The sequence below is a fragment of the Poecile atricapillus genome, chromosome 23 (genome assembly GCF_030490865.1).
Source record: "Poecile atricapillus isolate bPoeAtr1 chromosome 23, bPoeAtr1.hap1, whole genome shotgun sequence".
Taxonomy (NCBI): domain Eukaryota; kingdom Metazoa; phylum Chordata; class Aves; order Passeriformes; family Paridae; genus Poecile; species Poecile atricapillus.
The window spans coordinates 159137-211185 of record NC_081271.1 but is presented as its reverse complement, the minus strand read 5'-3'; the positions used below and the strand labels follow the sequence as shown (position 1 = coordinate 211185).

Below are 52049 nucleotides of genomic sequence, written 5' to 3'. Positions count from 1 at the left end.
ACTTCAGAATTAATTGTGTTACTTATGAAGTTGCTGACATGAGTAATCAATTGCCACATGGCAAATAAATCAGCGAGACACCTGAGAAATTAATCATCTTTTTTTTCAGTTAGAAACTTCACATGCCTTATAAATCAGACATTGGAATAGTTTGTTTTACATCAAACTCACGCTTGAAAAATGGCCTTTTGGAGAGAATATATATTTATGGAATATCTGTCCTGAACTGGTTAAAAGAGGTAAAGAAAAGGCAGGGGCAGTGGGTTGAACATTTTATTTTACAGACATTATTTGTGTGCAAGAAATGAACTAAGAGCTTGCCACAGTCGTGGCTCAGTGGTTCGAGTCAGTGCAGGGCACGGTGCTGTGTCCAGAGCAGGAGTGTGTTCCATCCCCTCCATCCCCACAATCTCTACCATCCCCATCCTGGGGGTGAGCTCCTGCTTTACCCCTGGGCTCTCAACCAGAGCTGGCAAGATGTGCATGGAGTTGACCTTCAGATCAGAGCAGGTTGTGCAAGGCTTGGAGCAACATGATCTAGTGGGAAGTGTCCCTGCCCAGGGCAGGCAATTCAACCAGATGAGTTTTAAGGCCCCTTCCAACCCAAACTATTCTGGGACTCTGTGATATTTCCCAGGCTGCACACAAAGCATCCTTTCTCTGGATCTCAGCAGTGCTGCTGTCATCCTGTCAGCCCCCTGCTCGCCAAGAGTAGCAGATCTGTTCTTAATGATAATAATCAATACATTCAATGAAGAATTAGATTTTATTTAATGTGCAAGTCACTTGGAATCTGACACCTCTAGATTCATTAAAGCAGTTTTTGTACATTGACTTGGTACTGATTGATTCCTTGAAATGCACTTTAGTTGGGATTTAAAATTCCAAACAAGGTAGACATTCTCTATATCCTGCACTTAAACTGCTACAAATTCAATGTGTTCTTATCAGTAGGTGTCCCTTTAGAATACAGAATCACCCTGCTTTTGTTCTATCTATAAAATGCATGAAAGATATTATTCAGGACATATTTAAAAGATGGGTTTTTTAATGAATCTGTAGGCAATTTACCATAAATTACAGATGGAAATACAAAATCTAATCAAACTAGTTGTATAAGCAAAGCCATATGTGCAGGAGTTCCACTCCTGGGGAAAAAAAAACAAAAAACAAAAAAACAAATTAAATAAAAGCATTGGAGATTATTTGAATACATAAAGTAGATTTTAAAGTATTTCATTAAGAAACTCAGCCTGCACAAAGAGCTGTCATTAATAGAATGGGAAAAATTGCCAGTAAATACTTATATTAGCAGCTTTAGATGGAAAACCAGAACTCCAGGCAGAAGGTTTCCTATCAGATGCAGCTCTGACATTTACTGGTTTCTTGCTGCTCTCCCCAGTGGAGTAGGATTTTTTGGATGACTCTGACTGGCTTTATGTGGAGGGATGCCCTGGAACCCAGGGACAGTGCTTCTTCAGAAGCACCTTTCAAAGACCTTCACTCACAAGAACTTGTTACCCTACCTGGAGGCCTTAAACTCAATTCCCCTGTGTGAAGGGCTTGGTGAGTGGTCATCGCTTCCTTTCTCCAAAACCCTTTGGAATCTCCAGCTGAGAAACACTAGGAAGCTGCTGCTGCTGCTGCTGCTGCTGCTGCTGCTGCTGCTGCTGCTGCTGCTGCTGCTGCTGCTGCTGCTGCTGCTGCTGCTGCTGCTGCTGCTGCTGCCGCCACCCAAGCCTGGTTCAAGCCCTCGTGGGATGCTCTGGAAGTGGTGTCCCAATCTTCCCTCTGCTCCAAGAGCTGGCACGCAGCCCACACCTGCACAGCGATTGGACACAGTCATGGAACTGGCAGAGATGGAAGAGGATGTGCAGTTTTGCTAGTTTTGGAATCATAGGATCATATAATGGTTTGGCTTGGAAAGGACCTTAAAGATCTTCAGAGCAGATGATGAAAACAGTTTTTAACATACTGGTAAAGGAACCAATACTGGTGCCAGAAGGGCAAGAAACATCTCTGGCTTTACCCCCTCTTGTCTGCTCTCTTTCTTGCCTCACCTGCAGCTGGAATAGATTAATGAGATGCAAATACTGTCAGCAAACTGCAGCTTCTAAGCTTTCTGGGTGCTGCCATGGGATCATTGGCTGCTGAGTCCCATTTTCTCCTGGGCCAAGGCAGAGTGGCTGTCCCCAGTCACAGCGAACAGCTTGGTTTTCTGAGGGGTGGAATAAAGCTCTGATGAGAACTTAAAAAGCCCTAGCAGCCTGACTCTGTAGTGATGTGCTGCTCAGTTTCTATGGGAACAGGCTGAGCTTGTTGATTGGAAGCCCACATGCAGAAGAGGCAAAAGAAGGAGTGAGTGGGGCTGCAGATGCAGAGATTAATTGGTGTGACTCAGACTGGGCTTTTATATAATTTGCAGCCATCCCAAACAGTGCCTGGGCACTGGAGTTGGAATGCAATGAGGAGGTGTTCACAGGAGAACAATCTCATCACTTGTTGAAATGATTGTAGCACCTACTCAAAAAAAAAAAAAAAAGGAAACAGGCAATTCATTTTTGTCCACTGATTTCTGTATCACCTTTAACTTAGAATCGTGGGATCATTAAGGTTGGAAAAGTCCTCTAGGATCATCAAGTCCAGCATTAACCCAGCACTTCCAGGTCCACCACTAAACCGTGTCCCTCAGCATGCCACCTACATGGTTTTTGAACAATTTCAGGAATGGTGATTCCACCACTTCCCTGGTCAGCCTGTTCCAATGCTTGACCACCCTTCCAGCAAAGAAATCTTCCCTCATATCCAATCTAAACTTCCCTCGTAAAGGTCACTACTCAGGCATGAGAAGCATCTGCCGCTGGTGGGAAGGCAAGAGGCTTCCCTCCCTTGCCCTTGCCCGTCTTGATCTCACCAGTTTGGTCACAGGTTAAAAATGGATTTTTTTTCCATTTGGGAGATTATTGCCAGCTATGGGAAGGAACAAAAGAAGCCATAGGACTGCCGAGCCTCAATCCTGACAGCGTATCACACACCACAAACCACCAATCTCTCCTAAAAATGATCCCTGAGCTAAAAACCTCCCTTCTGTCAGCCTGGAGCTTGGACATACCCTCTAGGAAGGCAAAGCTGCTTCCAAACTCCATGTCCATGTCTCTCCCAGCCCCTTTGGTATGTTTGGATGCATTTTTCAGGATGGCGCATGAGCTGGGGGAGCAGTGTAATAATTGTAAAGCATGTATAATAAGTTCTACTTTTATTAATTATACTCTTTATTTTCTAATTTTATTAATTATACTATATATTATAATACTCATTATTTACAAATAACGACTAGAGATACATGCTTGCTTGGAAAAAAAAACACATTTGGAAACCAAAATTAGATGCAAAGCTGAAAGACAAAGTCTGTTGTAAGCACTTGTAAGAAAGAGTTTAAGAAAAGGATTAAAAGGGATTAGTTGAGCCCCTGAGACAGAGAAGCTCCATCAGCAAATCTGATTATCAGCTCTTCATAGCACTCAGTGATTTAAAATGCCAAAAGGCTGATGCTGGAAATAAGGCAGGTTTGGAGAGGTGGACTCCCTGGCATGGTGGTGGAGGTTGGAGGCCACGTGTGGCCACAGCTGAATGGGCTGATGGTCCCAAAACTCTCTCCATGGGGTGGGGACTCCCTGGGATCAGAGCATGGTGCTCCCCTCCTACCCACAGAAGGAACTGTGCATCCAGGTCCTGGACAAGAAACTGAACCAGCATCATCATCAAATCACAGAATGGCTTGCAATAGAAGGGCCCTTAAAGCTCACCCAGTTTTATGCCACTGCCAGGGACAGAGAGACTTCCCACTAGACCAGGTTTCTCCAAGCCCTGTCCAACCTGGCCTTGGACACTTCAAGAAATGGGTGTTAGCTGGCAGATAGGTGAGGTTTTCATCCTCTCCCTAATGAATGATGCTCAATGCAGATCAGGAGATGTTACTCGTGTCAGTGGCTGTTGAATTATTCATTGTGAGAAAACCACCAGGGACCAGGCAAAGCCTCCTGCACTCACAGCTTGGCCTCAGTGCAATGAAACAGGACTTAGAAGATGCATTTCATTCAGAAGAACTGTAGCCTGAACAAAATTACTCTTACAAAATGCAAATGAGCTGCAGTTCCTTTTCATTTTCTGTCTTTAACAGCATTTACTCTGTCACTGGTGGATTTATGGTATTTGGCTGCAGGTTTTAATTGCTGTTTGCATGCACAGCAGTGCCACAGCCAAGCCCTAAACGTGTATTTCCATTTTACATCCAAATCCGAGCCACTGCAGAAAAATTATCAGTGTGTGTCTTTTCATATCAGCTCCATTGTAATTTGCCCTTAGAGCTGCTGAGGAGAAAGGATGAAGTATATGTGTTTTATTTTGAGTTCTCTGTAAAACACTCAATGAAGGAAAATGGAAGGAAACCAGTCCCACAGCAGAGGCCACGCAGGACACAGAGTCTCTGTGTGACTTTGGGATTGGAAGGAAATGTAATAAAACTTGCGTTACTCTGTAATGTGCGGGTCATGGGTGGGGAGACAAGGATCCACAACTCACGCTCCAGGTGCTCATGAGAGAAGCAACCTCATTTATTACTCAGAACTCACTGAAATGGCCAGTTCAAATCTCCCGGGATAACAACCATTGGCTGAGATCTCTCTCCCTGCCCAGCGTCCTGGCCATTTTTGTGCTTTCTTCTCAGCTTGGATGGGGCTGGCTGAGGGTCCCCTGTAACTTATCCAAGGACACGTTCAGATATGAGCTAAGCTAGCTGAATTGTCTTTGTGTTATGGTCAGATTCACTTTGTTCAGCCCAGGCCAGCTGTACTGTGTCAATACTCTGACATTACTCTAGTGGGATGAGGTGAAGAGCTGGAGGGGTACAGGGATGTGTCCCTGGTTTGGCTGGTGCCACCAAGCCTTGGGCACAGTGTAGTGGCCCTGTGACCCCTGTCATCCACCCCCCCAGGTAGAGGTGTCTTTCATTTCCAAGTCACATATCATCCTGGTACCTTTCCTCCTTTCTTTTTTCTTTCCTTTTCCCCCCCTCTTTCTTATTCCCCGGTTGATCAATTATTTAATACATTTCATCCCAGTGCAGAGCTCCCTGAAGTGAGTTGTTTTAAATTAAATACATTTCTCTTTGAATCAACTAGAGTCCCTGAGAAATTTTTAGCTCTGCAAATGAGCTCATTAGAATTTTGGAAGTGTACCTGAATCTCTCCTCTGTGTTTTTTCTTTATTTTTACTATTTCAAATCTCATTCCACTTTTTTCCAGGTTCAATCTTTTCCCTACAGCAGTGCACCATGCACTGGCTGATCAGAATAATTTCAAAAGGAGTGAATTAAAGGGCCCAACATTAAATTTCCTTAGAGAATTGATGTGGGTTAACTGTCTGTATCTTATTGTGCTGCCTTGTTTGGAAAGCTTCTAGCAACCATCCATTATAGTTATAAGGCTGAGTGATGACTACAGCTACATGGAAAAAAAATGGGAAAGAAAAAAATAAAAGAAAAGTGGTTTCTATGAATAATAGCACCAGGGTATTTAGAACACTTGGCTGCACACTTTACAGGCAGCAGGTGCTGAAAAATGCGTTTCTCCCTTAATAACCTTTAAATCCCTTGTATGATGTGGGTTTTCTCTAATCCTCTAAATATGTTCAGAGGAAACAACAAAAATATATACATGACAGATTGCGGCTCCCAGGGTGGAAACCACTTCTTCATCTCCCCATTACACATAAAAAGGTCTTATTCCAGCTGTGATACAAGACCAGCTCTGGAGCTCCACAGGGACAGCTACACCTCTGTACGGGCAGAGGCTGCGGGAGTTCCTGGGCTTGGCTCCCAGGAGCTGCCCCAGACATGCTGGCAGAGCTGCCCAGAGGCTCTGGGGCGAGAGCAGGGCTGAACACGAGGAGCAAACAGAGCCAAGTGAGAGGTGCTGGAGTACACGAGCAGAGCCAAGCTGGGGTTATGGCTCTGTGCACCCTCATGTCAAGAGAACTCTTTGGCAGCAAAGGCATTTATTTGCAGCCCCAGCTCCACAACATCCATATTAATTTTTTCTCTCTTTTCCACCTGGGGAGAAGTCTGCTCCACTGCATGCTGCCCGGGCAAAGAGATGAGGGGTGACTGCAGAGCTGGGGTCTCCCTGCCCTCTGCCTCCTCCTGACCACACATGTGAGCAACCCTAACAGGTAATGGGCATGGACAGGCTCAGTAAAATTACATAGCTGGGAAATTACTGTGCAAGTCCCTGGGAGGATGACAGTGACTTTTCTCTGTCCCTCAGGCAGATGAGGGCAGCACCAGACTTCAACAGCTTCTAAAGCCAAGGCTGCCAAAAGCTGGGGGCTTCCACACAGCCTGTGCCCAGAAGTGCCAGGTGAGCTCCATGCATCCCAAGCTGGGACAAGGTGCTCGTTCCTACCTCACTGTGGCTCTGGGCAAGAGATTTCGGTTTTGTTTGTGCCCCACCAGCTCCTGGGGGCACATCATGCACCCCTCTGCCATCCCTGCTCTGCCAAGGGAGTGAGCTCCTCACAAGTGTGGTACAGGTCTGTTATGACAGGAATCAGCTCTTCAAAGGACAATTTTCACTTGCTTAAAACTTCTGTTGAAACAAGATATATAATTTACATCTGAATCTGATCTTTTATAATGCAAATGTACAGAACTCCAAACACCAGCTGGCTGCCACTCCAAAGGGTTGAACACCCTAACCTTCTTCTGGAAGTGACATGTTTACCCATAAGGGTAGAAATTTTTGATCCATCACGATACTTTTAACCACCAGTGCATTATGACCATTCCTATTTCCATCCTGTGCTGGTTGGAGCAAGTATGCTGTCCCCTTTCCCTGGAGCAAATGCTTATTCTAGAGCTATTTTCTAAGCCTTTAACTGCCTCAGCCTCCCAGGTTCTTCTCCTTTGCTGTTGTGTGTTTGTCAGGGGAGGCAGCTGCATTGCCAAGCCATAAAGGATGTGAAACAGCTGAGGTGAGTATACACATTCCTAAGCATAAATCAGCAATTAAATAAATTTATACAAAAGTCCATTGCTTGGATTTTCTGAGGAGACTCCAAGCAAGCCTCAGGCAGCCTGGTCAGACAGTGGAACAGCCAGGGAAGAGCAGTCACAGAATCACAAAGCGGGTTGGGTTGGAAGGGACCTTAAAGCTCCTCTTGTTCCACCCCCCGCCATGGGCAGGGACACCTTCCACTAGACCAGGTTTCTCCAAACTCCATCTAGCCTTGCCTTGAACACTTCCAGGGATTTGGTATAAATGCTGCAAATGCAAATGTGCTCCAAACACATTGGAGAATTCAGAAGAAAATCAATAAAGGGGAAAAAAAATTCAGGAAAATAATCCTCAGTGTGTAGTGAGAACAAGAGCTCGTAGGGCAGGAGACTCTAAGGGAACCTCTCACTGAACGGAGCACACACTAACCTGCAGGATCAGGACCCAAAGCCCTGCCAGGATGGGAAATGGTCCAGGTCAGGGGAGATGTGATCCTGTGCCACAGATGGTGCTGAATTAGAGCAGTAGCTCTTGAGCCAGGGAGGAGCCTGTTCATTCCACCATCTGCATTTGTGTCACATTTCATGGGAAATTTTTTCCAGGAATTTATGCCTGGTTTTTACAGGACATCAGGAGCCACACAGTCTGCCTGACAGTCTGCTTTTCCCTTTCCCTCGTTCAGAGAAAACCAAGGGTTAGGAAAAGCCAAGCCAGGCACATTTACAGTGAATTCCCACCTGCAGATCCGTAACAAAAGCTGCAAAAATGCCATGAATAAATTTCTTCCTGTTTGGCTTCAGTTCCAGTGTTAAATGGACCATTCTGTGCTCTGGTGGCCCAGCAGGGTGAGGGTTCTAGGTCTGCTGAGCAAATGGAGCTCAGTCTGTCTCCACAGTGCTGTTATTTCATTTTCACCATGACCAGTCTAAAGACCCAATAATCACAGATAAGCCTGAGTGAACTCTTGTTAAAGCCACTGAGCAAATAACCAGCCCGGCCCACGGACCCCACAGAGCCTGGGAATTGCTTCTGCCACTCCACTGCCTCCAGCCACAAAGGACAAGCAGCTTTTGATTCGCCAACACTCAAACCCGAACTGTCCAATTTCCTGTTGGAAATTTCCAACATGCTCATTTCTTTTAAACAGAATAATTTGCAGTTTGCTCGGAGTTTTTGAGCCAAGTTCTTTCCCTGCTTATTTTCTGAATTTTCTGTTTAGATGAAAGTCCTGCCTCCTCTGCTCAACAGCAACTCTGGGTTTACTGCTGCAGCTTTCTTGACAGGAAAAAATGTCCAAAAAATCAGAAAAATAACCCGAATGCCTCCAAAGGGAGTCACACCTTCACCCCTAGTTCTGGTGGATGTGTGACTGCCCCATAAGAACAGAGAAGAATGAAGCTATTAGAATTGAAAGGAAACTCTTTGGGCTGTCTCATCTCTGCCTCATAATGCTATCAAAACAAGAAGGGGATGAACAAGAGCCGTTTCTTAGTGATGCTGATAATTTGGTCCACTTTGAGGCCCCACCCAAAAGGTTCTGTGTGTTGGGAAGGTTCATCCATTGGCAAGGTAGGCATGAGCCCTGGTGCTCTAACACTGATGGATGATCCCACCCCACAGGACATTCTGCACCCTTGGGTCTTTTCTTGCTGGAAGAAGGGATTGTTATTTTGGAAGTAGCCACAGGCCCATGGTACAGAATCAGTCATTTGGGAAAGGGATCAAAAGGGCTATGTCACTGTCACATAGGGGTTTTCTCCCAGATGGCAAAACCCCCATTTCCCAAGGAATGAAATCTATGATGCTTTCTCAAAATACCTAGAAAATGGAGCGTAACTAATGAATTACAAGAAATTGCCTGATGTGTCATTTTCTAAACATACCCTGGGAGAAGGAAAAAGGTTGCTTGCAAATAATGAGTTTCATATGTTGGTAACAAGGGCTGTTAATTAGCTCTGAGTGCCACTGATGGCAGACACTGGAGGTAACAGGAGTGTGAAAACTTACACTTCTGGAAGTCTTTTAATGCTTCTTCAATATAACACTTGAGAGGACAGTTTGTGCTAGGAGTCATGGTAGGTAGTCTCAAAGCGAATCAACTTAAAACCACAGTCAGCAGAGAAAGACGAGGGCAGGACATGCCAGGGTTGGGTAACTGGGAATGTTCTGCATGGGGTCCTGGACCATCACCTTCTCTCTGGGCCTGGGAGCCTGGACCATGTAAGGGAAATGAATATATAGTGAAGGCAAAACCTCAGGTGTTTCCCATCAAGCATTTACCCATTTCTAGGCTATTTGGAAGAAATTCTTCCCTTTGAGAGTGGTGGGGCCCTGGCACAAGTTTCCCAGAGAAGCTGAGGCTGTCCCATCCCTGGAAGCATCCAAGGCCAGGATGGATGGGGTGTGAGGCAACCTGGGACAGTGGAAGATGTCCCTGCCCATGGCAGGAGTGGGATGGGATGAGATGAGATGAGATGAGATGAGATGAGATGAGATGAGATGAGATGAGATGAGATGAGATGAGATGAGATGAGATGAGATGAGATGAGATGAAATGAGCTTCAGGTCCATTCCAACACAAACCATTCTGTGATTCCATGATTCTGTGATTTTTGCTTTTGTGTGGAGCAGAGACGGGAAGGTAGAGAGCAACACGCTCATCAAGCAGGGTTAGAGCTCAGTTATGAGTGCAGAAGATTTCTTTGAAGCTCTTTTAGTTATCTCTCTGGCTGACAGAGGAATACTGCACACCTTGGTGTTTTATTCCCTTTCATCTGGCTGTCGTGGTGTTTGTTGCCCCTGCCAAGCCTCTTGCTTGGGTGCCCATCTTTGATGTGGGTTAACAATACCTCCTCATCCCTTTGATGCTCCCCATAACACTGCTTTCACATTTTTCAGTAGCAGTGTGCAGGGCAGGAGTGGGGCTAAGCTGCTCTCACGGGCACCAATGGCTGAATCCTGGAGCCCAGTTTGGACCAGTTGATGCTGTGCACACACAGCTGGGACACTGGTGAGGGCAGTGAGGGGAAAAGAACCTCATTATTACCTGCAAGTATGAAGTTGTACCAAGTGCAGCCTTGAAATCCCCATATCCCACCCTGCTTTGCTGGAGGAAACCCTCTCTCCCAAACACCTCCCTTGGTGAAGCCCTTGGCTCTCCTCTCCTCCCTCCATTCCAGGCTTTGGCTGCTATTCCCCAAAAAGCACATGAGAAAGTCTCCCCTTAGTTGTGCCAGGTCCCAGGGGAAGCTGCTACAGGGTGACAACCAATAACAACCACCCTGCATGATCTACACCCAGAACCCTGCACCCCAGAACCCTCAGAACAGACCTTCATCATCCTTGAAAAATAAAACTCAGCTTTGTGCTGGGATGCTCAAGGGTAGCAGGACCAGGAGACTTTATTTGACATTTAAATCGTTCACATTGTGGTGTGCTCGATGCTAATTGTTGCCACCACTGAGCCGGGGTCACCTCTGTACAAACAGCCATTAAATGTCACCTGAGGAGCCTGTCACAGCCCAGCACCTTCTACTTAATGCAGAGCTTGTCCTGGTCTGCAAGGTGCTGATCGATTCCACTTCCTCCTGTCAATATTTTAATCAGGACTGTGTTTCCAGGGTTAGGTAAATTTGAGAGGCAAGCAGCTGTAGTGGGGAGCTCACAGCTTTACTTGGACCCGCAGAGTGGGGCACACAGCTTTGTTGAGGAGGGTTCAGCCTGTTGCACACTTGCTGTCAGACCTGATGTGCTCCCTGTCAGGGTGCCTGAGGCCACAGTTAGGATTTCATGTGCCTCGCAAAGCTCCAGAAGCAGGAGGGTCTTGGCAGCAGAGAGCACGTGCCCATGGGGAGAGGGGACACAGGTACAGGAGTCTTGGGATGAGTCTGTACGATTGAGGTTCTGCCCCAGCATCTCAAGAGGCTTCATGGGACAGCCACAGGCTGGTGGTTTCCCTGCCAAGAGATCTGATAGTCATGGCAGCTCTTGCAGGTTGTCTGAGCAGGATGGGTCCCACAGAGCTGCTGTGGGTTGTGTGGCAATGGCAGTGGCACCAGGGTCCCAACAGCACCCTGCTGCTGGGTCACACAGATAATCTCTCTGGCACCTGCCCTCCTGAGTGCATGGCAGAGCTGGCTGACCTAGTTACAGGGATAAATACGACACACAGAGCAGGGAGAGGGAGGGAGAAGCAGAGGTGAACAAATAATGTGAGGGGCTGGCTGTAAGAGCACAGGTTTCATATTATCACAGAATGGTTTGGGTGGGACAGGACCTTCAAGACCACCTTGTTCCAAACCTCTGCCATAAAACTCATTTTGTTTCAACCTTCCACCATCCCAGCTTGCTCCAAGCCCTGCCCAACCTGGCCTTGAACACTTCCTGACATGGAGTAGCCACAGCTGCTCTGGGCAACCTTTCCCATGGCCTCACCACCCTTTGAGTAAAGAATTACTTCCTAATATCCAATGTAAACCTGCCTCTTTTAATTTCCAGGTTTCTTTGTCCTCTGTACTGATGCCTGATCTTTTCCAGGGTCTTACCAAACTTTTTGCAGTCTCAGGTGATGAGTTCCTTAATCTAAGATAATGGAGAGGGAAAAAACTCCATGGGAATGGGAAGATGGGCTGGGCCATCACGAGAAGTGGGGCAGGAGCTGCACTATCCCAGTGGCATGTGCTCCAGTGCTTTGGTCCCCAGGTGCTCTTGAGGCTCTGGTGCAATTGCTCTGAGAAAGATTGAATCAGAGGAGTCTGGTACATGATACTCTACATGATAACTTCACAAAACTCACTTCCTGCCAGTGGGGAAATAACACCAAAGGAGGAGAAAGGCAGAGGGGGAAGATTTTAAGTGATCAGAGAAAACTGCTTTGAAGAAAAGTGTAAGTTTCCCCTCCAGAGGACTAAAAGCATATTATGTTCTAACCCGATTAAGACAGGGTTCCTTACAAATGAAGCAGGAAATAGCTTTGAACTTTTGCACAGAGCATTATCAGCATATGCTGTGCCATGGAGCAGGACAGAAGATCACAGGGCTGGTTGGCTGGGGAGTACTTAGGCAGGAATTTAATTCCTCTGAAGGGAAGTTTAAGATGTTTCTCCCTGATGAAGATCTGGCTCCTTTCCTGCCCTCGCCAGAGCTGATTAATATTGCCAGGGCCTGGGCATCATCAAATCGTGGAATGGTTTGGATGGAAGGGTCCTTAAAGATCATCTCATTCCACCCCTGCCATGGGCAGGGACACCTTCCACTGTCCCAGGCTGCTCCAAGTCCCATCCAGCCTGGCCTTGGGCACTGCCAGGGATCCAGGGGAAGCCACAGTTTCTCTGGGTACCCTATGCCAGGGCCTCACCCCTCTCACAGGAAGAACTTCTTCCTAATGTGCAGTCTAAATCTGTCAGTTTAGTCATTCCTCCCTGTCTCATCAAAGGGCTCCATAGCTAGGCTCCTCCTGCGATTTATGGTTTTAAAAGGAAGAAGGAAGCATGCTGGAATCACTACAAGAAGCCAGAAGTGTCTGGAAAATCCCACCTGGCTGAAGACCTGTCTCTGTGCTGCCTGTGAGCTGCCTATATAGACCTGGCAGACACCACAGGGTGTCTCAGCCTAGGACAGGGTAAAACCATCCCACTGGAGCCAGGTGTGCTCATGCTTCTTTCCAGGCATGAGGCTGGGTGCTGGTCCCAGCAGGTTGGAATCAGAACCTCCTGGTCCCTGCAGTGTGTGAAGGCACGTTTCATTTAGCATTTTAACCATTAAAAGTAGTGTTTTCATCAAATACAGTCTTATAAACTATTCATTTTAATTTGCTCCATCCTTGAAGGTGAGTTTAATAATATTCATATATTTTCATTTATAAATTTGTCAGTAATAAGAGAGTTGTCACATGGGAGAAAGTAACTGCATAATTGTAGCTTACACGCTTGTCTTACTGAAAAACTGCTGGCTTAGGCATTGGCCGTGCAGGGCATCATGCATGAAATTGCAAATATAATTTAATTTGCCCTTGTATCCTGTAGGATCAGCTTAAAATTATTAATGCAGGAGAAAACATTGTTAAGATTTTATTCATTACAGTCTCCAAGGATTGCAGTGCAAAGCCATCACGTATAACATGACAATGTGTAATACTCAGCTTTCTGAACTGCTTTCCTGTGGCAAACAATCATATTTCTGCTCCTTAATTCCAGCGCTGAGGTAAGCGGGATTCATCCCATGCATCTTGTTGTGATGTCCTGGACAGGTGGAAATGTAATTTGTTTAAATTTAGGACATATAGAGCTGATGTCTGGAGAGGCTCTGGGGGCAGTCGGACCTGCAGGAGGGTGATGTGACCTTCTGCATCACCAGCTGGGAACAGATCAAGCTCTGAGACAGGGAGAGTCCAAAAATTTTGAGTTTAGGTGTCTCAGTCCTCTGTGAGCTGAGCTGTCTCTCACCCTGCCCCTTCCTTTCACTGGGTGCAGAAACAGGATTTGGCCAAGCCTGGTGTCATCAGCAGCATGAAAACACTGCAGAAGTGCAGGAAGATGGAACAGGAAAAACAGTGGAAAACCCCATAGCTAAATTGAAAAGGATAGCCAAGGCAGAACTGAGAGACTGGAGAAACAGCTCAACCTTAAAAAAAAAAGGCATCTGAAGAGACAGATGTTCTTCCCCTGAAACTTCTCTTTCCACTGCTGATGTGTAATCAATATGAAAAAATCCCTTCTGCTCCATAGCCACTGGCTAATTGGCTTAACATGGTGAGAGAAATTATTGGATTGTTCTCTTTTTAGTGGTGGGTTTGTGAGAAGGTTATGGCTTAGAAATTGTTCTCATCAGAATTCTAATTGAGGAATGAAATATGGGTTGTGATGATGTTATTGAAATGGATTGTCTGGTAATTATATTAATACAACAGAATTACTGTAGGTCCCATGCAAACTGTAGTTGGGAGCATTCCTGTCTCAGAGTAGTAGCCATCCTGCCTCTGAGTTAATCACTGCTTTGTTAGAATGAGAAATGGCTCTCCCAGTCCCCTGAGTCAAACATCATTTTTCCTTGGCCTGAAATCCATTTTAGCTTTTGATTTCTTGTTGGCTGATCCACACTGGCAGTTGAAACAAGAGCAGCAAGAATCCTGCCCTTTCCCCCTGCCTGTGTCATTCCATGGGTGATCTCAGGTCCCTCCTGATGCACAGGGATGCACAATTGACCTCCTGAAGTTGCCAGTTAGGGAATATTAGGGAATATTCTTGCAGCAGGTTGTGCTGCTGTAATTACAGAAGCTGTTGGCTAATTAAGCATTCAGAGCATGGCACAGACACCTCAGGCTCAGATCTCCAGCCCACATTTCTCTGCCTGTGCTGTGGTAGGGACAGCAGGCCTGAGGCTGGCAGAGCAGCACCACTGCTCACACAGGCTTCCCCAGTCCCCAGAGGAGACAGCTGACCCTAAAACCAGTGGAAGAACAGGGTGTGCATCGGGGGAGCTGAAATGATGGCAATTACATGGCTGTGGTGAAAGTCAGTGTAACATCATCAGGACGCTGGGTACCCACTGATGGCTCTAAGGCACAGGCTCCACACAACTCTCCTGACCTGAGTGTGAGACCCTGGCACAGGTGCCCAGAGCAGCTGTGGCTGCCCCATCCTTGGAACTGTCCAAAGCCAGGCTGGACAGGGCTTGGAGGAACCTGGGATAGTGGAAGGTGTCCCTGACCATAACAGGGGAACTGGAAGGAGATGAGCCTTAAGGTTGCTCCCAACCCAAACTATTCTGGGATTCTGTGATGATTTGGCAAGCTGGATGTCCTTGTCCAGCCTGCACCTGCTAGTGTGAACACATTAAAAAGGCATCTCAGTTTGATAGGTTCCACTTTTGCATTAATTTAGAAAAGTGCTGCAAGTAGTAATTGTGCCTAATCCCCTTTGCAAACCTTATGCCAGATTTTTGTAATTAATTATTAGCAAAGTGAAACACATCAGGCTTGAAGAAGCTGACTGGGCCTCCTGGCAGGAGCACACGGATTAATACTTTATTGGTTTAGCTGCCAGTTAAAATGAGACAAATCAATGTAAATTTCATTGTATTACAACAATATTGATTCCCCACTAAACAGCAGACAAAGCAGGTTATGGCTTTAGGAAAGCTATTAGGAGCTGAAGAATGTTTTTTCCTGAGAATAAATGGGAAACTATTTAATAGTGGAGAGTCAAAGAAGGAGAAGGGTGCATGGAAGGCTAAGGGGAGTGAAGTGGCACAGTCAGGACAAGAAATTGCATGCACAGATGTCTTAGGAGAAACCAGTGCAGTATTGGACACCCCCTGGATGGGGGACAAGGAAATACCGGGTTCAGCACAGGATGCTCCAGTCCCTTCCAGCCTCATTGAGGGGAATCAGTAATCCCATGCCAGTGAGGTACCAGCTGCTCTGCCACTTAGCTCAGCTTCCAGTCAGTCAGCAGGGCAGAGCACCTGGGTCAGCACAGCAGAAAATCCCCCAAAAATTTCATCATGGAGAAGCCAGGCAGATGCCTCCATAGCATGCCTCCTCCAAAGGGTTAAACCAACAGCAGCCACAGGGCAGGGATTAAGATAACTAATTTTTAACTTAATTGATACCGATAACACAACCAAAGCTGTGAGCTTATTGACTCCTGGAGTCACTTTTAATGGTTCTTTACACAGTGAACTACACACCATCTCTCACCCATGTGAGTGCATGGCACAGACAGAAAATTCCCTGATACCACAGAAACTTGTCTGCACCAGAGGACAGTAAAATGAGGTATTAGAAGCAGTAATTTCCACTCTTAATTACCAATGACAAACTGAAAAACAACTCAAACTCCTGTAAAGGACCATGCAAAGGAAAAACATTTTGATTCCCTCAATCAAATACGTATGTCTATTACTGTGTACATATGCCAACAAAATAATCTTTTGAATACTATTTACTGAGCTACACGGTGGCAGAATGAGGGCTGGGATGTTAACATAGACCAGCCAGGATCAGCCCCAGGATGGGGTTATTGTCAGTATGGTAAACGGGAGGTGAGCTGACACAGCAGAACCAAGAGCAGCTCCACTCAGAAAGGGAAAATTTGTTTTAATCTGGTGGCATTTTCTTCACAAGTAAGTTCAGATGTCACATTCACAGCTTCATTTCAGTGTGGCACAATTCATTGGTGCCATCTGTCTTAGTCCTTTTTAAATGGCAGCTTTTCTTGAGTTGATTGACAAGTGAATAGATTTTCTGCCACAAAGTTTTGAGGTCAATCAATCACTTATGTGTATTAATTACAAAGATCTTGAAGTGCAGTGGGTAGTTTTTTTACTTCAATGAGCTACATATAGAGAGTAGCTTAAACTTATTTTTAAACAGCTTATTTTTCACGGTCGGTCAAAACTCTGGGCTGACAGATTCAAAAAAAAAAAAAAAAAAAAAAAGGATTGGCAGCTCCTGAAAGCAAACTTTATGATTTCAGCAGACGGCACTGTTGGACTACATCAGTGATGGCACAGCAGGAGTCTGAGGGCACAGAAAGCCACATGGCTTCCTCCAGATAAGGAAAAAAACCAGCTGTTTTGGCAATTAAAGGTTTTATAACCCTTTCTGCAAGAGAAGGAATATATAGAATCCTGGAATAGTTTGGGTGGGAAGGGTCCTTAAAGCTCATCTCATTCCAACCCCTGCCACTAGATCAGGTTGCTCCAAGCCCCCTCCAACCTGACCTTGAACACTTCCAGGAATACTGTGGAAGAAATGAAGCCTTATCCAATCCCTGCCCAAATTCTGCCATTTCATACAGAAAATAAGTAGCGTCCTGGATGACAGAATGCTGCCCAAACTCCATGGGAAATAGCAATGTAATAATGTTGCCTCATGTTATATGGATTTGTAGTGCTGCTCTGCACAGTTAAACAGACGTTTCTCACCCAGAGACACCTGCAGTTTTACAGTCAGAGCAAAGTTTCTTTATACACACAATATTTTTCTATACAGAGTTGCTGACATGAAATAGAAAATGAAGGAGATAAGGTAGACTGTATATATATATCTACACATACATAAATTCTAGTTTGTGTATCGGTTTAACTTTATAAAGGGTTTGAGCTTCTGAGCATATAAAGGGACAATTTAAGCAGAGGTACGTTCCATGAATGTTGACATTTTCCTGGATTTCATATAGCGAAACTCTGTCACTATTTCAGGCCACTTCAAATGCAGTTGGCTGGAGGAAATGAATGTTTTTCTAAGAGCAGGGTTAGAAAGAAAATTCGGAACAGTTACTATTGTTTGGGACGGGACGTGGACTGTCACACCCAATTAGCACCTACCTGAGACAGGGGACTCCCATTAAAGGTGATTATTAAGACCTGATAGTGTTTATATTCCTCTGCTCCTAGTCAGACTAATCTCTGCTGCAGCTTCAGAGGCGTTTGGTGCTGCAGCAGCTCCCAGGAGCTGGATCTTAATGAAGGGCTCCCTAATAAAGGCTTTAATTGCCTGGTAAGAGGAAGGGCAATCCCCTCAAGTGGAACAGCTCTAAGATTAAAGGCTGCTTCCAGTCTTTCTCCCACTGCTTCTCCTTTTGACTTTTTTTAAAGTCTTTTAAGAGTTTATTTCTGTATTTCTCTTCCCCCTTGGCAGTCATGCAAAATAAATGGGAAGGAGAAACAGCTCAATATCAAAAAGAAAGAGAAAAACTATCATCTTTAAAAACTTGACAACTTTTTTTTTTTTTTCTTCCTAAATAATACAGGCAAGAAATCTCAGAATAACCCAGCAGGAAAAAAAATAGTCTTTAAGTGCCTTGGGAGCTTAGAAAAGAGAGTGTCTGAAAGAAGTTGTTCCCTTGGAGGGTGGGCAGGCCCTGGCACAGATGCCCAGAGCAGCTGGGGCTGCCCCTGGATCCCTGAAAATGCCCAAGGCCAGGCTGGACAGGGCTGGAGCAGCCTGGGACGATGGAAGGTGCCCCTGCCCATAGCAAGGAGGGGAAGGAGATGAGTTTAGTGTATCTCACAGCCCAAACCATTCCAGGATTCTAGAACAGCTTCCCAGATCCCATCCAGTGGACGATGAGCCTGCCTGTGCTGGGGTCCCCTCGTAGCAGTCACTCTGCTTTGGGGATGGGATGTGCAAAAGCATTCCCTGTACAGAGAGGGAATGGTGCATTAGCTCCCTTTCTCTGTCAGGGACTTTAATCAGTTGTCCCCAGAGATGTTAATTAATTTGTTCTGAGTGGAAATAAATGTCTCTAGACTTCCTTTGTCATTTTCAATCTCTCTTTAACTCCCATCTGTTTCTTTCATGGTTTGAGAACTAAAAAAAAAAACAAAAAAAACCAAAAAAAAAACCACCGGAAAGCTGGAAAGGAGATGATTTGAATTTTCTTTATCGAATGCTGTTACTGTAGTGGGGCCCTGGATATCCCACAGAAAGGCTGCACACACCTCTGTGGAAATCTAAACAGCTGTGGGAAATGCCCTTTTACTGTAAATGTTGCCTAGAAGTCATTAATAAACTGCAGTTTCAGTAGGTATTGCCAGATGCTAACTCAAGAACTCTGGGAGCAGCAGGAGGTCAGCAGCCAGCTGCAGTGCCAGGGAGGGGAATGTGTCACCCTGGGCCCCTCTCTCTGCAGCAGAGAGCTCCTGAGGATACAGGGACCCCCATCCCTGGCGAGCAAAGCCTTGGGGCTGGGCTCTGACTGCTGCCCTGCCCTATGTGAGGGCTTGGCACAAGCATGGCACCTGCAAAGGTTGGGAATGCTTTCCTCCTTCTCTTTGTCCCCTCTGCCTCCTTCTCCAGTGCCCTGCATGATGTTGCAGGTGGTTTTACCTGGTAGTTGATTTTCATAGCTTTTTTTTATACGGTGCATTAACAGAGTAACAAACCCTGTCACAGTTTAATAAACGTGATTTCAGACTGAACACTCTTGTTTCAGGGCTGGCTCATGTTCAAGGAGCAGGACAGCCAGCTCAGCACTCACTCAAGAAGCTGGGGAGTCGTCTGAACGCAAAAAGAGAACCATAAATGAGGCAAAAAGCTCTTGCCTAGGTTTGGGCTTTCTCACAGCTCAATGTTCCAGTTAAATGCACCAGCTGAACATCTTGATTTTGGGGCACAGGGGAGGATGGCTGCAGAGGCAGCTCCCAACGGGACAGTGTGACCACCTGCTTACCATGACCTATGTCACTTTTATTGGCAAAATGAATTTACCCTCCATGTAATTATAGAAAGAAAATAGTTTTGACCTCAGCTTCATACTTCTCAGCTTAATGTGTATAATTGCTTTGCCAGCTATTCATTACTGTCAACATTTACAGTCAGGGCAGTGGGGAACAGGAAGAGGAGGGCAGGGGGGATGGGGAGGTTGGGCATGTGCAGTAATAAGAAGTTGTTTGCTATTGCATTTTAATCATAGAGACACACCTATGGTGGTGCAGAAAATCCCACTGTCCTCAGGTACCAAAGGGTCAGAGGGGTGTTGGAGGTGAAAATATTGCTGCATCTCCTGCCTTGCCCTTGGTCTACCTGTTGCAAGCTTCTCTCCTTCCAGAGGTGCTCCAAGGCAGGTATGTTCAAGACTAATGAATTATTGATCAGCAGATAATAGGTGTAGCTTTATTTCTAATGGTTGAATTGCTTATTGATCCACTTCCCATGCAGAGAGTGGGAGGATTGAACATTCACCATGTGTTATTGCGACTGCTCCCTTGTCTAATTAACACCCCCTTGTCTAATTAACACACCTCTGGGGTGTGTGCCGGAGAGAAGCCTGTGCCCAGGACCAGAACTGGGAGCCTGAACCCCATCTGGGTTTAAGCAACATTAACAATGAAAGAAAACCCAGCGGCTTTAGGTAATCGTGGAGAGAAGAGAGGGAGGAAAAGGGGAACTCCCTGTGATGGAAAGGCAAAGCATGGTAATTCCCTGATACCACAGCATCTGGCATTCACAGTGAATCCCAACAGGATGAAGTGAGAACCACCCACTGCTTGGAACTCCATGATATTTGCAAAGTACAAAGGAATTCTCACTCTTGGATATATAGAAATCAACCAGGTAGGAAAAAAGAAGGGCTAAATGGTGCCTGATACAAGTACAAAGTGTTATGAAGAAATGGATTTCAAGTTCTTAACTGGCCTTTTTCCTTTAACCCTGTGAGACTGAACAGGTATCTTAGCTGGCATTAGAATTTGCATTTCAGAGTAATATGTGCAAAAATTATCCTAGATTTTAGCCTTCACAATTTTAGCTGAATAAAACAGATTGACTCTGGGTCCTCAAATTCATACCACATTTCACCTCCTCCACACCCCCTGCAAACCCACTTTGGGTCCCTCCTTCCTGCAAAGCCCTGGAAGCCACAGCACAGGATTTTGTCCAGTGCCTGACAGACTGGGCATCCCATCCCAGATCCTGGTGCTGGCTCCCCAGCCCAAGCTGCCTCCACAGCTTCCATCCACTACCGACATCCCTGTGCCAGCACTTGGCATGAACTGCCTTCTAGCCACTGGCACCTTGTGTAGGACCTGTTGAGCATTTATCTGCAGCACCCAAGAGAGGCTGATGAGCCCTTTCTAATGGCAGCTGAATTCAGAGGACGATATTCTCTATTTGTCTGTGGATGAGCCTTGAAGTGTGAAGGGGAATGGCAATTGGTGATTCGCTGTCAACTCAGCTCCTCCTGAATGTTGCCTTATCATCAGTCTCTTGCTCTGGACCCAGCCTGGACCTGCATCATCCACCTGGCAAGGTAAGGAACATTTGGTGCCTTTTGCAGCCTTCTCCTCTTCTAATCATAGAATCATGGAATAACAAACTGCTTTGGGTTGAGGGGACCTTAAAGTTCAGCTTATCCACCCCCTGCCATGGGCAGAGACACCTTCCACGTTAATTTCAATGCCATGGACTCTCCTTTGTGAGCCCTGACACATCTCCTGGCTGCTGGCTTGGCACGAGACAATGATCTCCCCCTGGTGCCACCCTATGTCAGACTGTGTCTCCTCTAGGGTCAGCACAGATCCATGGATCTGCTAAGAGGTCAGCCCCTGCCTGCCCTTTCCCCCTGTCTGGGATCCAATAAGTACAGCCAAGGAGTTTGGAACTAATGAAAGGAGCAATGAGGACTCACAATGACCAAGTCCCAGTAGAGTGGGTTCTGGCACCTTTTCAAGCTGATTTTAAATAGGAACTCCCTTTAATCCTCCTCCCTTATCTCATTCCTCACCTTACTGATTCCTCATCAAACAGTTTAATGTAATTAATTTGAGCCTGCTGTTCTCTGCCCTGTTATCTTTCCCCCTCCCATTTATGAATTTTAAATCAACTTGTTAACAACCTATTTAGTTGCATAATTTCCCTATAATAATCCTTGCCCCTGGCCAATTGTACATTAATTCTGGAGACAGCACACTGAGCAGACAATGGCACAGCTGTGCTCACACTGTGAGCCAACAGTGGCTGCAGTGACAGGAAAATTACACTGACCAGTAGCCCAGAGGCCACTAGAATTTGGGCTACTGGTGCCCACTGCTCTCCAATCCAGACTATGCCACACCACATTCTGGTGTAGGCAGGAACAGGGGATCTGTGGCTTGGTACTGTGCATGGACACTGGGGCACAGGACAACTTCATTGCCAGGTACCTACCTAGCCCTGTTAGCTCCTCTGGCCCTTCCCCACTGTCTCTATCCAACCTCCCAGCCCAGAGGCTCTGGAGCCATTTGTGATGCTGACAGGTACCATTTTCAAGATGGAAATTGAGGAAAAAAATCTATAAATCATTTTCTAAAGGTTATAATAGTGGATTAATAGGAGAGGGTAGAGAAAACATAGGAAGCACTGGAGGCCATAAATCCTGTAAATTGAGTAACTGTGTGTCAAATGATGCTGGCTGTGTGCTCAGGTCCTTGTGTGGCAGCAGATGGATTTTCTGCCTTGAGGAAGTTTTAATTCTCACCAGTATCAGGGCCAGGCACCTGCCATCAGCTTCCCAGGAAAGGTTGAGGAACAGCAGTGCTGAATCCTGTGGGTTTCCTCTAGGCTTCAAAGGTGAGGGTCATTTCAGTGAGATGCTCAGAGCTTCATCTTTGTGAAGTTTAATTTCCCTCCCATGCTTTGCCTTCATTCCTTCTTTCTTGTGTCTCTGAAGCCACTGGGGGCAGCACTATTCAACCTTGCTATGCATTTATCCTACTTGTTCTACTTGCACAGAGACATTCTGAGAATGCTGGTATTTATTTTTTCCACTTTTTGATGTTCTGGTTAGTGTGGTTTTTTTAAAGTTCAAGGCTAAAGAAAGCTGTCATAGAATATAATTATAGAATCACAGAATCATCAGTGTTGGAAGAGAACTTGAAAATAATCCGGTCCAACCGTCAACCTAGCACTGCCACTGTAACCCCTAAACCACATCACCCAGCGCCAGATCCAGATACCTGTTAAACACTTCCAGGGATGATGACTCCACGCCCTCCCTGGGCAATCTATTTCAATGCCTGACCACTCTTAGCAGTGAAAAAAAAATATTAATGTCTAGTCTGAATCTCCCCGGTCTTAGTTTAAAGCCATTTTCTCTGGACCTCTCACTGCAGCCACAGTAGAAGAGACCAGCCCTCACATCCCTACAACCTCCTGTGGAGAGGGTAAGTTGCCTCCTGAGCCTCCTCTTGTCTAGACAAAGTCCATTACCTCTAACAACCAGCTAGCCAGCAGAGCAGCATAGCACCGTGAGCCAGCAGCAAGCGTTTTACTTTAGCTGTAGAACATGCCCTCTCTTTCCAGCCTGGGGGAGGCTCCAGGGAGAGCTGAGAGCCCCTTCCAGGGCCTAAAGGGGCTCAAAAAGAGCTGGACAGGGACTTTGGACAAAAGCTTGGAGTGACAGGACTAGGGGCAATGAAACCGCAGGTGAGAGGGGAGGTTAGAGCAGACACGGGGCAAATCCCTGGGAGCTGCCCCGGCTGCCCGGGGAGCTGGGCCGCCCCAGCCGGGGCGCTGCTCCTGGCCGCCCGCACCCCCTGGAGGGGACAGGGACCGGGACAGGGACAGGGATAGGGACCGGGACAGGGATAGGGACAGGGACAGGGATAGGGACAGGGACCAGGACAGGGACTAGGACCGGGACGGGGACAGGGACCGGGACCGGGACCGGGACAGGGATAGGGACAGGGATAGGGACAGGGACCAGGACAGGGATAGGGACCAGGACCGGGACGGGGACAGGGACCAGGACCGGGACAGGGACCAGGACAGGGATAGGGACCAGGACAGGGACCAGGACAGGGACCAGGACAGGGACCAGGACCAGGACAGGGACCAGGACAGGCGACAGGAACAGGCGGACAGCTTTCACCTTGACCTTAGCCAACCCTGGTCACACCGTCCCTTGAGCACCCCACACATCAAATACGACCTTTCTTGCCACCCGTGTGGGTATCCCCCACACTGATGCACAGACGCTGTCTTTGGCATTGGTGTGACCATGGTATCAAAAAGCTATTTTGGGGAATTGTGTCCCTGTTTCCTCTCTGACTCCCAGCACTGTGGAGTTGCTTCTCTGCCCACTGACCCAGAGTCCTTCCCACTGGGGCTGCTCAGAGACCCCCTCTATGATTAGTGCTGATCAAGGTCCTGTGGTCTGGGGTGACAGGCAGGAAATGCTCTGGTGACGAAAAGCTTAAGAGCCTACTTGGACATAGTAAGGTGGGCAGTACGTGGAGTGTTGAGGAGGAACGATGGCCACAATAGACCCATGCCAGCCCCATATGCCCATGGCAATGGGACATTGGAATGGAACAGGGGGGGTGCAGCCCCCAGTCTGACAGGGAGGAGAAAATGAGACACTGAGGAAGTGAGGCTTTGATCCGTAATTGCAACTAAATTTGCAAACTAAATTGATGAAAGAGGCTCATTCTTATGTAGAGCATGCAGCCTCCAATTACATTACAAACATATTTCATTTTCTGTCTTTTCCCCCTTAATTTTCTATAGAAGGTAATCAGCAATCTTTATTTCTGTGGGTATGTAGCTAATTAATACTTTGTTAATTGTGGTCTGGATCATACTGGTTTGATTTACTCAGTTTTATCTTTTCCTAGTGCAATTATTCCCAGCTTTCATGCCTGCAGTCACAGGTGCAGGAGTCTGTGATAAATCTGCACAGCCTGCCCACACAGCCCTTGGAGGATCCTGTCCTAGCTCCCACTGAACCCCTAAAAAATTCATCAGTCTCCCTATACCCTGTGTCACTGTGCTCCCACCTCATCTTCTCATGGTGGGCATCACTCCTAGCATGAAGATCTGAGCTGTGGGAGCTGCCAGGTAGCATCCAGCCCCTCCAGTCCTGGGTTCTGGGAACAGTGGCAAGGGTGCTGCTGGGGCAGCAGGGCTGTGGGTGGGGTGGCTGCCACATGAGGGTGCTCATGGAGCTGGGTCCGACTCTGGAATTACTGTGCAGCCTCCTGCCCACACCCTGCTTCTGCCTGTAAACTGCTCCCCCAGTTTTGATCACTGATGTTCTGCCCCAGCCTTGATTTTACCAGTGACTGGCTGCTCTGGCTGTAAATCCTGGTAGGGCTCTACAAGCTACCAGCACAGCCCCTTCTGACAATTAATAGTAATAATTATATTCATGTCAAGCCACAGAAAAACTTCACAGGGCAGCACAGCAATAAAAGCTGCTGTTGAGACACTGACAGCCCAAGGGTGAGTAGATGATGCTCTGTTGCCCCAGGAGGCTCTGCTGATTTACAGGGAGTAAATTATAGAACCATGGAATATCCTGGGTGGGAAGAGACCCACAAGGATCATCGGGTCCAACTCCTGGCCCTGCAAGGACAACCCCAACCTGTGCCTGAGTGCATTGTCCAAATGCTTCTTGGCAGCCTTGGGGACTTGACCACTGCCCTGGACAGCCTGTTCCAGTTCCACTCACCCCTTGGGGGAAGAACTTTTTCCTGATATCCAACCTAAATCTCCCAACACAGCTCCAGCTTTTCCCTTGGGCCCTATTTCTTGTCACTAGATAGAAGAAATTGGTTCCTGGCCCAATGAGCATCTCCTGCCCTGAGCATCTCCTCCTCTCCCCAGCATACAGGGCCTGCAGAGGAGTGGGAATAGATGGGACTTTGGCTGAGGCACTGGCCCCAGCAGCTTCAGGCACTTCCCATGAGCCAGCACTGTAAAAAATCTGGGATGCTCAGGGTGTGCCTGGGCCCATCATGGGGCCAGTGCAGCCTCTTCCTATTAGGTACAGTCCAGCTCACAGCACAGACAGGACCAATCTGCCCACTGTGTGCCTTTAAACAGCTTCTCCTCCCTTAACTTGTTGGCCCAGACCACCTCAACCTTCTGTGGGGACATGGCAACAACATCCCAGCCTTGTCTGGACATCACCACACAGCCCAGACCATAGGGCTGTTCCCTAAGGCTGCACCTGAGCAACATGGGGTTGCCAAAATCTCTGCCTGAAGCAGAGCAAAGGTCCTGGGTCTGCCCAGGGGAAAAGCCTGAGCAAAGTGCAGCAGAGTTTGTCCTTGGCAGTGTTTGCAGTGAATACAGCCTGTGCCCCACAGAGCCACCCTGGGCAGGCGCTGTGCTTCATCACCACGTGGCACTGCGGCATCTCTCCCTCCCTCTGGAATAGCTCCATGGCAGTGGGGTATCCCTCACCACTCCCTCCCAGACTGGCTCTGTGACAGCGGGGCATTGCTCAACCCCCCACCTTAACACAGCAAAGGGCTCTCATTAACAGAATATAATGTGCACTGAAAATAATGGATGATCATCTTGCAGCGATTGATTCTCTGTCTCCTGTAATTCTACTTTGCTGCTGTTAAGGGGCTGCTGATTTCCCCCACAGAGTAGGCAGCAAAGGCTGAGCCATGGCCGTCTCCTGTACATCCACCCCTGTGCCACGCCATGCCAGGCCACAGGCAGAACTCTCCAGAGCTAAATCAGGCTGCTCATTGCACAAGAGCGTTTGGTCTGTGCCAGGACACAAACGTGGACACACCCCTGTCTCGCAGGAGGCCCAAGGTAGAAGTAGAGAAAGAGGAAGGCTCCCCCGCAGGCCAGGAGCTCCTCCTGCAGGTTCCTCCTGCTCCTCAGCTGCAAGCAGCATGGTTTGAGTGATGCTGGAGGAAGCATCTCTGCAGCCTTGGCTCATCTCAAAGCCTTTGTGGGAGTTTGGATGGGCACTGCACAGTTGTGGTCATCCCCATATACCCACCTGAAGCAGCATTGTTGGCAGCACTGATCACCCTGCCATTTCTTGGAAGTGTTCAAAGGCCAGGTTGATGTGGCTTGGAACAACCTGGTCTTGTGGAAGATGTCCCTGCCCTTGTCATGGAGTAGAATGAGATGAGTTTGAAGGTCCCTTCCTGTTGATGGCTGGTTCTGGGGGTCTGTCTGACCCCCAGCTCTGCCACCAACTATCCCGGATAGGGGTCCCGGAAGGAACGGCCGCCCAGGGAGTCTCAGGCAGCTTCCAGCCAGGGGTAACCCTTAGGAGCAGTCTGAGTCTTCACATGATCAGCTCTTCTAAAAGAGAGTGCAGCTCTGTGATCAGCTGAGATCAGCTCAGCTCTGCTCATGGGTTGCCCCAGCCAATGCACAGATGGGAGACCGTGAAGCATTCTGCAGAATCCTTACTGGCAGACTTCAGCAAAGGGGGCCAGTGACAAACTTCCACTGAACTGCACAAAAGCTGGGGTTTTTATAGAGAAGTGGAGAATTGGGAAAGGGACCAATGGTCTAACACCAGGGTAAAAATGACTAACAGGGGAGATAACATGGGGTCCCAAAGCAAGGGACAGGGGTCCGGGGGACAGGAAGGAAGGAGTCCACAGCTTAATCACCATGACAAAGTAGTTAGATCTTAGGGGACAGATCTCCAAGGAGGAAGCCTGTCAGAGAGCTGGGCTTCCTTCACACCTTCCAACCCAAACCATTCCATGACTCTATAATTCTCTCTGCCCCTTCCCAGCCAGGGCAGACAGCCACAGCCAAAGACAGTGCTGGCCACGGGACAGACAGACTTTTCCCAGCAGCTGCCCACCCTGCCCAGCCCCACCAGTACCTTGGCAGCGGCTGGGAATAGCAGCATTTGTTTGCAGAGCAGCAGCCCAGAGTGCTTGGACAGAGCTGCACACTCAGCATAACCCAAATCTCCCCAAAAGAACTGAATAAAATCCCTGGGCAGAGCAGGAGCAGGCAGGGACCCAGATCCCCTCCTCATGCTTGTCACATGAATGAGCTCTGCAGCCAGGCTCCCCTCTCCCCAGGAAGGGGATTGTGCTGTGTTGTGGGGAGGATTAGGCTGTTTCAGGAGGCTGGGAATGTCTGTGGGTCAAGGGCTGTGAAGCTGCCTGGCTTCTCACAGTACCACAGGCACCACAGCCCCACACACCAGGGAAAACAGGCTCAAGGCAGCTGTAGGGTTGGGGTGCATTTGGGCACCCCCAAGGAGGTGATGGAGGATGGCCCAACAGCACAGCAGAGGCAGCAGCAGCTTCCCAGCCTGTAACCACTGTAGCCAGAGGGCTCACCAGTGAACTGCCCCAAATTCCCTAACAGGGAAGGAAGGAAAGGAAAGACAGCTGGGGTCTGCCTGCCTCATCCCAGCTGGCAACAGCCAGCAGCTGGAGCACCCCATGCTCCTCTGGGAGCCCCCAAACCCACCCAGCTATTGCTGAGCATTTCTGGCTGGCAACCTCAGATGTTTGGAAAAACAAACTGCAGGGGAATTAGCTCCCAAGTATTTCCTCAATTCTGCACGCTATGACGAGAATTTTGTTTTGTGATCCCTGGAGGAAGGAAGGCGACATGGCCTGGTGCATAGAGGAAACCCTGTGGAAGAATGAGGAGAATCTGGCCAGCAATACTCCCACTGCTCACAGCTCCTGGCCTGGGGAGCAGGGAAGCACACAAGTCCCCATGGATGTACTGTACTTTGCAAAGGGATCATTACAGCAGATCCCCATCTCCTCCAGTTAGGCAGTGCAATGGGTTCAGCCTGCACAGCATCCCTGGAACACAAGGGCTGGTTTGAGCATCCACTGCCCACTCACCCACCATCATAGGTAAAGCCAGAGCTCCCATCTGCTTTTTGGAGCACTGTGCCTGATTTTAGCTCCCATTTTACAGATATGTAACAGTGAGAGAGGCTCTGGGAGCCCAGGTCCTGTACTTCCCATCACTGCATATGACTTTGCTTACAGAAGGAATGTGACTGAATATAGCCCTGCTGCTCCCAAGAGCTAAGACAGGAACAGGCACAGGGACGGCCCCTGCCTGGTGGGAGAGGCTGGCCCAGGACAGTCTGTGACCAGGAGGGGTGCCACACCTGCCATAGCAAGGACTGTGCTCTACTCCAACCAGGGCACTTAATAGCTTATAGCCTAATACAGGGCAAGAGTAAGTTTTCTCCTCCCAGTCCAACAGACACCTTCCTATTTCCACAGCATTGGACCACAGGAACAAATTCCACAGGAGACCCTGGAGCAAGGACAGGGCTGACATCCAGCTCCATACACGGCATGGAGGTCACTGGTAGAGAACAACCAGGATTTATTACTGAAGTGCTCCCAGCCAGCCACATCCAAGCAGCAGGAAATTATTTAAACACTTTTTTCCTTAGAAGCAGGGTTGGCTTCCTGCCCTAGCTGTGTGAGCCTCTCCCAGTGGCACTGGCTACAGGAACACCCATGTCAGCTGTGGGCACAGCCCAGACAGGACCCCCAATGCCCATAAGAGGTGGGGATCAATAGAGAAGGGCTGAGCACATCCTGGATTGCAGAGGACAAATGACCTTCTCTACAGGTATCACCAATGGCAGAAGAGCCCAGACCCTCCTGCAGCACTGTCTGACTGAGTCCCACCAGAGACCATCCCACACACAGAGGGAACCTTGTCTGTATCTACAAAAACTTGGATAACGGGCAGTTTCCCAGGGGTTGGTAATTTTGACGTGAGCCCATTCCTGTGGTCCACCAGACACCCCAGCTATGAAAATACAATTACCTGGCTTTACAGTATCACAGCTCAGTAACCATACAACACCCTCTTTTACAAAATACTCCCCTGGCTTTATAATCTACAGCATTAAAAAAAACTCCAACAATCCAGGCTGCTTTATGAGATATTTAGACCAAAAAAAGGCAAAAGGGGCCTTGCAGATGTGAAAGCAAGGAGCACAGTTGCAATGCGTGGCCTGAACCTGCCAGGGATCCCAGGGACCCCAGAACAACTCCCTCAAGGCCACCTTCATTTAATCTCTCATTTACTTTTAGCCCCACACAGGTGTGGTTCCATTCAGCTTGGAAGGAAACAGACAGCAAAAGTATCTGTGCATCACTCAGATTTTTAAGTGCATGTCCCTCCCCCTCACAATCAAGGGAGTTCTCAAGGGTTTTTACAGGTTTTCAAAACCAGAGTGCATGAGGACACTATGCTGTAGCCACCCCAACTGCTAACCAAAGCCTCCTCTTCCAGCTGCAAAGGGGCATCTCACCCTCTCAGTATGTGTCCAGCTTCCACAGGATGCTGGGAGCAGCAAGTGGAGAGCCAAGCCCTGCCACAGCCCCACTCACCCTCTCCCCAAAATTGACCCTAAATCTATGTAATCTGGCACATAGAAATCACACTTCTAAGAAAGAAGTTCAACATTTGATGGGTAAATTGTAAAAAAACAAGTTTATTTGAAAAAACTCAGCCTCTTAACATGAATTCTGATCAACATTTACTAGAACTTGAGAGCCATTAACCTGCTCCACATACGTGAGATATTTTCCAACACTAAAAAATAAAAAATAAATACATACAAATTCTTTCCTCCCCCTTACGTGTCCTAGATGTGAGAGGTTCAGCATCCACTGCCTTAAGATCTCAGTTGAACAGAAGCAAGTAAAAGAGGTTTCTCTAACAGATAAAAGAGCAAAAGCAGATAAAGTCTCAGGGATGTACCATGTCCACCCACCTCACCACTCTGCCCGAGGTCAGGCACCCAAAACACTTGGCTGGAAGGGATGCTCTGGTGGAAATCCACCCCACGAGCAGGATGGGGCAGCACAGCCGACAGCAGCATGAATGCCAGCACCACAACCTGAACCCATTTCACATCACACTGCACTGGGCTGAGAAGAGGCACTATCGAGGCAGAGTGGGGATGCAGGGGGAACCCCAACACTCCCCAAGGAAGGCTTGGGCAAGCAGGGCTGCCACAGCCCTGGAGTGGGTGATGCTGTCCAACAAGAACTGCAGCTATCTTTCTTCAACCTGAATATCCCATGAGAGAACAGCTACAAAAACAGGGATTTTAAAGAACTACAGTAGCTAAAGTGTTTTCAAAACATACCTAAAGACCACCTAAAGAGCCAGGAGGCACTGAGCACGGGGGTTGAGGAGCACCTTGCCCCATGCCCACATCTCCCCCGCAGAGGGCCTGCAGTAAGAAGCGTGTGAAGCAGTATTCATTCAGGGCCGGCCCTGAAGCCCAACATGCTTCAACAAATCCAGTATCCTGCTTTTATGGCTTTTTAACAACAAAACTCCCCAAAACACACACATATCCCCCCACCCCCAAGCAGAATACAGAGCTGAAGCACAGTTTAGAGTTAAGGCTCCTTCAGATTCAGCTAGATATGGAGACTGTAAGGCACATATTAGTACATTCATGTTACTGTTAAAAAGCCAGACTATAAAAGCCCCCTGCCCCTGGACACATGAGGATACTGCATATGTAGTCCTGTTACCTTTGTTTAACACAGATGGAAAGACAATTCAGAGCCTGTTTAAAAATGAACACCTGGTTTAAACACTTCTCACGGCCACCCAGCGCCAGCAGAGCTCTGCCCCAGCCGCCGCACCAGGGCAGCAGCGCTTCCCCGACACTCCGGGATTAAGACCAGTCCCTCACATGCGGCTCTCCTCCTCTTTGACACCATCCTCCACATTCTTCTGAGGTGAGGGGGCCACATCATTGTTTGCCTCCTTCTGCTTCTCAGCCTCATCGATGTTGGTCTCTTCCTCCTTCCCTTCATTCTTTGCTTTCTCCTCTGCCTTCTGCTCCTTTGCCACCAGGCGATAGTTGATGCCCATCCCAATGAAGAGGTAGATCCCAGCGATGATCAGGACAACCCCGCAGGCCCAGTACGTGTACTTGTAGTCACCATACATGTCATTGAGCTTCCCTAAGAGACAAGAGAGGGGACAGTTTAGCAAGATGCCCCCAGAGCAGCTCCAGGTCATGGAGATGTTCCCAAGAGCAGCCCAAGCCCATCACTCTCACATTCAGGCAAGGACCTGTCCCACATTCCTTTATTCCCTGCTCTGTTACCCTGTGCCAGGGGTTCAGATCCCACTTCCTTGGCCATTCCTCGGATGCTGGGATGGTCTCCTGACCACTGCCCCAGTGCCAAGGGCTGCCCATGGCTCAAGGGAACCCACCACCACTCTCAAGTCCAGGCAGGACAGCCAGAGTCAAAGAATCATTAAGATTGGGAAAGACCTTGAAGATCATTAAGTCAATCAATCACCAACCCAGCACCACCCCATTAAAACCATGTCCTCAAGTGAGTTCTCCAGGCACAGCACACCCTACCTAGCATAGGGGGTCCCAGAAGCACAGGGCAACACTCCACGATGGTCACCAGACCAACAGCACTGGAGAACCGCTGAGCTCCCACCAGGTCCATCAGGGTCTCAAACAGGATCGAGCTCAGCCAGCCAAAGGCAAAGCCAAAGAAGCCAGCATAAATGCAGAAGCCAGCATAGGTGGTGGACATGGGGACCAAGAGGTGGCAAACCCCATTGTAAATAATAGAGACGGCAAAGAAATACTGGATGCGTGGTCTGACCCACTTGGTGTTTGCCACCAGTCCCATGGAAGGTCTGGCCACCATGTCCACAAAGGCCAGTATGGAGAGCAGAAAGGCTGCAGAGTCACTAGCAATCTTCTTGCTCTTTGCATAATTGCTGAGGAAGACCAAGGGAGCGAACAACCCAAAGAACATGATTACGTTGCCTGACAGATAGAGCAAGAAGCCCCTGTGTGTGAACAGAGACAGGTCCAAGAATTTGTTGATTGTCTGGAAGAACGAGCTCTTCTCTTTCTTGGCCTTTCCATCAATCAGGTCCGTGCTGGTGTCACCATCATCCTTTTTGCCTGCCTTCCCAGCCTCCTGCTGCACTTCCTTATTGGCCTCTTTCTTCAGCTGATCTGGCTTGGGACCTATGGGCCGCATCAGGGATCCAGCCACGCAGCAGTTCAGGAGGAGGCCACCCAGGATGAGGAAGCTGCCACGCCAGCCAAATATGCCAAAGAAGAGCTGGTTGACGGGTGCCAGGGTAGAGAGGAAGACAGGGCTGCCCGCCATCGCCAGCCCATTGGCCAGTGGACGCTTCTTGAAGAAGTACTTGCCAATCATGGTTAAGGCAGGGTTCAGGTTGAAGGCAAGTCCAAGACCTGCAGGAGAGAGATAAGGGGCTCAGAGCTTGGACACCCCCAGCAGCACTAGCAGAAGGGCTAGTGGGACAAGCAGGGTGTCAGTTCTGGGGAGGGGGGGAGGTCCCAGCTCCATTTCCAACTTAGAATCAAGGAATCATTTAGGTTGGAAAAGCACTCTAAGATCATGGAGTCCAACCACTGCCCCAGCACTGCCAGGTCCACCATTAACCCACATCCCTAAGTGTGACATCCACATGCTTTTTGAACGCTTTGAGGCATGGTGATTCCACCAGTGGCCCATACAGTGCATTCCAACACCTGACCCACCCACCTCACAGCTGCATGAGTGGGAGTCAGCCCCTGCTGCCAGCTGAAGAAGAGGCACCCAGGCAGTGACAGGAAACAGAATTTATGCAAATTCAGACATCAACTAATAATTATTGGGTTGAAGCTGCTCCTTTCACTGCCCCACTAGGGCAGAGCTATCGCTTACCCCCTATGACCCCAACACAGAAGTAGAGCTCCTCCACCGTGTTGCAGAAGGAGGCTGCGATCAGCCCACAGCCGGACAGGCAGCCGCCTGCGATCATGATGGGCCGGCTGCCATACTTGTTCACCAGGATGCTGCTGATGGGACCTGAGCAAAGAAAGGAGATGCATCCAGAGAGAAGTTACCTTAGCATGAGATACCGAACACACACAGGCAAGCACACTGCAGCTTTACTGCCAGAGGATTCCAGCTTTCACAGTGTTGCTTCTCCCAGTGAGGGAACTGGGGTAAGGGGAAAGGGCAGGAGGCTCAGAGGCAGCTGGAGATAAAGAGAATCACAAAATGGTTTGGGTTGGGTTGGAAGAGACCTTAAAGATCACCTTGTTCCAAATCCCTGCCATGGGCAGGGACACTACACTAGAACAGGCTGCTGCAAGCCCTATCCAACCCAGTCTTGAACATTTCCAGGGATGGGACAGACACAGCTTCTCTAGGGTTCTCTGTGCCAGGGCCTCATCATCCTCAGGGAAAAACTTCTTCCTAAATATGTAATCTAAACCAACCATAGAGAGAGAACTGTTGAAGCACAGAAAGCTTTGACTTCTTTGAGCAAGTTGACTGCTGTGGGCTGAAATGGGAGCTGCTTGGCCACCAGCTGCTCCCAGACACAGGGCTTTGGGACAGGCTGAAGTCACCTGTCTCATGCTGTGCTGTGGGCTCTACCCTATTTATGGCAACCCACCCACCATGAGCTGGGGTCTCAGCTGCAAAGCAACTGCACATCACCTGCCAGAGGTTTCTGATCAAGACCAGACAAAGCTGTGAGGAAACACCTTCTCTGGGTGCAGGTGAAGCTCCCTAGGGCTTGGGGAGAAGCAGCACTGCCCCAGGAGAAGGGGTGCTTCTGTTTCCACTGCTACCCCTAAAGCAGACAGGGCCCAATTGCCCTTTCAAGTGCTTCACTATCAGGAGCTTTAACCCAAAGCAAACAGTGATTAGAGACTGCCAAGCATGCTCTACAGACACTAAAATGTATTTAAATACACTGAATGAACATCCATTGAATATTAACAGACCTTGCTTTGCCATTAACAGACAGGGACGTTGTCAACATGTTATTCATGGGTCCTCGGATGGTACTTGACCTTTTTGCCCAGTTTAAACAGAGCCTGGAGCAGGTTACAGAAGCCTTGGCACTGCAGAGGCTGTCCCCAGCCCCATGACATTCTGCTCTCTGCTACCAGAGGCTCGAGTGCAATGGGCCGTGGCCCTGGTCCTGTGAGAGGCAGCAGCACATGGGAGCTGCCATATCATGAGTCCCATAGAGTGCTCAGCACTTTGCAAAACCTGGACCTTGAACTCAGCAAACGTGATGCCCCTAAACAGAGTCTAAAGGCAGACACAGCCTTTCCTCCAGGAAGTCCACCTGGGAGCAACAGGTTCCAAGGGGCACTCAGCAGGAAGCCACACAGCTGGGAAGTGCCAGGTACTCTAGGGCCAATTCCCCACACCGCCCCCACTTTTTTTAAAGGAAAATAATTCACACACACTCTTATTTTCTACATCCACAGGAAGCATTTTTGACTAAACATTACCTGATCAAACTTGATTGGTCAAGCTGCCAAAAACATGTAAGTAATGGAATCTAATCCCAACATGGATCTGAAAAAGGGGCATTTGACACCATGCCATCCATGCATCCTGATGGTCACTGCACAGAGCAGCTGTAGGGAAATGTGCTTCCTCCTCACACCTAGCCCTGCCCAGGACAGGAGCTGCCCCAGCTCTGTGAGGTTCCATCAGTCCAGAATGTTCCTCCAGAGGATGAACTACTTTTTCAGCCTCCAAGCAAGCAGGTGTTCTAGGAGACAGGGAAAATGGGATGCACACTGGGACTGCTCCAGTGCCACTCAGACTCTGTAAAGGGTCTGGTTTCATGCAGAAATGAGTGGGACAGCAGTGATTCCTGTGTTTCAGCAGCTGGGGGATGAGTCATAGAAAATCCTGAGATGGAGTCCAACTCCTGGCTCTGCACAGGACAACCCCAACAATCCCTTCTGCCTGAGAGCATTGTCCAAAATGCTCCTCAAGCTCTGGCAGCCTTGCAGCTGCAACCACTGCTCTGGGAAGCCTGTTCAGTACCTGACCACCTTCTGGGGGAAAAAAAATACATCCAGGTAGATCTGGGGTACTTTCAGCATCCATGCCACCCACATATGGGCAGCAGCTGCTAGAATTTAATGGCAACAGTTCAGTGAAAGCAGGAGAGACAGTATCGCCAGGGAGGGAGGGGGACATGGGGACAACCTCCAGTACTGGAGTTGTGGAGGGAATTCTTACCCCTGGCAGCTCCAGACAGTGCCCCCAGAAGAACCAGCTCTGAGCTATTGGGAGAGGAGGAATGGCCTAGATTGGGTCTCATTAAGGCAGTTACACGGTTTACAAGCTTGTTACAACATTGGAGCAGGGAAATGTGCTCGTCGCTTCGCTAGCTGAGCGAGGACAAAGCAGAGCCTGTTCCCCCAAAGGAAAAGCCTCGTGTTCAGTCGGGAGCTGACGTCAGCTCCTTTGGATGCACAAATCCAACAAGGCTGCAGGCAACAGGCCAGCTGTGGACTGGTGGCAGGGACAAGCTCTCATTTGCCTCTGAAGTGGCCACAACAGTAGGCTCACAGTGTTTCTTTCAGCCCAGCACAACACTGTGTTTGCAGGCACATACAAGACCCCAGGGTCTGGAGACCAGGAACACTCTGCATGCTCCTCACCCAATAAAACCATGCATAAAGTACCCAGCTTGGGAATTAAAAGCCTTCAAAAGGCAGCTTCTGAAGGACAGGGGAGGGAGGGGAGCTGTTTTAGTTTAGGTGGATTTGCCTTATTCTGCTCACATCTTTGTACTTCCAGTGCATGCTGCCATCCTCAAACAGCAGAAGCTGCCTCTTGGCACCAGCTAGCATTAACATGTGGCACGAGGCTTCAGTGCATTCCAAGCACAACTGAGCTGACAAGAAACTGGGGACAGATCCCTAGATACACCCACTATTCCCTGAATTTAAAAAAAAAAATAAATAAAAAAATCAATGTCTTATCTGAAAGGAAGTGTCCCTGAAAGCAAGGCTGCCACATGTGGCACAGCAGCTCCCCAGCCTTCAGGAAGATGCTGGGAGCAGACACAGCATCTGTAGCCTACTGTAACAAGGACAAAGGCAGAATTACACAAGTCGTAATTCCCCGGAAAGATTTTACAGCTTTGCGGAGGAGGACAGATTAACCTGGTTCTTGCATTCTGGGCATTAAATGTAACTTTTTGAGCAACCTCCTTTAAGAAAACCCATTAAGGGAGGTTTTGCTCTCACATAAGGAAAGAACTCAAAGTTATAGCAGAAGTTTGGTGGTTGTCACTGCAACCAGGTGGGAATCACCAGCCCCAGCAGGAAAGCAGCATCTTGTGCTGTGATGCAGCACATGTACCAGCCTCCAGCCCACTTACCTCCTGCATACATAACAGCCAGCATGATGGAGGAGATCCAGGAGACTTTGCTGCTGGACGCATTGAAGATGACCTCAATCTCTTTGAAGAACACTGTGATAGATTTGGGGAAGGCATAGGAAAAGCCAATGGAGATGAAGGCTCCGATGACCACAGCCCATCCCCATCCTCCTTCAGGAGGAGTGTATCCTACGGGGCCTCCAATGGCCGGTGGCATCTTGAATCAAGTCGGCGATGACTCGGTTGGGGATCACAGATCTGCAAAGGACAAAGCGTTTCCTCAGCAGAAAGCAGAATTCCTGCTCCTGGCATACAACTGCACAGCTCAAACTCTGTTTGCAAGGTTGGCACTGCACCAGTGCCCCCACCACCATAAGAAAAGCTGATTCTTAAGGTGAGAGCACTCCAGGATCACCAGCACAGTGGGTCACTCCAAAGCACACGCTCAGATTGCAGCTGGCCTTTAAGAGCCCCAGTCAGCACATGTTTGTAAGCGACAAATTTAAGGCATGACATCCTGACCTAAGCTGGAAAGGGCAGGGAGCGTCTGTGACAGCAGCCAGGGCTCATCTGCATGGGCAGAGCTCCCATAGCATCTCCAGGAGTGCCACCCCAGCACTGCAAAATCCCAGGAAGCCCCAGGCCACCTAGAACAGGAGCTGCATACATACATGCATGGTTATTAAATCCAGACACTTAGGGGAAGTAAGTCCCCATGCATGAGCCGAACAGGACACCCCTATTTCTGCTGAAAAAGGGCAGTTGGGTGTCACAGCACACCCACCATTCCTAAAGGTCAGAGTCTGTGGCTAAACTTAGCCTGAGCAGTGACTAAGGAAAGGTCCCATATGCCACCAGGGAAGGGGGAGGTGGATGCACACAGTCCCAGCAGAGCTTGGTTCCCCTGCTGTTTGACCCTGCAGGGCACCTCCTGACCCAAATGCATCCAAACCCTCCTTCTTGATCAAAAAGGCTATGGCAGGTTTCACAAAGCACCCAAGTATAAAAACAATTCACCTAAAAAGCTCAAAACCAGAAGTGACTAGAAAACAAAATAAACAGGAAAATGTCATTCAGGCTTGCTGAAGTGTGGAATCCCCTTGGAGAGGCTGATTGGGAGCAATCCAGAGGCCATCAGGGTCAGGCTGCTCATGCATGGGCCCACGCTGCAGCAGAACTAGATCACACTCCAGAGCTGCTGTTACTCCAAATGAAGGCTGGTCCAGGCAGCCGAGAGCAGCACAAGGCATCACAGCAAGGAACCGTAAGAAGGGCAGCTGCTCACAAACAAGGGTTACATCATGCAAAGCAACAGAAATCACTACCAGCCCCAGAACCCCTGTGCATCCCCAGGGATTTCAGAAGGCATTTTCTGATGGACTGCGGCGCTCCTCAGCCACACAGAGATATCCCCACCCCACCCACCCTATTAAGTGCCACCAGCCAAGGGGCAACATTAGGCTCCTTCACTAGAACCCACCTCCTCATTCAGCAGCTCTTTGCTGCTCAGATTTGCACTTAAGGAAAAAGCCACCTTTGAGCAGGAGAGACTTTTCCAGAGCTCCTGAGGCCATACCAGGCAGAGTGACAACTTCAAAGCAGTGTGGCGCTGGCTCAGAGAGGTGCAGCCTCCTATTTATAGCCTGTATCCGCCCCAGCTCACAGCGATTACCATCTCATCCATGGCTGCTGACATGCCAGCACCTATTTGGCACACCCCTATAGCACACACTACAGGACTAAGGGCTCCTGCCTTCTCACCCACTCCATGTCACTTGGTGCATATCCACGGCTGGGATCCCGGTGTCCTGGTCGAAGCACAGCTGGTGATCCAGAGTCATGGGGAGATCCTGCTCCTTCCTACCTGGCACTGGAAGTACTGGCAGCAGTTATCTGATACAGCACCAAGTTAGCCAGAGCCACCTGACACCTGGCCACAGTGATGCCTACCAGGTGATGCCCCAGACCCACATGGGGCCAGAGGAAGAAAAGCACAGGAGGTCGGTTTCTGCAAGCTGCTAAGACTGGTTTAGTGCGACCCAGACAATGATTTTTCTCTGGCAGGGTATTTTCCTGCATCCTGGCCAGTGCAACACATGACCATCACGAGCAGCTCCAAGCCACCCACCGCTCCAACAAAGGAATCATTGACAAGACGCTGCCCCTGGCACGTCCGCAGCTGAACTATGCCCAGGAGCCAGAGCCCATTTCTTCCAATTTCCTCTCTGGGACTCACCAGGATGAGCCCGTATCTGTGGTGTCAGGCTGCAGGCAGATCCCCAGGCCAACACACACCTGTGGGCACCCACCTGGGACAAGCAGCCACCGAGGAAACTGCCAAGCTCCAGAAAGGCTCCCAATGCAGTCTTGGTTTTGGAACACAGAGAAGCCCACCCACCCACCCACCATGAGCACTAGGAATTGTTGAACATGCTCTCCCCAAACAAGCTGCACACTGGAGTTTCTGCCACCTCTTGCTTTGAGTCACACTGAGCTTTCACAGCCTTCAGTGAATCCTAGAGCATCATCCAATCACACCGATTTATCCAAAACATTTTTGAAAGCTGAAACTACCAGGTGCTGGCTATAAAAGATCCTAGAAAGGAATATAATCTACTTGTAAGCACTAATTAAAATTACAGGCAATAAAAGTCATCCGAGGCAAAGGCTGAGGGGGTTACGATGGGGATTTTCCCCTTTTGTTCCTGAGACATATACATTGGTTTAATTCTTCCACTGCTCCCAAGGAGTTGAACTGCTCCAAAATGACTGTGGTTTGGTTCATTTATTTTTTCTTCCCCTACAAGCAGCATTCCTCCTCCTGCGGGTGCTGAGGTGGCATCTCTCTGTAAAATAAAAGGCTTCTGGCAGGTTAGACATGATCTCTCTTGCATTGCTGAGGCACAATGAAAAATCTTGAGCTGAACAAGGTTTTGAGACCAAAGATTCCCAAAGTCTGACGCCAGAGTTTACACAAGGAGTTCTGCATGCCACAACACTTTTCCCTGAGTCACTGAAAATCCTCATTAAGTTTTAGAAAAGCTCATCCTTCAATTGCATTAGGCTTCTTTACAATTTACTCTTTGCTCCCACACAGGAGTACTTTCAAACAAGTGAGGAAAAAAAAATAAAGCACATGTAATGCAGCCAGCCCAACTGGAAAGATTACATCCCTTTTGCAGAAAAAGAAATTAAAAAAAAAAAAACAAAAAACACAAAAACAAAAACCAGAACACATCATTATGACATTTTCAGCTGTTTTGGAAGAGCTGCAACATGTAGAGATGTGATTAGAAATCAAATTCACAGCTGCCAGGCAGCCAGCTACAGTTTGCCCTATTAGAAAATAGAATAACCATATTTACAGTAATTAAGACTGATGAGACCAAGTAATGACTGAGTATCACAACTGCTCCCTATAAAAGTCCTGACTAATCTGCAGGAATGGGTAGCCTACAGCCACACTCCTCTGCACAGCTATAGTGAGAGCAGGAATTGAGGTAATGAAGATGGTATCACCTCAAAACAGATCCCCCCAGGAGACTAAAGCCCTGATATCTCCCAGGTCTCACCCACAAGCAGTTATCCTTTCTCCAAAGGGGCCTGGAACAGTATGATTTCAAGACTTTTAGTTACATAATGCAGTAAATTGCTGCAGTTTTGAAAGCTCAGATTGGCAGGACTCCAGCACAGAAAGACAGAAGCTCACATTTATAAAGTGCTGCAAATGCCCCAAAGTATTTCTGGGGCAAAGTTTTTATTAAAGTGGCTCTCAGTCCTCCTTTTTGGGGTCAAAGGAAGAGGGACATTCTCCCATCCAAGCAGAGGCCTTGCCCAGGCACAACACACCTTTGCCTCTACTCACACATCCCTCCAGCCCAAGGCTTCCCTACATTGGGCATGTATCATAGCAGGTGTGAAATCCACCATGGGTCATTCCAGCCCTGCTGTCTTTGCTTCTTGCTCTTCCTGTGCATCCAGCTTCTGAGATGGACATAGCATTGTCCCAAGCAGGATCTCCACAACAAAAAAGATGTCCAGGCTATCCAATGGCCATTTGGGCCCCTTGTGCCTTTGTCAGCAGGACCAAGCCTTTGGCCTGGGAATGCCAACACTGAAACACCTAGGCCAGGCAGGATAGGCACAAAGATGTCCCTTGCTAGAAGCACAGATCACACCTCCCAAAGGAGCTCTTCCCTCAAGCCCCCAGCAGAAAGGGGGATGCTCTTCTCCAGAAGCTTGTTCCCCATCAGCCCAGCCCAAAGAATTAGCCAAAAGATTAGCCACATCCACCCCTCCCAGCACAACCTCCCAAACCCAGCTCATCACAAGAGGCGCTTCCAGTGCTCAGCACAGGGCCATAAACATCCATGGGACATTTGCTCAACATGGGGAGCTGGCAGGCCCCCAACATCCCTTCTGATCCCTGAAATTAAACTGAGATCTTTTGCTGGGGAAATGAAGGGGCTTGGCAACCACCAGCTGTTCACAGCCAGTAACATTCTACAGCTTCAAATTTGGACTTTTTTTGGCCTGAAGTAAGATGAAAGAGATTGTCAGGAGTTGAGACACCACTTTCACCAGTTTTAAGCAGGTTTAGAGCATTATGCACAGATCTCTAATTCCAGCAGGCACCCACAGCCGGGGTTTAACCTGGCAGCACATGGCCTACGTGACTCTCCAGCACTTCCAAGGGCTCTGCACCAGGACAATAGTCAATTGAGGCCCTGCTCAGCTCCAGCCTTTGCTGCCGGGGTGAGCCAAGGTCAGCAGCACAGGCAGGGCTCACTCAAGGCCAGCAGCCCGCATGGGCAAGCTCAAGGTTTTGGCCAGAAGCAGCCCAGCCCACTCAGTGCCTCTTCCCACCAGGGATGGCCAACACACTCCCAGACATGCCCCAGTCTGTCGGCCCGGTGAGCCAACACCAGCGTGCAGACAGACAGACGCCATGGGGCACAGCATTGGCAGCTGCCCTTCTCCAGCTCCCCCACTGGCAGCACGAGCCTCAGCCTGCAGGGGCACAGATCATCCTGCTCACCCCACCAGGCACAGCCACAAACTTGTCCTGGACACTCCCAATTGGTCTCTCTGGTGGACACAGCCCCTTAGCCTCCAAAACACGCCCAGCATGGCACAGGGCATGAAAGGCTGCAAGCTGCCCTGCAAAATGAAATGTTGGGATAGTTTGTTGGCAGTTTTGGAGGAAACAAACCAACCAGAGAGATGAGCAGCTATTTGTGACCACCAGAGAAGCTCCCATCTGGGGCTGCTGTGCCTGGCTGTTAGCATCAACAATGCTCAGTAAGGACCAAGCATCTTACTGGTGTGAGAAAGCATGAAATCAGGCTTAAGCAAGCTACCAACAGGCCCAAGGGAGAAAGCCTGGCTTATTTCTACACTAGAGCCTGGCTGTGGTCATGGCTCTTCTAGAGCCCTCAAGCCCAAAACCCTGCAGCCAGAGGGGTTTGCAGATCAGTTACAAGAATATTACTTGAAGCAAGCAGCTCTTGCATGTAGTCTGGGCTCACATCAGCTTTAGCCCACAGCACAGCACACCTAGAGTCCCCTCTTTAACTGCACCCCCATCCCTAGGGAAAGGGATTCTCATAGCACCAGCTGCCAGCCAAGCCCCTGTCTCAGGAGGGGACAGGGGGTGCTCAAGCCCCTGTACAGGGTTCCCCAGTCGCACCCTGAGCACAAGTCATGCTCTGCCAGGACACAGAGTTGATCCTCCCTGCACCAGCAGTGCTCAGGAACGCTCCCAGGACACCATGTGCCTGCCCGGAAATCCTCAGAATGAGAAAAATGTAGTATGGAATAGCATTGGCATTCTTTCATTAGAGACCCACAATGCCAGCCAGAGACAGCTCCGGGTGTCTTAGCAAAGCAGGGGGCTGCAAAATCACAAAAAGTCACAGCAGCCACCATCAAACAGAACTGGTTGTGTCTTCCCTAAGTGCAGGAGTCTGAATTTTGATCCCAGCCACTGCCACATTATTGCTAGCTTCGAGTAAGCACCAGGACAGAGGTGGGACATGCACACCAAGGACCCAAAAGCACAAGGGTGGAGGTGGGAGAGGAGGTCACACCAAGGACCCAGGAGTACATGGATGGAAGTGGGACACTCACACCGAGGACCCAGCCCTCAAACCAGGACCAAGGCAGCACTGGGATGGAGGCAGGAAAGGAGGTCACACCAAGGGCCCAGTAGCACTCTGGTGATTGCGGTTTCAGTAATTAACTACAGACACACGTGGATTTTCCTTGGCTACAGAACTACACTGCAGCGGCTCTAAGGACACAGTGAGTCATATCGATACCAGTGGTGAGAGGCTCCCACTTTCTTAAGTGTCTGTTATAGGCTGATTCCAGAGGAGGAAATAGGAAAAGCCATAAAAGTGCAACAGTAGATTTGACCTACAGAGCTTAATGAGATGCACCTCCCAAGCCTACGTGCAGCTTTTCAACTGCTCATAAAGGAGATATAAAATGACAGCATGAAAGTCACTGGGTATTTTCCTCTTTAGCTGCCAGACAAATCAGGCCAACTGTGTCAAATAGAAGCCAAGAAAAAGTACATGCGACCATTCACACCTTTTCCAGGTAACACCTCCTGGAAGGGAACAATGTTTCACGCCTTCCCAAGGGACTAGGACAGCCACAGGCACCCCCACGACTTTGGGGCAGGGTGATCTGCCATACTCTAACAGAACTTTTTGTAATTAGGAGGTCCTCACCCCAGCGGTTCATCTAAGACCAAGAAAGTTCCTTCCCAACAAAGGCACCATCAGGAGCTTGGGGAGTTTCTTTACACCCAGCACACCCCAGCTGTTCCCTGCCCTGGCCCATTTCTCAGCATTGTTCCTTTCCTTCCAGACACAGCCAAAGAATCCTCAGTGCAAAGACACCCAGGGAGAATCCAACAGCACTAAATTACCTCACTTAGCATGAAAATGGGATGCCTGTGCACCACAAAAAGACTTAAGGCTCACAGAAAGGCACAAAACCCTTATTATACCTGCTTCCTTGTGATGCAACTAAGAAAACCCACCTTTTTCCTCAGAAGAGGCTTAAAGCTGGAGAACACGAATAACCATTGTGCAAAAGGTCCACCCTTAAAGGGCAGGGTTCGAGCACTCAGGGCATTTACTGTTTCAGGACAAGAATCCCACCTCACTTGCCTAAGGTACAATTCATAATTCCCCTCTGATCTGCCTGTCCACACTCAAGCCCTCCAGCGTTGTTCACTTTCATGATGCATTCGTCCACCTTTCAGCTGCAAAGACAGTCTGTTCAGGACTTCTACCCGACCTGCAACACCCAAACCGGGTGAAGCATTCCAGCAGCACACCTGGATCCCAGGCCCGCTGAGGTTCCCGAGCATCTCACCCTGGGGCCAGCAAACACCTGCCACAGGCCCCCAGGCTTCAACCAGAGCAGACCCCAGGACCAGAGCTGGTAGGTGCTGGCTCCTAGTAGCGTTCTGACAGCCCCTTGCTGCCCAGCGAGTGTAAGGTACCACCGGCCACCAGTGAACTCCAGCAGCCTCAGCTTTTTCCTGCTGATCACCGAAACGCTTTGCTGGCTGAGTGATTCACATACCTGAGAGTGGACGCACGACCCAAACCCGTACAGGGCCATCAAGACCTTACTACCACCTCCTCCCTGAACAAGGCAGAAACAAAAGCTAAAGGCACCTCTCCTGGAGCCGGAGCACGGTTCCGCAGTCCATTCTGCACAGCCAGCAGGGGATTACGGTGCTGAAGGACTTGGGTGACTCACCCACCTGAGCAGCCTCGAATGCCCGAGGTCCAGCTCTGAGCACATGCCAAGAGTAATCACCTGAAGGCCGGTGCGAACGGAATCCCCACGTAGTGCTCCCCCAGGTGCTGAAGGCCGCAGGAGTGCTCCACATGGGGACGGGGGATACCCCCGTGCACCCCAATACCGCAGACCCACTGCCACGACACGGTTCCCACGCTGCTTCCAGGCCCTCCCTGCCTTTATCAAGAGCCAAACATAAAGTAATTACCTCTTCCCTGCGCCCCAGCGCTTATCAAGCGCCCTCAAATGGTGCGGAGATTCCCCCGCGCGGCCCCACAAATACGCCGGGGCAGCGGCCTGAGGGGCCCGGCAGGAGCTCCCCGGGACAGAGCACCCACACCTGGAGGCAACTGGGCCACCCGGGCCCCCCCAGGCCACCACCATGCCCCCGCACCGTTCGCCGGGAGAAGGAAGCCGGGGAAACCCCGACCTCAGGGCGCTAATGCCGGTGAGAGGGACGAGGGCGGTCAGGGCAGGGTACTGAGGAATCCTCACCACGCGGCCATACCGGAGCGGGAACAAAACATGGCTCCCCCCACAGTTCGGGGGCGGGGGAGACCGAAGCGGCGGTTCCAACACAGCCAGAAACGCCGGTGTGGAACCGACCGGCCGCGCGACCGGCCACGGGGGCGGCCCCCCGCTCCAAGAACGGCCCAGGACCATCACCGGCTCCAGGACTTCTAAGCCGGGCCGGCAGCAGAGGCCCCGGGTAGCGCGGAGCCGCCAGAGTTCGTGCGGCTCCCAGAGCCGGGGGCCTGACCCCGAGGCGCCCCCTCCCCGCTCCCTCGGCCGCCCGCCACGCGGCCGCCCGCGCCCTACCTGCGGGTGCCGCCGCCGCCGCCAAGTGCGGCCGCCCCCGCCCCCGCCGCTATAAGGGCGGAGGGGCGCGGGGGGCGGGAGCGGGGCGTGCGCGGCCGAGCACCGCCCCCCGCGCGCCACGTGCGCTCGCCGGGCCCCCCCGACCCCGGGAGCGCGGCGGGGCCGGGCTGGGCCGGGCTGGGCCGTGCGCCACGGCACGTACCGCCCCGGCCCCTACGGGCCCCCGCTGGCGGCGGAACGGGGTTTGGGGCCGCGTGTGCCAGGAGGCCGGGCGGGATGACACTGGCCGGCGGAGCGGCAGCGCGGGACTTCCCTGAACTTGTCCCACGGAGTGACTCTGCTCAGGAATTCCACTCGCTGGGCAGGAGCAGGGGGTCCCCTTGCCCCTCACTGCCGGGCCCTCATTCCTCCCGGGGGTCCTGGACACGCTCCCGAGAGTCCTGACCCCACTCGTGCGGTTCCTGGTCCTGCTCTTGGGGATCCTGGCCCCGCTCCCGGGAGTCCTGGCCCCATTCCTGGCGTACCTGGCCCTGCCCCTGGTGGTCCTGGACCCCTTCAGGTGCAGAATGCTGAACAGTGTCTGTATTAAAACCCATCAGCCCTTAAAAATCCATTGAAATTAAAATCTATTGCCTGACGATTGTGCTTTTGTGTTCACCACAACATTTCTTAGCGTTGCCAGCCCACTCTGGCAGTTGTGCTCACATGAGGGTAAGGATACACTGCCAGGGGGGACATCTGTGGTGGGCCTTTGTGCCCAGGGATGTGAAGGAGCTGGATGCCCTCACCATTTCACTCACGGTTTGGTTCTGCAGGATAAAACAGTCCCGAGCTTTGTGTGCCAAACACTTTGGTGTGTGAGAGAGGCCCTTGCTGGTAGCATGTTCCCATCCCAAGCAGAGTTCCTTATCTCTGCCTGCGGCAGCCGTGCATCCCATGTTCTTCACTCCTCATATGTCCCAAGTCCTGCACAAAAGCACTGTTACCTGGGAATGTTTTTCTCTGGCTATCATCTCCCAAAGCCTAATGATGCTATTTGACTTCTGGGTTGCATGTCTAATGCTCTAATTTGTTTTACAGCCAAAAGAAGAGTGGTGTAGTTCAACTGTGACTCAAGGGAAAAAAGGGAATAAACAGTGACGCTCCACAGATGGTGTCGGAGCAGCTGTGGGGAGGTGCTAGCACTTCCATATCAAAAGAACCACTGCTCCTCCATCACAGCAAGCATGGTCACGGGTTTACTCTGAGCATGTTGAGGCACTGAATGGACCAGGTGCACTCAGTAAAAGGCCAGGGACTACAACCAACTCTTTCACCCACTTCTGAGGTGAGACACCATACCCCAAAGAGTGAGTGGGTGGGAGGATCTCTTGATCCGTCTGTTCCTGTGTGACTGAGCAGGTAGAGGCCAGCACTCTGTTTTGCTTAGACAAGATAAATAACAATTCAAAGGGGCAATTTTGGATCAAACTCAAAGTGCCACTTGGCTCTGCTGTTAAGATCCTACCTAGGCTCAAGCGTATTGCTCTGCTGGAGATGAGCAGTGGGAAGTGCTGTGGTGGATCCCAGGTGAGACATGGTCTTCCAGTTTCCTTTGAGAAGACCCAGTGCTGCTGGGACGAATGAAGCCAGAGTATGTAATTCATCTGGCACTGATGTGCAATGCCCCAGTGTGTGGGTTTTAGAGTAAAGTGCAAAACAAGAGGCTGGGGATGGTGGAGCTCAAGTGAGCAGGGAGCTGCCGGAGCAGTGATGGGCTGGAAGGGCAGGTGAGAAGCTGCAGCACATCTCTGCTGTTCCTGTTCCTGCTGCTTCTGCTGCTTCTCCATCATACTGAAAATAGGAAGGTGTCCTTCCTGCTCTGTGCTGCTGCATTTTTGTCTCCTTTAAAAGACGGATTTAATATTAATCCTATTAGGAATTTTTTTCTTGTGAGGAAAACAGGATATGGTTTCAGGATATTGGGCAACAAAGCTGTCCTTGAAAAGCAACACTAAGCAGCCTTGCAGTCCTGCTTCTGACTGCATTTGTGGCGGACACTAATCAAGTTCAACATCCGGGACAGCCAAACCATTTCATTTCCAGAATGAGAGAAAGGCCTCAGCAGAGCAGTACAAATTCAGGTTTTCTGTGTTCCACTGTAAACACTAAGGACCTCTAGTAATCTCAAAACATAATCTGATTTCTGATTTCTCTTGGAATTAATGTCTCTAGCAGATGTAGAAGTCTAGTCCTCATCTGTCATGAATACGCATGTCCTGCTTGATAAGAGAAGCAACAACATGATTCCAAATCCAGGAATTATTGGAAATCTCTTGGGAAAGTCTGTTCTATTGTGATATCCATCCTGGTTTCCTGACTAGGCTTTGGAAAAGAGTTTTCTGAACTTTTGGATTGACATTTCACTTCAACTAAGCTTCCAGGCTCTGAGTTTACCCCGTGAGAATAGAAGCAGAAGAGAAAGCATCAGATCACTGTCCTCATAGAATGTGCAAGTTCTCCTCCATGGATAATATAGGTACGACACTGTTCAGGGCTGTATTGGTGTAATGGCCTCTGTCATTGTTTAAAAAATAATCTGCCATAGAAAGGGCCTCCTAAGATGTTCAAAATGGCTACTGACACCATGGAAGACCTCTGTGGTTGTGTTCATTTTTATGGTCATTTAGGCCAACACTTTTTAACTGTCTGGTTCCCATTGCTGCTCTGTTGCCGCCTGTGTCAGGCTCACACACGTCCCCCAGCGATGCAGACCAGCATTCAACAAGGTTGTGTATCCCCAAAGATCCCCCTTGGATCCTGACACTTGTGGCCATGTCAGAGAGACCTGCATTTGCCAGTATGAAGAGCCCAATACTTGTTTCCTAGTGGCAATGGAGATAATTCCTTACCAAAATCAGCTGTTGGGGCACTGTGTGACCAGTGAGTGGTGAGACAGACAGTGATTTGGATCATGAGATGATGTGAGGCCAGCAGAAAGAGGATAATCTCCTGTAGTCCTTCTCAAGAACTACTCTGAGAACTACTTTCTCTTACTACTCTGTTTCTGACCAAAACAGACTGCCACCTCCCTGTGAGCTCCAGGGGAAAGGGAGTGAGGAGGATGGTGTGGGGTAGTGGCAGTCAGAAGCAAGTAGCAGCAAGTCAGGTCCTGCTGTTCCAGATGGGAAGAGGGTAACTGTGCCCTGTAGAGAGCTTTGCCTGCTGCATTTGCCTTGACCTGTTTTTGCTGCATCCTGCTTAAGAAAGAGAAGTCTGTGCTGGCTCCAGCTGCATCCTGGAAGCTGCCACTCCTGCTCTTTGATTCCAGGAGAAGCATCCTCTCCTTGGAGAGCTTGTCTAGGAATAAGGGATCCTTGACCACATGGAGACCACATGGCAATAGCTGAGATGTCCCCATTGCTGTAGTCTTCCCTTATCCCTTGCACTGTGCCTCTTCCTCATGCTCTTGGGTAAGAGCTCCCTGGTTCGGTTCAATGGGCCCCTCATGATGCAGCCTGTACAAGCACATCACCTTTTTCCAAGGAACTTATCTGGCACAAGAAATAGTATCTCTGTTCCTCCTGCCCTTCCGTTCCTGGACCAGAGGAAGGTGAGGCTGTTCAATGTCCTTTTTCCAGTACTAATTCAATGCTCTGTGAAGACTCACTCTCTGTTCTGTCTTCAAGGAGTGTGTGGGCTGATGTCCTTCCCTGATTGCTGCCCCATATGTCCCCAGTGTAGTGACTTGTCCTTTCCACATTCTCCTTCCTTGTTTCCCAAGTGCCGGCTGCCTGACAAGCATGTCTTGGCAGCACCAGTCCTCACTCAAGCAGGTAACTCATCCTTTAGGGTCTATAGTCGGTGCTGCCAATGCCTCCATGCAGGCAGGGGAGGGGGCTGGTGTTTCCTCTGGGACGAGGGGCTTGATGGGTGAATATGACCCCAAGGAGTGACAGCCCACTGGAATGGAGTATCACCACAGAGGAGACACAGAGGTGATGCTGCTGGATGAACACCCAACTGCATCCCAGCAACACTTGCTGTCTTCAATCTGGGGTCACCCAAACCAGTCTGACCAGCACAAGATCCTGTTCTGCTACATACACCAGACACTGGGCTCATCTTTATCCAACAGCTTTCTGGCAGACCTGGGGACCCCTGAGGCAAGAGGGAAGGGTACTGGGACAGGCCACGGTGGTGGGTGTACTTCTTTCCATTTCCAGCTCTCCCATGGGATCTCCACTGTCCCAGAACATGCTGTTTTAATTACTCTATTCCTGTTCTTGGGGTGGGGAGGAAAAGGTGGGGGCTCGGCAAATAATTTAACTGTATCCTGCACCAAATAATATGTCAATAACACTAGTTCACCTGCATTTCATTCTCCATTGTATCTCTGCCCAGAGAGGCTGTTTCCTCCTGGTTTCAGCCTGCCTTGTCTGCCTGCCTGGCTGTCAAAAGGTTGGTGGCATTCCTAGCTATGTCTGTTGATCTCCAAACAGGATTCAGCACCTCTCCCTCTCCACACAATGTATCTTTAGGATCAGTTTCCACTGCTGGTGGGTTTGTTGACTGGGCTGCTTCTGGAAGGATGCTGCCTTCAGTGAGCTCAGGGTAGTATCACCATGGGGATGAGCTGGAGCTCCAGGTGGTGCTCCAGTTCTGTTTCTCCTTTGTAGCATCTATAGCAGCTATTTTCTTGGGATATTGCACAAAGCCAGGCTTCTCTCTGTAGTACTTGACGTTTTTGGTCTTGTATAATCTCAGGGGAGCTTGGGGCACTCTCGTAGGTCTGAAGAGGAAGGGGAAGGACTGTAGGCAGCCTGACAGCCAAGACGTTTGACCAGCTGACCCTGGCATCTGTGAAGATGTCTCTCAGTCCCTGGCCCTGCTGGTCCCACCACCCAGTCACACAGGCCTGCCCACAGCACTGGAGCATCTATTCCTGCTTCTTCTGGTGACTGCCAGTCTCAGCGCTCCCAGCTTGGGGACTATCACTGGAGAGGCCCACTTGGTGCTTTGGAACATGAATGAGTGGAATCCAGAGATGCACAGAACAGAATGGCACTGGTTGTGGAGAAGGAGGAGGCTGAAACAGAGGGTGAGCACTGGCCAGGGCAAGTGCCACAGGCCTGGGCATGAAACACCTCACTCCCACACATGCTATGGCCTCAGTTGCTCTCAGACAACTCCTGCTTCTAAACAGGGTTGTACACTCCTGCCCCACAGCACAGCATGCTGTGGTTGCCTGGCCTGACACTCCCCTCCCAGGCCACAACACAGCTGGGATGGCCATTGGGACATCCGGACCTCACAAGTCCCTGGGGAGGCAGTGAGTGCTGCGACAAGTGCGTGCTGAGAACAGACAAAAACACAAGCCCCAGTGTTTGTCCAAAAATCTGCTCAGAATTGCTTTGGCCTTGATGAGCCTAGAGGATTATTTTCCATAGGCATTTTTAAACTGGAGCCTGGCAAGTACCAGATGACAGGGATTTCCTAGCTTGAGCACCCAAGCTGATGGACAGCACGGAGCCTGCTTCTGCCACTCTACCTGGGAGCCCTGACTGTCAGTGCATCTGCACTGGGATGGCCAGGGTGACAAGCACTTCGGAAGGAAGACATTTGTGGAGTGGGCCATGAGGGTCACCCCTGGGCCACGTGCACCGCTTCTTGGGGCTGAGCACCTCTCCATCCTTGGAGAAGACACTGAGCCCTCTCCCTCTGCCAAGCCAGCACCGTTGCAGATCCCCATGCGGCAGAGTCTGGGCTGCTCTGTATCTAGAAGACTGTCAGGGAATAAAAGCAGAAGCTGCAGTGAGGAAGGCAGGGACATGCTCCCATTCTCCTGCACCAGTAAGGGGAATGCAGAGTCCTCAGGTGAGCTCCTGATGTTTCAGATTGGGTTTCTGAGGAGGACCACCTCTGGAGTCACATTTGTGCCTGTGCAGTGAACATGACCCCATTTGTGGGGCCAAGGGGAGTCAGAGGGAACAGTAGTCTGTCTGTCCCCTGGCATCCCTACCCAGGTGCCCTGAACTCTTTCCCCCATGGATGACAGCAGCATGAGACCATTTAGCCCCATCCTCCCTCTCTGGGCTGGATCAATACCTGAACATTCCCCCAAAACAGCCCCCCAAAGGCCATCAGTAATGAAAAGAGAGAGAAAGGTGGTACCTGCACCACACTGCCAGCAATGCCTCAGCTGGTGCAGCTGCCTCTCTTCAAATGCCCAGCCCCAGCCCATCAGGCTGCATGGAGGCGAGCAGGGGAGACAGGTGAGCCAACACTGGCAGTTTCTTTGTGGCTGAGTGTGTCGCTGTTTCCATCTTCCCCTTGCTGTCAGGGTCCAGTGGCAGGACTGCCATGGTGTGCACCCATCCCACATTGTGAGCACACAACCTATTGTGTGCATGTGTAAATACATATTTGTGCAGCTTGTTCCAAGACCCCTCTTGTTCTGTTCCTAAAGAGCCTGGACTGGCAATGTCAGAAAAGCCTCTGTCCCCCTGTCTTTGTTTGACCGTGTTTGTTTGGAGGATAGATCCCCGGAGAGGAGCTCACTGCTGTTGCATGCCCTGACACAGGCTTGCTGCTGAGTTCTGAGCACAGAGGACACCCTGCAGGCTCTGCTCCCCCTCCCAGGGCCCAACCCACCATCGTTTCTGACCCTGGACAAATGGGAGCAAGGAGCAGTGCCCGTGGCTGGCTCGCTTGGAGATGGCTCTTTCTGAAGTGGGTCAGGTGCTCTCCCTGCAGAAACACAGGCCTAAGTCCAGCACCACCAAGGTACGCTGACAATTGGAGGTGGCCCTTGCCCCAGAACAGGTTTTGGGAACTTTGCCTTTTGCTACTGCAGAGATGGGATTTCATGCCCTGTAAGCAGTGAAGCTTGGGTCAGGATGCAGGTGGCTTATCCTTGGGAAGCTGCTGCTTCACTGCCACATCCACCA

The 52049-nt window shown here is 49.6% G+C and overlaps 1 protein-coding gene across 3 annotated transcripts; it reads right to left on the bottom strand.

The window, feature by feature from the left end:
* Positions 1-29726: 29726 nt before the first annotated feature.
* On the bottom strand, positions 29727-45246 carry SLC16A1 (solute carrier family 16 member 1). Of its 3 annotated transcripts, none has more exons than XM_058855616.1 (5): positions 45121-45246; positions 36478-36735; positions 32991-33134; positions 31652-32515; positions 29727-31241 (listed from the first exon to the last, which is right to left on the bottom strand). In XM_058855616.1, the coding sequence occupies exons 2-5, from the start codon at positions 36692-36694 to the stop codon at positions 30964-30966; spliced, it is 1503 nt and encodes a 500-aa protein (XP_058711599.1). In that variant the 5' UTR covers positions 36695-36735; positions 45121-45246; the 3' UTR covers positions 29727-30963. The 3 variants fall into 3 exon arrangements, with proteins under 3 accessions (XP_058711599.1, XP_058711600.1, XP_058711601.1); XM_058855617.1 differs by lacking the exon at positions 45121-45246 and adding an exon at positions 38239-39103; XM_058855618.1 differs by lacking the exon at positions 45121-45246 and having other exon boundaries at positions 36478-37873.
* Positions 45247-52049: the final 6803 nt, after the last annotated feature.

What these genes read in the sequence shown, in the direction of transcription:
- SLC16A1 (XM_058855616.1), bottom strand. Translation starts at nt 36,694, where the DNA reads ATGCCACCGGCCATTGGAGGCCCCGTAGGATACACTCCTCCTGAAGGA. An exon ending in GGCTGTTATGTATGCAGGAG is followed by an intron (nt 33,135 to 36,477) that starts GTAAGTGGGCTG and finishes TTCTTTGCTCAG; the next exon opens with GTCCCATCAGCAGCATCCTG. An exon ending in CTGTGTTGGGGTCATAGGGG is followed by an intron (nt 32,516 to 32,990) that starts GTAAGCGATAGC and finishes TCTCTCCTGCAG; the next exon opens with GTCTTGGACTTGCCTTCAAC.